This window comes from Lytechinus pictus, chromosome 9, assembly GCF_037042905.1.
Source record: "Lytechinus pictus isolate F3 Inbred chromosome 9, Lp3.0, whole genome shotgun sequence".
In the NCBI taxonomy this organism is placed as follows: Eukaryota; Metazoa; Echinodermata; class Echinoidea; order Temnopleuroida; family Toxopneustidae; genus Lytechinus; species Lytechinus pictus.
The window spans coordinates 9,828,540-9,900,628 of NC_087253.1; the positions used below are offsets into that span (position 1 = coordinate 9,828,540).

At 36.6% G+C, this 72,089-nt stretch overlaps 2 protein-coding genes across 2 annotated transcripts in view; one reads left to right on the forward strand and one right to left on the reverse strand.

Moving 5' to 3' along the window:
• Positions 1–3,923: 3,923 nt before the first annotated feature.
• Positions 3,924–30,909, reverse strand: LOC129267785 (interferon-induced very large GTPase 1-like). Its single transcript, XM_054905409.2, has 4 exons — positions 30,601–30,909; positions 27,274–27,356; positions 11,446–18,576; positions 3,924–4,417 (listed from the first exon to the last, which is right to left on the reverse strand). The coding sequence occupies exons 3-4, from the start codon at positions 18,482–18,484 to the stop codon at positions 3,924–3,926; spliced, it is 7,533 nt and encodes a 2,510-aa protein (XP_054761384.2). The 5' UTR covers positions 18,485–18,576; positions 27,274–27,356; positions 30,601–30,909.
• Positions 30,910–65,267: 34,358 nt separating this feature from the next.
• LOC129268315 (condensin-2 complex subunit H2-like) overlaps positions 65,268–72,089 on the forward strand; it is a 33,566-nt gene continuing 26,744 nt past the window's right edge. Inside the window, exons 1-4 of the mRNA XM_054905887.2 lie at positions 65,268–65,405; positions 68,466–68,623; positions 69,547–69,628; positions 70,895–71,046. Coding sequence (XP_054761862.2) covers positions 65,301–65,405; positions 68,466–68,623; positions 69,547–69,628; positions 70,895–71,046 — 497 coding nt within the window. The 5' untranslated portion in view covers positions 65,268–65,300. The remainder of the gene's footprint in view (positions 65,406–68,465; positions 68,624–69,546; positions 69,629–70,894; positions 71,047–72,089) is intronic.

Below are 72,089 nucleotides of genomic sequence, written 5' to 3' on the forward strand. Positions count from 1 at the left end.
AATTCGTCTAATTCCCACTTGGTCTAATATCCACATCGTCTAATTCTCTTTTGATCTAATGATCAGTTGTGCCAATTTTCACTTGTTCTAATATCCAATTCGTCTAATTCCCACTTTGTCTAATAACAAATTCGTCTAATGAGCAGTTGGGCTAAAACCGTTTAGTCTAATTTTCATTTCGTCTAATTTTCTTATGGTCTAATGACCGTTTGGTCTAATTTACACTTGGTCCAATTTCCATTTATTCTAATTTCCACTTGGTTAAATATTCAATCGGTCTAATGACCAATTGGTCTAATAGCCAAATGGTATATGGACCAGTTGTGCTAATCGTCAATATGTCTAATTTTCATTTCGTTTAAGTTTCATATGGTCTAATGATCGTTTGGTCTAATTCATACTTGGTCTAATGTCCATTAATCTAATAAAAAATCAATCATTTATTTATTTGATCTAGAATTAACAAATATGATAATGGATAAATTAATACACTATGCATCACTTAAAAGATGTCGCCACGATCCGGAGGGGTAGAGCCGTGATAGGGCTAGTGGCGGGAGCAAAACCTCCCCGTGAAGGACAACCGAGGACTTACGAGTCGCTCATCGAATGAATTATTCCTATCAAATATAATTCTCATAATCATACGCCTATATCGATTATATCTATGATGCTGAAAAATATATCGTACTCATAGTCATTGCATCACCACATGCATATTTACAGATTCTAAGAATTGGGCGTACGAAAATATGGTGTAATTGTGTGGATACGTATCTGGTAAACATGTTTATGCCTCTTTCAAATCATTGCTATGCACCATTACGGATGATACTTGAACTTGACGTAAAATAACCAAATGCAGTTTGGCGGATTCAAAAAGTTGCAAAGCCATTAAATTATGTAATTTGCTTTGAATATTTTGTTAGTAGTCATTCATCTTATCTTCTCATTCTGTTTTGTTCTACTTCTCCACCTTCTCCTCCTCCTCCTTAAAATGGATTTGGGAGGGGGCGACGGGCGCGCGATCCCTAAGATTATGAATGTTGTTCCCAAAAATATTATTTGAAAGAAAAAAATGTAGGTTTGTATGTGGTAGCAGGATAAGTTTTTTTTTCGATGTCGTATGTTTCTTTTCATCTTTTGTTTCCTTTCCTACTATTTTCCGTTTTCTTACTTCTCCTTTTTACCTGTTTTCTATCTTGTTCTCCTTCCTTTTTTTCTTCCCTCTACCTTCTATTCCCTTTCCTTTCTCCTCCTCTCTCTCTCTCTCTCTCTATATCTCTCTCTCGTTTTCTCTCTCATTTCCCTCACGCTCTGTCTTCTCTTTTTTGTTCTTTCCTTCATTTTTTCTCTCCATTTTTTTTCTCACTTTCCCCTGCCCTTTTCCCCCTTTCCTTTATTTTCCTTCTTCTTTGTCTTAACTTCTCTTCCTTTTCCGACGGTATGAAGAATAGTGGAGGGTGTCGCACCCCATCCCCTTAACTACGGCCCTGCGGATGATAGAAGCTACAGAATGACCGGATTATAAAGAAGAGAATGAAGGTCCTCGTTCCCTTGTTCAATTCAATGTACTAATAATGGATTATGATTGATTGATTGATTGATTGATTGATTGATTGATCGATCGATTGATTGATCATCGATCGATCGATCGAGTGAGTGAGTGAGTGAGTGAGTGAGTGAGTGAGTGAGTGAGTGATTGATTGATTGATTGATTGATTGATTGATTGATTGATTGATTGATTGATTGATTGTGTATTTCCATGCAAAAATATATTGACATTTTGTCACGGTAAAATAACAATTAACAATCATCGCATGGGAGGGGGCAGTCATAGCCACAAAGGCTTGAAAAGGGACGCCCCCTAAAGAAAGACTACAAGAGGAGACACCACGCATTCATTCAACCTTTATCATTCTTATTTGCACTTAATAGAATTTTCCTTTGTTCTTATTTTTATTCCTTCCCCATCCCATCTTATTTTCATAAAAATAGGCCTTATAAAAGCCTAGTAGAGCGGACAACATGCAATGCAATATATATTAAATTTCTACAGCGTTCCGGTTCAAAAGTGGAAAATAAAAACATAAATAATATGAACAAACTGTATGTGTGATGGCCTAATGGGAATAGCCTAAGAAACCATTATCCCAAATGAAAATTAAACAAATTGGAAATTAGACCAAGTTTATAATTTTAACGTTATTATTGTTATCACATTTTGATGAAATTTTCATCTATCTGCTAATCGCATTTTGCATGTGTTAATTTGAACATTATCGTAATCCTTGAAGACCCATTTAGTATCACCACTTCCATTAAACAACTACTTAATCATGGACATCATTGGGGAGTTTGTGCAATCGTGAGGACAATTTCTACAGCATAGGAAATCTATTGTCAAAAGCCCTCCATGACAATGCAGTCTTTGTCGAAAATTGGTGAATCAAATCGGTAGTTTCGTACAGAACCCTGGACAGACGACATACACTGTAAAAAATGAAGTGCTGATTTAGCACTTAAAGTGCTTGTATAGTGATTGCACTACGAGTGCTGATTTTCTAGTTCAAATTTAAACTAGAAAATCAGCACTCGTAGTGCAGCCACTATACAAGCACTATTAGTGCTAAATTAGCACTTAATTTTTTCAGTGTATTTGCATTTTTTCATCAGCTTAGAATCTTACGAATATCAGCTTTCCAGGTTCACAAGTTTTCGACAAAGACCTCTCAGCTGTTCATTGTGTTTGCACGGGCATTTTCAATAGATTTTCTATGTTGTAGAATCCGTCCCTGTCTCGATTGCGAAAACTCGCTTCTCCCTTCTTCATTATAAGAATCATCTTCCTCATCATTATCATCGCTATATGAAACATCTTATTTACCTTTATTATCGACTTTATCATCACCAACAACTTTGTAGATCAACGTTGTTATCATTATCTTCATCATCGTCACCAAGACCAGCATCTTTATCTTCACCATTATCCTAATTTTTTATCGTTATCCTCCTCCTTCTTCATCATAGTTGTAATCATCGTTGTAATCAAAGCCATTCCATATTTATCATTATCATCATCAACATCATTATCATCATCTTCATTCTAATTATCATCACCACTTTTATTATCATCACTTATATTATCATCATCATCATCATCACCAACATCTCCATCTTCAACATCATCACCACCAATATCCAAGCCGGCGTAGTCGGGTTTAAAGGGGAATCCAACCCCCCAAAAAACTTGTTCTTAGAAGGAAAAGATAAATCAGACAAGTTGATAGGTGAAAGTTTAAACAATATTGGACAAACAACAAGAAAGTTATGAATTTATAAAAGTTGTAAATATTAGTAATCACTATACCCATGGAGACTTCAAATTGGCCGCATATGGGATGTCACAGTGATGTAAGGCAAGGACTACTCTTCCATGTACTCCAATACATATTATGGCTAAAATTTCATTTTTCCCAAAAAGTTTTATTTCAAATCATAATTTTCTTTCATGAGGACATAAAACAATGTACTACTGGGTTATATTTAGATTACTGCCCCAGGGGAATGGGTACTTAGGATAAAACCACAAATCCCTGATAATAAAGTACATGGCCTATGAGAAAGTTGTCCTTGCCCCTTGTCATAATTTACTTACCCAGTTGCCAATTTGAAATCTACATAGTATTAGTGATCTCAATTTTAAAGCAGCTATATCTTTCTTATTGTTTGTCCGATTTCTTTCAAACCTTCACCATTCTGTTTAATTTATTTTTCTCCTTCCCAGCACAACATTTTATGGCCAAGGCTGGATTCCCCTTTAAGCATTGGGAGGTGCACGTCCTGCATGGGAAGGTGGAACTAAATTGGTATTAGGGGATGCACATCTTGGGGAGGAAGTTTCGAAAGTCAGCTGTTGAAATCAGAAGAAGGGGAAAATTTTCGTTCTACTAGTGTTGGATCTCCTCTGCTCATGCGGGAGGATGCACATGCACCAAGCCCACGCCCTTGTCATCTCAATCTTCGACATTATCATCGCAATCCCACCATCCTCATCACGATCATTATCACCTCCATTAACATCATCTTCACCACCAGCATCTCCATCTTCAACATCATTATCATCATCATTATCATCACCACGACCATTATCACCTCCATTAACATCACCACCACCAGCATCTCCATCATCAACATCAATATCATCATCATTATCATCTTCATCATTATCATCACAATCACCACCGTCATCATCATCAGGATCATTATCACCTCCATTAACATCGTCATCACCACCAGCATCTCCATCTTTAACATCATTATCATCTTCATCATCATCATCATCACAATCACCACCATAATCATCACGATCATTATCACCTCTATTGACATCGTCATCACCACCAGCATCTCCATCTTCAACATGATCATGATTTATAATCACTATCATTACATTCATCATCATCATCATAATCAAGTCGGCTAACTCTTATGTTTTTGCTGAAATCCCTCTTTTCTGGCTGTGTAATCCGAATTCCCAATACCAAAGACCAACCCTTTCATGGATAACCATCAAATGGCAATTATTGATGTTAATTGTGAGTTTTCCATTGAAGTGCAAGGGAGAAATGTATAACTGAAATCTAAAAGAATTGCCCCTTTCACATACTGAATTAGTGAATAATAATTGCCTTTTATATAGCGCTTTATCTATCTACGACTGCTCAAAGCGGTTCACTATTGTTAATTCTAATATGATAATTGATCATGTAAAATTATATTTCCGGAGAATCCCTTCACTTTCATAATCGCTTTTTACACTTAGTTTAGTTTTCATACTTGAAAGGAAAATTCATCCTGACAAAAGTTTATCGTCAAAATAGCAACAACAAAAAAACATTTTAAAATCTTTGCGGAAAATTAGTCAAGAATAAAAAAAAAAAATAGAATTTTGATTATTTAATGTGTGACATCAAATGCGAGCAGCTTTTCTACATATAGCATGGTAAAAAGAATCAACGAAATTTAATTTTCACAGAAAATTGTAAATGTTTTTATTGTACTATAACAAAATACATATCATGAAACGTTATGCAATTCACATTACATAAGATTTGGAGTAGCTGCTCGTCCATGGCATCATACACTAAGAACTTAACATTTTTATATCTGTCTTCGTCCCTGCATTTGCAGGCACATACACACATGCCTTAACTGGTTAATGTCCATTAGGTAATGGGGATTCTCAGCCATGTACATAGGTGACAGAAATTAATTATTTAATAAAATGTTCCAATATCAATGAAAAGTTCAAAACAGTTGAAAAATCGTTAAAGATACGTGTTTTTGAAAGTGTTTAGCGTTTCTATGTTACAGTATAATAATGCCGTCCTCTACTCTAATTGATATACACTAAAAGGAAATAAACAGTGAATGTGGTATTTTTTTAATTTCTTTATTACGCTATCAACGTTCAATCAGATCCAAGATAATACCATACATTGTGAAGAAAGAAGTCAAACACGATCATTGGAACATAATAAAGAAACAAAGAATATTTAGCTACGTATGCTTTTCAGCTTTAAGACGATATTTTAGATAGTGTTAAAACTCATTGACTTATTGATACAATGTGCCCAGAAAATATAGTATATATACATGTATGTGTGGATGCGTGTGTATGTGTGTGTGCGTGTATATATATATATATATATATATATATATATATATATATATATATGTATGTATATTCATATACATGATAAGTATTATCATAACTTATATAACACCATGTAAGAAATTGCATGGCATCAGTCAGTCAATGTGTTTCTGTTTTCATTTAAAAGCCAGTGATCATAATTACATAATCTTCGCAAGGGTATAAACGCATTTTTTTAATCTCTTTTCTTCCAATATCCAATGGTTACTTTCCTCTCAATGACCAAGCGACATCATGAGGCTGTTGCATAAAACTTTTTACCTGAGAAAACTCTGGTAAAAACTGAAAACTAAGGTTAGTCTGGTGTCTGCCATTTTTTAACACAGGGCCAAAACTCCGGTAAACCAACCTGAGATTTCTCAGGTAAACAGTTTTATTTTTAATTAATATGTAAGAACAATATCATCTTATTTAGGCACTATATCTTATATAAGTAATCGATATCAAATGAAGGTAATAACATGTTATAGACACTACACCTTCTACAAGAAAGCAATATGAGGGAAGGATATCATTATACACGAGTTTAACCAGACCCGTTAAGGTAATACACACTACACCTCAGAAGCAATCAATATTATGTTAACAGGTTAATATAATAATATCTACAGACAAGCATTTCTGTGAACGCAATAACATGTCATATACACTGTCATTTCAAACAATATGTGAATGAGCACTAAAGGAAACAATATGTAATGAGCACTATGTATAACAAATCGATATATGTAACAACGATGGCATCTTATTTAGGCACTATATCTTGTAAGTAATCGATATCAAATGAAGGTAATAACATGTTATAGACACTACATCTTCTACAAGAAAGCAATATGAGGGAAGGATATCATTATACACGAGTTTAACCAGACCAGTTAAGGTAATGCACACTACATGTACTAATAACATGTCATATACACAGCCATTTCAAAGGAAACCACTATGTGAAGGTAATACCACCTTAATGGCCATTGCATGTTTGGAGAAATTACTTTATTGTACATCCTATTTATATTATACCAATGTATTTAACGTGTGAAATCAATAAACCTCATACATACAAAAAATCTATGTTTGCGAGGCGGTTATCATCTTGTGGACAATACATCTGTAACGGAACCAATATGTGAATGTACGAACATTATATAGTCATTACATATTTCTAAATATCAACATTATGTGAAGGGAATAGCACCTTTCCCTGTAAAAAAAACCCCGATGTTTAAATGTACACAATAAATTGGGTTTTTTACTTTACATAATGATTTACATAATGTTTGTGAAATTTACTTTCAAGTAGAAATTACATAAAAGTTATGGAGTTCCTATTTAACATCACTTTTTACATAATTTCTGTAAAACATTTAAGTTAGGTAATATTTACACAACAAATTGGGTTTTGTAGTTTACATAATTATTTACATAATATTTGTGAAATGTACTGTTAGGTAAAAATTACACAGACGTTATGGAGTTCCTATTTTACATCACTTTTTACATTATTTCTGTAAACATTTCTCTCTGTGCACGCATTAAAATGAATGTTTCTTTAAAGAAGTAATGTATATTATCTTCACGTATACAAAATTGTTTTCTTTTTACATGAAATGTAAGATGATATTAACTTGAATTGGTTATATTTGACTCACTTAATTTCTTATGAGATGTAATAGTCAAATGGTGGTATCACTTTCGAATGTATTGGATTACTCAACGAGGAAGTGTCTGTAAGAAATATTATTGCCTTCGCATGTAACGGATTCCCTGTATTGTCTATGCAGTCATTATATTCGTAAAGAAATTTAAATATGTGAATGCAATCTCATTTTGTAGACCTTGCACAATTTAAGAAGGAAATATACATATACCTGAAGATAATAACATACTTTTCAACAAAAGAAATCTTGGAATAAATCAATAGGTAGACTTATTGCAATATCTTCGTATGCATGTATAATCATTTGATCTTTGGACAAGCCAATATAAGTAATATCACCTTATGAACAAGCTAGGAAGAATCGATATAATAATTATGTAACCTATTATCTAAAGGTATAAACATGACAAATGACATCTTAAAGTCATTCCAATGACAAAGAAACCAATTATGTAAAGGTAATTGCATGCATGTATAGATTTTTTTATTTTATTAAAAATCTATACGTGTAAAGATAATGATCTTATTGTCATTAACCTTTGATATACATATATATATATATATATATATATAACATCGATTTAATCACCTAACATGGTAGGCATATGCGTACTGATTATTAAACAAAGCCAAATTGAAAAAAACAGTAATCTTAACATTAATATGAACAATAATAATAAATATCTCTAACGCACATTGTCAGATAAATCATCACTCAGTGGTCTAAGAAAGGTTCTATATACAAGAAACACTTCAGAAGAAGTTAATATAATGAAGGTATAATAAACCTTAGAAGTAACCAACATATGTGACAAGGTAAACATTACCTTATATCTTCAAGGAAAACAATGTGTGTGAAAGTATATAAAAAGATCGCTTTGAGTACCTAGCATAGCAGGCACGTGTGCAGCCCTATAAGCCTATTATCATCATTATACGAATAGCAAATGTAGATTTCACCTCATCTTGTTGACACTGCATATTATACGAAACACGTATAGATAAAGGTAAACCCTATGTAAATTTCACATCTTCCTAACATATTGTACGAAACCTATATTATGTAAGTGCAATTACAATTATGTAGGTATTTACAATAATAATTAGTATCTATAATAAGCACTCTTTGGTGAATCATCACCGAACGGTCGACATGGGGCTGTATATACAAGAAACAAGAAGAAATCATAATGCATGTGAATATAATCTTATCTCTTTAAAGAAATCGCTATATGTGAAGGTAAAAATTCCCCTATATCTTCAAGGAAACAATGTGTAAGAAGGCATATGAGATCGCTTTAAGCATTTAACATGGTCTGCGGCATGTGTAAATCCCTATATAATAATCATTAAACGAATGGATGATATGTAAATTTCACATCATCTTATAAACACTGTTATAAAAAACCTACATGGATAATTTTAAAAGGTAATAACATCTTATAGACATTACAATAATAATAATAACAAAGCGCAGTAGAGCATTATACAGTGGCTGCGCCACAAAAATTCTTTATATTATTATTACTTTCATATTTATGTATCTCTAATATGCACTTTCTAATGATTCACCACTCAATGCTATACACGGGGCTCTATATACATGAAGGATTCATGAAAAAAGTAATATAATATAAGTGAAGGTATAGTTACCTAATATATGCGAAGATAAAAACACAATGTTAAGGTAAGAATACCTTAAACATTTGAAGGAACCAATATATGCAATGGTAAAAATGCCGCGTGTCTTTGAAGATACCAATATGTAAAGGTAATAATACCTTATACATATTTAAGGAATAAGTATATATGTAGGAAATATAACATCGCTTTGAGCACCTAACAAGGTTGTACAACAATCTTAAATTTTGAATTAACCAAAACCATTGTCAAGTGAATAGGGAAATCGGGAGATCTGTTCTGCAGTTTAAATTTGCATAACCAACGTGAATGATTCGCCTTTATCATAACATTGGTATCTGGTACCAAGCCTTAGAAATAATTTAAAACCCAGTATATTTCCCCTAAAGGATCAACACACCAACTGCTGCCATCTTCATCTAATACGGATTTATACGATTCATTACAGGTTGCGTAATTCAGTATATGATAGAAAATCCTGAATGCATCCAAACTGGTCATTAATCAGTTAATTTTTGTTACAAGAAAGAAAGATAAAGATAATTGATTGTTGACCAAAAGAATGAACATCAAAATCACCTCAGGCAGCCCATACGATTGTAAGTAAAACGCCCATAACGGTAATTTCACGATGGTATGATGTGTGATTTATGATATGTCTCACACATTTTGAATTTCATTCCATTTTTTATTTCTCTTTACAAGTGATCTTTATCCTAAACATGTTTGTTTTCCTTGTGCAGCTTATAAAAAACAAACTCTGCTTCAAAGGTCCTTAATTTCTACGTCCTTAGGGATTCGCACTTCACGTTTGCATTATACCATAAATTGGATGTCAGGTTTGACATGACCTTTATGAAAATTATTTGTGTGATTCTTTCCTTTTCTGGATTTTTTTACTTGATGAACTTTGGATTCCTGTTGGTAGCAAGAAAGTTAACTTGGATATTTGTGGCTACCATAGTATTTGTTAATACTTTTTAAGTAACGCATCGCAAGTTCAACATCCACTAGCGAAATTAGCTCCTAAGCCTTCTCGAAAAATCATTTTAGTTTTAGCACGTGTCAATATTTTATCTGTGTTACGATTAGGAGTTTAAATAGAACCTCCCGATGGAAACTTACATCACTGATACGAGACAAAACGACATGCGTCGACTTGGAATCAGGTATTCTGAAAACTCACCGTCACAGAAATTACATCATAGGCCAGTTCGTAGTTCCTTTCTGCGCATGATCAAAAGATTCTACGCATGATCAGAGGAAGGTCATTTGTACTAAAGTGACATGGTGGTTTAAAATCTAATGAGATAAGCACCAACATTGATGTTTTGATTATTCATATATTCTTTTGAATTGTGGTTCCATTTACATCCACAAAAAACAACAATGCGTCCACGAACGACTGGTATTTAACAGTTTGCCAAGTACATTGTGCAACATGCTATGATATGCATTCAAACTAGGAATGCAACAAATACCTTCATAAAGTGTTACTTGGTGTGCTATTCTAGTCACCTGGTCTATTCAATTTCTTCATCCTGCTATGTAAGGCAAGCTTACGTTATATCTTGCTTTGAAATCTGACTATCATAATGAATAATAATAATATAATATTTGATTTGTATATAGCGCACGTATCCACCTTGCTGGTTGCTCAAGGCGCTCCTACATTACCCCGGCTAAGCTAATCTACCGATTCTGGTGCTCACAGCTTTTTGAGGAATTTCTTCCTGCCGGTACCCGTTTACCTCACCTGGGTCGAGTGCAGCTTAATGTGGATAAATTTCTTGCTGAAGGAAAACACGCCATGGCTAGGATTCGAACCCACGACCCTTTGTTTGAAAGGCGAGAGTCAGAACCACTAGACCACGACGAGCCCACGCGCCCTTGATGAAAGAAATGAAAGGTCATTTGACCAAAATTGTCCATGAAGCAACTACGAACTGGTCTATTTCCATATCTTGACAGACTCTCATATACGGTCATGAAAGATCGGAATTCTGTTCTAAAGTGATCACTCCTCTCTTCTGATTAAATCATTATCAATCAGCACTTTTCCGCACATAACGGATAGCTAGGATTCCTTATACTCATCCTACAAATGCAGAGGGCTCGCAATTTACTGGCTCAAAACTAAAGTATTCTTCAAATTTGCCCAAGAAGAGTAAATGCGCCACATTTGTTGAAAGAACAATGATGATTCCTAATGGTGGATTTTACGTAGGTCAGCCAAGGCCTCCTCCTTTGATAGTTTCGTCCAATCTTTCGGTATGTCAGGTAATATTGCGTTATGCATATCCTTTAGTTGGTGTTGGTATGTCGCCATAAACCACATCCAATATCTAGACACGTCATTTGTGGGATTAGGAGCTATGTCCCAGTCAGGTATGTACGTCTTGTATTCTTTATTTTTGTGCCACTCACGTTGGTCGCCAGTAGTTGAACAGTTTCCAGAATCTCTGCATTTGAAGTTAACGGTACTGCAATTGAACGATACGTTCCGCTGTATGTCGTAGTTGCACGTTTCAGTAAACAGCTGCCCTTTACAGAAATTCACTCCATCGATATTACCGTCCTCCTTCCATCGTATTCCTCCAATTCCCTGTGGTCTGTGCTGCACACACATGTGACTTCTCCCAGACAAATCATAATGGTCAGGTGTGGTGTCTGCACAGGGCTCCTTACAGAATGGGCACTGCTCAGGACAGCCCCATATCTTGTCTATGATTTGCTCTGATGGGTGGGGCCCATCCCATTCAACAGAGTGTGCTGTTTTTAGGGCAAAGAACTCTTCCAAATTTTTCTGAACTTCATCAAGCTGGTCCAGAATGATCCTTTGCAGATTGCTGAAATCAATCACTGATCGATCTTTCACAAACGTAAGGGAACTGACTGGTACCGCTATTTTCTCCGAGACTCTGTCACAGAACTGTTCAATCCACAGTGTCATCCTCATGCCTCTATGCCCATCGACCTCATTGGTTGCATGATTAACACTTCTGGCAATACACAGCATGATCTTTGCAATATGGCACTTGCTTATTTCTGCATACCTAGACATGCTACTTGACTCTTTTCTCGAAAACATCTTATCATCTGTGTATTGGGTAATCCACTGTAAAGCAAACCCTCTGGCATTCTTAATGTACGATTTGTAGTTCTTGAAGTTTGCTTTCACGGCCATATCATCCATCATTTTGACCATTAGGTAGTACTTCGTCATCTGGAAGTCTCTGAGAACTTCTTCCGTGCATTTTCTAGGAATCGCCTTTGTTACTGTATCCTGAACGATTGTCTTCAAATGTGTAGTTAGGAGGTCACCAGCAAATACTTCTTCTGTACTCTGTTTCACCTTGTTCTTGAAAAGGCTCCAGGCGGCGTTCCTGTAGTTTTGTAGCTTGGCCTTCACGCCATGCTTTTTGTGATACTCTGATTGCATCTCGGTAAACACATGGACACAATGTCGGCTTACATGAACTGCTAGTTTTACAGCATACTGAGGAAGAATCGTGAAATTACAGTCTGCAGATGAATGTGCATTCTGGTTGTGAACGTCAATTTTCGCCACTACTTTTTGAATGACCTCTGTGGCATAGGACTTACTGAATTTCACGTCGTGTTTAGATAAGCCCTTTAGATCAGTGCTTATTTCTTTCAAGATGGTTTTTGTCAGTACCGCTGTCTTATTTCTGGCCTCCAGTTCACCTATATCGGCACGAACCACGCTCTTGAGGGTTTTTGCAACATTTTCAAGGAAGCTTCTTTTAACACTAATGTGTTTATTTTTCACAAAATCTACTGTGATACTGCTTTCTAAGGATGTGTGCTGAATTGCAAACTTCAAAGGATTTTTCTCCAGCTCCTTTCTAAGAAGGCTTCCATGGGCATGAAATCTTTGATGAAGAATCTCATCCATCACTTCATCCATTCTCATATCTTTGTCTGCAGTCTTTGTTGCAAGTTCGTTAACCATTCGCGTCCACATAAATTCAAACTTCCGTTCCAGTTCAGAATCACTCGCTTCTTTGCCTTTTAGTTCGTGTGCCAGTTCTACTGCTTTGTCCATTATGTATTTCTCGTGGTTCGACCACTTTTTAGCCTGCAAGATTTCTACTCGGCGTGCTTCTTTGATTGAAAGCAGATCTGTCCGGCCCTCGTATTGTTGTTGTTCAACAGCAAAGTTCAATTGGTTCAACTTGGTCCCCTGCCACTGGATGACTATTTCCTGTTGTTCGCTGTTCTCGAAATATTCCATTAGGCAAGTTTTGATTCCCTCAGCCTTTTCTGTCAAAACTTTCGAAAGTTTACCGATGAGGGACTGATACGATTTTTCTAAGTCATCGGGAGTTTCACACCTCTTCAATTCGATCTCTGCGGTGTGTAGCCAGGTTTTCATTTTGTCTTGTAACTCCCATTCCAATGCATAGTATTTTGATTGCAAGCCGTTGTAGGCTTTTACTTCAAGGCTATTGCGAAAGCTAAACACAAAATCATCCGCGAGGATTCCATTCCATAGATCGGAAAGACGAATGGACAGATCAGAGGCTGTCAGAAATGTTTTCTGCTCCAGCGTGATTTTTTCTAACAGTTGCAATCTGACTGACCTCACTTTTTCACTGTAGCCAGGATTTGCAGGAGCCATGGGTGGATTGCCATGCCACAGATCAGAAAAATACCAGACGTGTTTTTGCACATCAAAGTTTATAATCTGGGAAAAACTGTGGATATCCGCTATGCTCTCACTTAGGGCGGCTTCCTTTGCCATATGATCCAAGCTCTCCTGTAGCTTCTGGCATCCATGCATCATCAGTTCTTCTGCATTAGCTGCTGGGACATTCTGATGAACAAATATGCATGTTCTATTATCTCGGATGTTTTTCCTGACAAGATTCATCCTCAAGAAGGCGTGCACTGCGATTTGCAGAATGTCTTTCATTTCGGCTGTGTTTTCTCCCTTGATGTTAATCATAGTCACGTCTCCCAGACCAATAACGAGGGTGGCAAGTTCATTGTCATGCTCGTACTTAAGTTGTCCTAGTTCTGGTGCCCGAAGTCCCTCCGTATCTACAACAGCAACATAATCAAATGGCAGATTAGTGTCTCCATCGACTGGGATGAGTTGCATATATGCTCCCCTAGTGCATCTGCCTGCACTAACAGCAAACTGCAACCCAAACATAGTGTTGAGAAGTGTAGATTTCCCAGAACTCTGGATGCCCAGGACGGAGAGAACAAAGAGCTTCTTTTTACCAATAATGTTCCCAAGTTTACTTAGCACGGCACTCACCCATCCAATAGGTACACTTGATGCGTCTCCATCTACTAACTCCAAGGGGATGCCATTCAAAAGCAGTTCAGCAGCTCTTTCTGGCAGGTATTCCACAGCCGCCCTAGTGGCTTTTCCTGTTTCGCCGCTCTCTTTCACAGCCTCATAAATTTGCCCCAGTTCTCTGAACAGATTCTCAAGTCCAAGTGATGCATCGGATAACTGATTTTCTTTCTCATCAACCAATAGTTTCACGTGATGCAATTTTCCCTTGTCATGTTTCTTCTTGGTCTCTTGAAACTCAGTCCAGACCATGTGATACTGTTTGCGCAGACCTGGCAAGGTAGCTCTCGAGTTTGCATCGAGTAAGAGGTTCATCCACTTCAAGAAATACATGACAACATCTCGGTTGTTCTGCAGAGCTGACATAAAGTCTTTGATGAAAGGAGTAAGTCTGTTGCATATCTCCACCTGTTTATCACGAAGCCGGTTCATTTTCTGTTTCACTATATTTGCTTCATATGTTGTTAAATGTGAGCCCTTCCCATCTGCTCTGTGTTGCTTCTTTAGCAGCTTGCAGTATTCAATCCATTCAATACCTTGCATCGGAAGGAGGAGCGCTTTACAATCGACGATTTGTTTGTCATCCATGTATCTGACAACTTTTTCAGCAGAGACCTTTCCTTCTTGGCAGGCTTTATCATCATACTCATCGATGATAATCCCCATATCCCTCGTACGTTCAGCACAGTCTTCTATCAATGTACCAGAACACCCAGCAAGAACCTCTGACAGCTTTGTTCTAGCTTCAGTCTTGAGCTCACTCGCATTTTTCTGAACACCTTCCTTCGTTTTAGATGATATGATAGGAACCCCTTTCAGAATATTCTTGCCAACTGCTTCATAAAATGCTCGTAGGTCCCGTGCGCTCTGTTGGCCATCTCCTCTGACCACAAAAAGGATGGTTTTTCTAGCAGTTTGCAAAATTTGTTGGCAAGTCTTGGTGTTAGGGGCTCTTGCCAAGTCTTGAGCAGTGACTATAACGAACAAAACAGACGATATTTCCTGCAAAATCTTCATCTGTTTGTTCAATAATGATGCATCGCCTCTAAGATTTAGAAGCATTGTTGTGCATGGGAGGTGATCATTTTCTCTGCCTCCTGTTATGAACCATGAACATTCCACAAGTCCATCTGCAATCCTTCTTTCTACAACACCATTGTTGCAATCATGGTGGAAGAAGGTGTCGTGACTTTCGTCCCGAAGAATATCGTTAATCAGCTTGGACTTAGATAGCGGTGGCCTGCCCAATCTGATAAACGAAACCAACGGGAAAGGCCTATCTGTCACTGGCGTCTCTGAAGCTTCATTCAGATTGCTATGCCACTGAACATTAATCGTTCTGAGTGCCCATAGTGACATACCAACGTTGTCTTCGGATCCTATGGGGTACAGAAATGGAATAGCGAGTTTGCAAACAAAAAGCTTCTGAGCTAGTGTCTGTTTCAGAAAGTTATCGCAACATGTAAATATGGCCACCATGGCATCTAGTGTGTTGATTTTTGCTGGCTTGTCTTCATTGTCACTATCATTATGCATTTCAAGAAGAGCCTCAAAGTCAAAGTTACCTCCGTCATCAGACCTCTCTTCTCTTAATGATTTATTTACCACTGAGAGATGATGGTCTCTTGCATGAAAATCAATCATAAGAAGTTTGTGTATAATCGTCCAGGGAATATCTACCAGCTTGATTGGCCCAGTGGTCCTTTTAATTACCATGGCATCTAAACGAGAAATCAGAGATGGAAAGTACTGGTCTAAACCTAGGGCCTTCACGGTATCTGAAAATGCACATTGTGCTGTCATACCAGCATTGGTCGTTATAACTGGTCGTTGTTCTTGTTCATTTCTTTCTTTGGAGCTAGCCATGTTTTCAATATCAACGATATTCACTTCTTTTTCTACGGAAGCGGACATATTGCCGCTTGCTAGTTCACCAGTGACATTGGCCATGTTAACCCAATTAAAGGGTGAACGGGTGGCATACCTGTTCAAGACCTCGTTTAATTGAGGTGATACAACTTGCCTAAGTTCTTTTATTGTCTCGGAAAATTCATTCTCTGATGATTCTCTTCCTTCGTCAAAGTGGCCAGAGGACAGTGAGTTATGGATAAGAAATGCCTCTAACTGGATTATCCCTTTCCCTTTATGGACTTGAAACTCATTCCAAGACACTTCAATTGATTGGACGAAATCCTGTAGCTTCTCCATCGTAAGAAGCGTCTCAAACTTCCTTGAAGGCCAATGGTAGCAAAGAGGAAACAGGGCAACTTTCAAAAATACCATTTCATGTTCTTCCCCAGATGACTGTAAGTCCTTTAGAAGCTGACCAACACAAAGTGCCATATCAACTGTTGCTCCTGCATTGATACCATCTATTACCTCCACACTTTTCTCTGTATTATTAGCGTGTTCTATTTGCAACGCTGGTATGAATTTTTCCTTCAGATTCCTCATCAGATCAGGTATGTTCTTAACACGAACTTCAGCTAGTAAAGACGTGATGTCCTCGGTTTTTGTGATCACAGCCCATTTCATGATCGTCTGTTTGGCTGGAAACTCTCTAAATCCAACAGGATTGACCAGTTTCCTTATCAAAAACCTTATCATGGATACATTCTTGGGGTCAAGCTTATCTCTCAGTTCCACGACCTTTGCCAAAAGGCTACTTATGTTCACTTCTGTGCATAACTTGTTCGCCCAGTACTTGTTTGTGCTTGTATGTGCCTCCACCTCTCTGACCGTTTTCAGCATCTCTTGGAGATATTCAATACACTTTTCTGGTAGTATTGGACAAGAATTCCACTTGGCAATCTTCTCAATTAACAGGTCAATTTCTTCACGTCCTTTCATGAAAGTTCGTTCTTGGTCATTGGATCCAAGGTAGCCACTTATCCTTTCCCAGGCTGTCATCAAGAACGTTTCAAGTTGATATGGTTCCTCGAACTCATCTTTGTGGTTAGAAATCAGCTTCCAGATCCCAACAAAATCTGTGAACAATGACCTTCCTCTATCTATGAGAGCCCAGGTGCTATTGCATGTCACTAGCCCTATCTTCCAAAGTTGCAAGGCATTTACCTCCTGTGGCCCACCATTCCTGGTAGTGTGCAAGAAAGTTTTAGCCTGCTCTGATTTTTCATATTCATTTGTGAAGCTGGCATGCGTGTTTATTTGATCGGCACTCACTGAGCCACCCACACTGAATCCAAGGCCAGAATAGCTGGCTGAAACATAAGCACTGAGTGCATCCCGAACCATATATTTAATTTGATCAGATTTAGATTCGGTTTCGCTAGTGTATGTTGCTACAAATTTGTTAACCCCGCCAAAATGAAGAACCCCAACATTGATATGTGACCCATATGCTGCAAGAAAGTCCTCACATTTTTTGTTCACAAGTTTTAAGTTTTCGCTTCCCCCCAAAAGTGTGTCAATGGACTTGAGTTCCTGCAGAGCTTGTTGGGAGAGTTTCAAGCTGAATTTATTCAGCTCACATGCAGCAGTTGGAACAACCGAGTACACTACCCTTGATTCAAAATGGACCTTTCTGTGACATGTTGATTCTAATTCATGTTCCTCCTCGTAATTCTGTGAAAAATCAGCCTCAGCATTAAACCCAAAACGCCCACCTTTTATAGTAACAGCAGCACTGTACCCCATTGTATCAAGAGAACGATGAAAATGGTCAGACTGCGATTTAGATGAGAAATTCTCAACCTTGTCAACTTGCGTCATTAAAGGATTCATCAGTTTAACATCAGTTGGTGCGCTCAGCACGATGCGTTTTACGCAATTATCACTGAAGGCTTCACCTACTGAAATACCTCTCAATGCTAGCCCTCCTGAAGCATTTTCCAGAATTTCTGTTGCGGTATTTACTGGTCTGCCTTCGAGTAACTTGTCAAGACACTGTAGTTCAGAGTTTAACTTGCTAATCATACGATCAAGGCTTTCATCGTCATACTTTGCAATTACTTGTTCTTCTGCAACTGTCATCAACTGTCTCAACTGTTCCAGTTTATTGTTCATTGATTCATCAGTACGTTGTTTGCCCTTCTTTCTCAGTTCGTCAAGATCTTTTCGAAGACTTTTGAATTCTTCTAGTTTTTCCTTGTATTGTTTCTCAAGGTCTGCCATGATTGTCAACCAATGCCCATCAAGACCAGTTCAAAACATATTTTCGCCCACCTCTAATTCCGCGCCTGGTGCTGCAGATGCTAAGCCTCTACCTGAAAGTAGAAATATGGGCCCCGTCATTCATAGAGTTTAGTTGGATCCGATCAACCTCAACTACTGCATATGGAAATTCATCAAAGTCACATTTTTTCCTACAAGAAATTCTTACAATGTCCTTGGAACGAAAAAGAAACACACTGAATTTTCAAGAACATGATGAACATGATGGGTATATGATAAACAGCATATCCAGAAAATGTTTTAAACAAACGTGTACGCTGTATTTAGAAGCAGTGGCGACACCAAGGTTTTTAAACTAGAAGGAGGGGACAAATAGGGGCAAAATGTCATTTTTTGGAGGGGGACATAGGTGGACATGAAATATTTTGCCCGCTTCATGAAATTGAGCGCAAAAGGCGAGTTTTTTTATATTTAATATAGGCCCTACGACTCTAAAAAGGACCTGATAATAACTGCTTGCAGTGACTCGTAAAGATGATATTCCACCGATAGATATTGAAAGCGCGAAGCGCAAGCTGAAAATTGTTAATACCCTGAGATGGTAACTGGAAATTCTAAGCACGCATAAACAAGATAGATATCTAACTAAACAATTGATGCGAGTGCGAAGCGCGAGCTCACAATTTTTTTATATTCAGCTTTTGTTATTATATATGAACAGGATCTCGCTAAAACAAATGGTGGAAACTCGAATCACGATAAAATAATGTGTGCTAATTTATTTGGATATTGGATTTTAATGCCCCATATTTTATCCTATTGAACTGATTATTTATCTCATTTAAGTACGATTTTGAGTGCGAAGCGCGCGCGAAACTATAAATTTTGTGCCTGGATAAGATTTTTTAAATTTGAATAGTGAAAAATGCTGTTTTTGAAAACTTTACAACTTGAAGACGATGTTATGGCAGCATTACATACTGTTTCCCTACACACCTTTTTTTTTCTGAGGGGGGCAACGGTTCTGTGCCCCCACCCCCATTGGTGCCGCCACTGTTTAGATGCTAATGTTGCAGGCTTTCAATAATTGTGGTTAATCAGATTATGGGAAATGGAACTGCGCGGAATTTGCAAATAAATTTATTTGTATTAAGTATAAATTACATGTACAACCTTTCATATTCATATAATTTGTTTTATACTTATACTACTGTGCGTATAAGAAAAACGGGACAGATTTGAAAAGTCTATAAATTTTTTGTTTCAAATTATGATGTCTACATTTTGGTGTTAATAGGTGCTCTAAAATCTTACCTTTCAAATGCCATTAAAAAAATTTAGTTTAGTTCATGCTTGAGCGAACACGGAATGTTTTTGTCCGGGGTTAAAAAGAAGGCTTGTGCCAAAATGGCATAAAATTATAAATATGATGATCGGACTTCTTGCTAATCAGCAGACTTCCTCCTAACCTTTTCATTATCTTTGCCATAATTTTCAAATTATGCGGTCAAAATTCATTTTCAAATCTATTTATTTGCTTGAATTGTTCTGTTGTTGTTTCTTTTAAATATATTATCTTTTAGCTTTGAATACTCCTTCTTCAAGCAAAAACTTTTTTTTTTTTCAACCGAAGTATGGGAGAGCGTGTATTTTTTTTCCTTTCATTGTGTGCTACAAAGGTTATGGTGCATTTTGAACAGTGCCATACAGATGGGCGGGTCCTCGGGGATGATACCCATCCCCCCCACCCCTCCCCCAATAACAAAAATCATGACCAAGAAAACAAGTGGAAAGGAAATAAAAGGAAAGATAGAAAGTAAAATATGATATTATTTTCTGAATATTATGTCAAAATCTACCACAAAATTTGATATTGTAATAAAAAAAGTGGGAATATTTTCGTGCTCGCTTCGCTCGCTCACAACTTTTTAATGTATTTTACCCGATCTGCCATATCTAGCTCCTTCAAAATTGACTCAATACACCGGCCATTGAAAGACATGAATCCCTTCCTGTTTGTCCTGGCAAGCATATAATTAAACTTGGTCAAGGAATCAATAACCCCTTAAAAAATGGATTCATGTCTTCTAAAGGTACCATAACATAATTTGTTTCACATATTAAAAGGATTTGAATAACTACAAGTTTTCCCAATTAATAATGCAAAATCGTCTTGCTTAGGTTGACAAAAATTCTTATTTTCTTACTTATGAAGGAAAATTCAAAGGTAAAAGAAGTTTAAATGAAAAAAAAATAATTTCAAGTAAATAAACCAGTTACTTAAGGAGTTCGGCTAGATCCATCATTAAATTGGAAAGAACATGTGACAAAAACAAGTAAAAAAAAATAGGATCGAGGATAGCATTACTTGGTCGTTCAAGAAAATACTTACCTCTGGAAGGATTAAAACTCCTTGCTAATGCATTGATTTTACCTTTGTTTGAATACTGTAGTAATGCCTGGTCAAGTTGTGCTCAGAACACAAAAGATATCATGATTAAACAACACAAACAATGGCCAGGGTAATTTTGGGAGCCAATTTAAGAACTCCTACCCAAATTAATTTAAACAAACTGAAATGGGTTCCCATCGAAGATAGATGGAAATATTTTAAATGTAAAATGATATTTTCTGTTTTTCTTAATCAAAATCCAGCCTATTTGTTAAATATCTTTTAAAAATCTGAAACTGTACATAGTATTCGTACTCGTAGTGTACAAAGCACAGGTTTGATTTTGCCCAGAGTTCGAACAGAAATGGGCAAACAAAGTTTTTCTTTTGCTGGTGCATTCATTTGGAACAATCTACCTAATTTTTTAAGAAATGCTCAATCTGAATCCTCATTTAGTGTTTTATTTTGGCGTTATAATAGTCTTAATTTATAAACTGGCCCTTTGTGTTGTTCTTTTCTTTACAGTATGTTCGTTTCAACTTACATTGTACACTTTTTATACCCATGTTTGTTATATGTTTGTATTTTTGTTGTAGGGCCTCCAAGGACAACAGTATATCAATTACTGATGGAGCCACCCTACTAAAAAAAGACTTATAAATAAATAAATAAATTTGTACAAAAATATTGACCGCATAATTCAAAAATTATGGCACAGATAATGGAAACGTTAAGATGAAGTCTGCCGATTAGCAAGAAGTCTGATCATCATATTACTCATATTCTGCCATTCTGGCTCAAGCCTCTTTTTGAACCCCTGACAAAAACGTCACGTGTTCGCTCAAGCATGAACAAAATTTATATTTTTAAATTGCATTTCAAAGATAAGATTTCAGAGCATCTATTAACATCAATATATATATATCATAATTTGAAACAAATTTTGTATAGACTTTTCAAAACTGTCCCCTTTTTTTCATACGCACTGTATATGACTTGTCATTGTTTAAAATGAAATAATTGTAGAATGGGTATTGAAATCCCTGCAATCTGATTGGTCAATTTATTGTATTGTATCTATATTTAGATATATTCCAGCATTGCATATTCATTCATAAGTAAAAAATGATAATAATAATAATACTTCGTTGTCAACCCAAGAAAGGAGATTTGCATTATTAATGGGAGGGCTTGTAACCTATTTAAATCCTTAATTCTTTTATGTAAAACAAAGGTTACGGTGCCTTTGAAAGACATACGTCATATTATCCTATTGTCATGACTGTAAAGGGGACATTGATTCCTTGAACAAGTTTAATTGTATGCTTGACAAGGTACTGGGAACATTTTTAAAAGGGGGTGGTGATTTAAATTTGACATGCAAAAAAAGTGTTATCACTAAGAAATGAAGTTCTTTTTGATTAAGAGAAATCTGACAAGCAAGTAAAGGGTTTATGCTACAAAATTTAGGTAAATTCTGTTCAAAATTTGCTATTTAATATACGTAACGGTTTTCCAGGGGGTGCTGCCTATGATAAATAATACATTCAGTACCCCCCCCCCCCACCCCCGGGAATATTGGGAGTGCTTCAGCACCCCCGCTTCCGATGGCCATGATGCTTGACATGATAATATTAATTCTTACACAAAAATGTTCATGCCTTTCCAAATAGCACACAGTGAAAGGATTTGAATAAATTACAAGCTCTCCAATAAATAATGCAAAGCTCCTTGCTTGGGTTGACATGTTGCAAAAGTTTTTTTTTTTATTACCTAAGAAGGAATATTCAATGCTAAAAGAAAACATATTTAAATGAAAATACAAAACAATTTTGAGTTAATTAATGCTTTGTAAATGGATTTTGAAAGCATTATTCGAAAATTATGGCAAAGATAATTTAAAAGGTTGAGAGGACGTCTGCTGATTAGCAAGACTGTCTGATCGCCAAGATTTCCCCATTTTCTGCCACTTGGCGCAAGCAACGTTTTGGGTGACACAACATTTGCCCCTGCGACATTTCTCAGAGGGCTTAGGATTAGAGTTCGGATTGTAATAAAGTTTTTGATTCAGAGTAATGTAAAGATTAGCATTACATTTTATTTAGTTTTGGAGGTTGAATTTTATGTTTTGCTTAACGTGCAGATTTCAATCGGAGCAATCGCCACCAGAGCAAATGTCACCAAAACATTTTGATGAGCCTCTGACAAAAATGTTCCGTGGTGGCTCAACATTCTAAAAACAAATCAGTCAAAATGACTTCTTAATATGGTCAGTTGGGTGCAACTGTTTTTCTGGTCATATTTGACTATTTTCTAGTCGTATTTTACTAGAACAGAGTTATTTCCGACCAGAATATATTCTTTCAAATATAAGTTCAAAAAAATTCTCCAAGATAACCATTGAATTTAACTCTTCATCACTCAAACTCTTGTATTTTTTTTTTATCAGACATGATTATCATGTCACGTACGCTTTTCCATCTCTTTCGTTTTCCTGTTGATCAACGAGGTCCGTCTGTGAGTGCTGGGGCTGGATTCTGGAGACCTTTAATCTCTCCTTTTTCTTATTTCCTTTTCTATTTTAATTTCCCCTATTTCCTTTTATTTTAACTGGTTCATGCTCAAGTTGTTATTTTGATTTTTATATGCTATGCAACTACAAGAATATTTATTAGGAGGCTGCACTCTATAAGCTCCGCTTTTTAGCAGCCTCCTCCATTTCCAACCTGATATGTAATAATCTTGAATATAATTTTTGTACAGGAATACTTGAAATATGTTTTGTTATTTATATGTTAAAATGTACAAAATAAACTGTAATTGTTGAAAATGGAAATAAACGAAATGAAATGAAATGTCAGAAATGTGGTTGTCATATCAGTTAATTGCACCCAGCTGACTACTGGTCTAGTCAATTTCACTGACCTGTTTTAAGATTGAAGCATGAACGAAACCTTTTTTAATGGCATTTGAAACATTGGACATTAGAGAATCTACCGCCCTTTCAGACGGTAAAAAATCGTAATTTGAATGATGGTTCCAGCGAAATATAAGGCTAATAACGAATATTTAGCACGTGTGAAACCCTGCTAGAACATGATTAGAATCACGTAAGCTAATCACAGTCACGATTACAATAGCAATCATCATTACAATGATGATTCAAGATTCACGTGTGAAAAAGGCCCCTATTGACATCAAAATATAGACACCATAATTTGAAGGAAAAAAATGATAGACTTTTCAAAACTGTCCCTTTTTTGATGCGCACTGTATACATCTGGAATAGTACATATCATAATACGTAGGGGCAGCAATATCCCCGAAAATGCCCCTTGGCAATAAATATACCTTTTTCCTGCATGGACTACAACTGGACTTTGATCAATCAAACTTGCTTGGAATACTGCATATAGTCTAGGATAGAAGAGGCATAACCTTGTTTTTTTCATATATATATATATATATATATATACAATATTGTTTCATAGTTTCTTGTCAATTCGAGGGTGCTGATTACGAATCTGAATGATGCCACTCGTGTAACCTTGAGCATTTTCCGCAAATTGGCAAAATCCAATATGGCCGCCAAAATATGCAAATTACCTATGAAAATCATAAAATTGCCAGCAATAATAAAACGTATGTAATTGTGTTGCAGGAGTGAAATACTCTCTGATATAATGTTTTTTGAAAAAGTATTTATTTTCTTAATATTCAAAATGGCCGCCATATACCCTATTATGTACAATATGAATAGGGAAAACTAATTTTCACAAAAATGATCCCTAAACTGCAAGTATTTGTGATCTATGGACGAAGTAATGTATGAAAATCATCAATGCTAACAAGATATATCATTTATTATGTCATATATGGGAAAGTTTTATATTAAAAATAGCCGCCACTGGGTCAAATAGTAATATGTACTATAGCAAAGGGGGCCAAAAAACATAAGAGTGAACACTAAAATGCATATCAATAAGATAAACTACGGGAAAAAACTGCAAAAAAACATCTAAAAACATAATTGTTCACAAAATATATTATTTATTATGCCATGTACATGTATGTGATAAATGTTGTATTTTGATATTCAAAATGGCCGCCATAGCCCTAAACGTACAATGAGAAAGAGGACCAAAGAAATCACAAGAGTGCACGAGCACTGACATGCATTTACTTCTGATAAATAAATGGGATACTGTCTAAAAAAACAATTTTTAACTAAATATATCATTCAGGTTTAAAGTTTGTGTTTAATACTGTATTTTTACTTTCAAAATGGCTGCCATAGACATTGATTGTATGATGTACAATGCGAACTTGGAAATGAATGTTGACAGGGAGCCCCATAAATGCACGTAATTGTGATCTATGAGTAAAATATTGTCTGAAAGCATAATTTCTTACAAGATATGTCAGTTCTTCTGCCAGGTAGGTGATAAATACTGTATTTTGAAAGTCAAAATGGCCGCTAAAGGCCCTAACATTATATACAGTGTGAATGGGGACAAACGATTTTAACAGATTTTCGCTTTGCTTGACTAAATGGTGGTGTATTTGTCTGAAATCATGATTACTAACGAAATATATCATATTATATGAAATTTAGGTGATTAATGTTATATTTCAAAATGGCCACCATATGCCCTTTTGTGAAAAATTATCATTCAAATTGTACATAACACAGTAAGGGCATATGGCAGTCATTTTCAATTTAAGAATGCAGCATTTATCACCTTCATTACACCAGATATGATATATCTCGTTCAAAACCATGGTGTTAGACAATATTTCACTCTTACATCACAATTATAAGCAATACTTATAGTCAAGCATAGCCAAATTCGGTCAAAATTATATATACCAAATTACAATGTACATAATACTTTTAGGGCCTATGGCAGCCATTTTGAATTTCAAAGTACAGCATTTATCACCCCCATGAACAACATGTGATGTATTTATTTATAAATCATATTTAAGACAATATTTTTACTCGTACATCACAGTTACATGCATATTTTATGATTCCCACTGAAAATAAGTTTCCCTATATACTACGCATGTAACATAATTTAGTTAGGGCTTTTAGCGGCTATTTTGAATGTCCAAATACAGTATTTATCACTTACATGGCAGAAGAAATGCTATATTTCATAAAAATCATGCTTTCAAATAATATTTCACTCATACAAAAGGATTGTATGGATTTCATAGTCAAGCAAATCCAAATTCTTACAAAATTACATTTCCCCATTTACATTGTAGATAATACTGTTAAGGCCTATGGGGCCATTTTGAATTTACAGCAATACAGCATTTATCTCATGCATGACAAAAGTAATGATATGCTTAGCTAGAAAACATGTTTTCAGACAATATATTTTACTCTTATATCACAATTACATGCATTTTATGTTCTTATTCTTGTGAAAATTAGTTTCTCCATTCGCATTGTACATAATGTATAATGGGCCTATGGTGGCCATTTTGAATTTCAAAATACACCATTTATCACATAAATTGCATCTTAAATATCATATTTAGTTAAAATTGTGTTTTTATAGCCAGTATTCCACTCGTTTATCTTAATAATATGCATTTTAGTACTCACTCTTGTGATTTTCTTTTGTCCCCATTTACATTATACATAATTCTGTCAGGGCGTTTGGTGGCTTTTTGAATACTAAAATGCTTAATTCATCTATTACATACATGACATAACAAATGATACATTTCGTTTAATAGCAATCATATTTTCATCCATTAGTTCAGTTATGTTTTTCCCATTCATATTATACATAATGTTGAATACAGGCTACAGCGGTCTAAGGTGGCCATTTTAAATATCAAGAAAATAATCATTTTTTTCAAAAATCGTTTTTTAATAGAGTATTTCTCTCCTGCAACACAATAACATACATTTTATAGCCAATCTGCTGGCAGTTTTATGATTTTCATGGGTAATTTGCATATTTTGGCGGGCATATTGGATTTTGCCAATTTGCGGAAAATGCTCAAGGTTACACGAGTGGCATCATTCAGATTCGAAATCAGCACCCTCGAATTGACAATAAACCATAAGAAAATATTGTATATATAAAATAACAAGGTTTGGTCAATTTTCTATGGGGCCTATCCAGGACTAATAAGGTGACCGGTGGCCCGTAACACAAAGCTTAGCAGTGATCGTAGAACATTTATCTATTGCATAGACTACAATGTACAATAGATCCTGAAAATAAGCAAGCGTACGATTAATTGCTTACCTTCGTGTTACGGGACCCTGATTGTGTATAGATATAGGCAAATGATTCAATAATACTTTCAAACACCCCGTCCGCATGCAGTGCACATCAAGGCTAAATTCAGTTTATACATTTCTACTCACATGATCCTCTTGACGATTTACCTACAGCTGAAGTGCGGTCATCATTTCAAATGAAGCGATCTTCTTTTGTCTCTACTCCAATTCTGAAAATTGACATTCAAATGAAATGATGACAATAATACGGGATATTAATAATAAACCTCATGTGATAGATGGGACAGAAAAACGTGATATTGATTATTGTGATGTATTTTTAATGAAGGAACATAAAATTAAGAAGAAATGTTAATTATAGTAATGATAATAATAAAACCAATAATAGTAACAATGATGTTATAATATCTACATTTGATAATAAACACTTATTTAGCGCCATCTATCTATAGACATAATAAATCCCGAGGGGAGCTGCCTTCTAACCCTCATATCAGTGCATCCAAAGAATAAATCCTGCCTGGTACCCATTTACCAAACCTGGCAGTGACAGCAGAAATGGCCGGGGGCTGAGGGGCCGGGCTTCAGCCCCCGCACTTTTTTCCAACACCGTGTACAAAAACGAAAAATTACGCGGGCCACGCGTGCACTCGTTAAGGGTATCAAAAACACCGATTTTCAAGAAAAGGGTGGTTTTGAAAAACTGGTCAATGGTCAATCGCGGGGTCAAGCGTATTTTGGGTAGGTTTTTTCCAGAGCTTTTTTTAAGACTAGCCAAACGTGTTAAGGGTATGTTTATTTCCCCAAGCTTTTTCCCCGAGGTCATATAATATTCTCGCGACAACTTGTTTCGGGGCCAAATTGTGTAAATAAAGCCCGCGAAAAACTTGTTTAGGGGGTTAATATATTGCACACAGAGTTAAAAAAACTCGCTTAGGGGTGTTTGGAAATACATTTGCCTGCCCCCGACCCCCGACCACCCCCCCCCCCCCCCCGGCCCTAGTTTCAACACCGTTCCGCGGATCCTGGATCCGCCCCTGTGTCCACCGCACGTTTCAACTTTCTGACAAAACGGCATTTATAAAAAGTGGAGGTCGGCTGCTCGTCTGCATTATAGACGTCGATCACCAAATCAAACATTTAAAAGGTCACAACTTATCATTTTTTATGGATTTTCATCAAACCTTCACCATTATGTGATATCAAACTCAACTTATCGCCAGGGTGAACTTTCCCTTTAAATACCCCCATCTCACTAGGAAGGCGATCGTGGCGACCATGGCGATCTGTGTAAATACCGCAAATCGTAGCAGAATCTTCCTCGAATTCTATTTTTAGCCTGCGAGACGATTGCACTGCAACTTCTATGCGACCGACCTGCGCTGAAGGCGATGGTAATACGCTGAAAGTACGACGATGCCACTTTCTTGCGACGATTCGAGGCAGATGTGATGCGCTGCTTCTGCGATCAAAGCGATCATACAACGAGGCTCATACGCTAATTAGGACCTCGGTACGGTGGTGCTACGAATGAAGCGATTATGTTACGTTCATGATGGGCTCTTGAAACGATTTCAAGCAATCGGCATACTAATCGCGGCACATGACACATTTTTCGACCAACATGGATGTCCAGAATTTGGTTGGACTTATACATCTTGGCATTCTAAAAGAACATCAGTTAAAAGTTGAATGCGAGGACAGGACAAGGAGGAGGCCAAAAAGATACAGGGTCCGATCCTGGCTGTCACCTAAGTCATAATATACAATATTTTTAAAATTTCCTTCAAAAGATGTCGATGAGCCTAATAGTTAATATGAGGGATGCATCCAGAATTTCATAAAAGAGCATAAAAATCTTTGATATTCTGTTTATTTTTTTCCACAAAAGTTTGTCACTCAAAAATATTTGGTAAATTCCTTTCAAATTTGCTGACAAGAAGTAGTCTACTGATGTGAGAGCACTCATAAAAAGGGAGGGGGAGGGGGGCACAATGCCAGAATCTCCCTAAAGATTGCATTTCCCAATCAATACATTAGTGATCGAATCATTAACAAAATTTGATGTTGTCTTCTGTCACTGTGGTTAGAATTCAATTTATTTTCAAAACATAATCAATTTATTTATTTCTGCAGAGGTAGCCCATTTCGTCATCAAGACATGTGAGTGTCTTTTTTCTCTTTCCAGCTGGCTCAGCAGTAAGATTTTCATCCTCCTCCTGTACCCCCTCCTCTTCCTCCTCTACCTCCTCCTCCTCTACCACCACCATAACCCCTTGATCTTCCTCTTCGACCGCCGGCCTAAGAGGGGTAGCTTGGGCAGCTTTCCCTTTTCTGGTCCTTTTTCTAGGAGGTATGTTTGAAAACGCCGTGGTATCGCCTCGTAATCTGTTGCAAATATGATAATCCGCCACCATCGGCACGGCGTTTTATAGCAGCGCGGACGGTTGTTGTGCAATCGCTGCCCAGTCATCAGCGGCGCAGCAAAAGCGCAACGCGAACGCCTGTAGCGGGCTGAGAACGTGTGCCACATGCCACCCAAAGAAGGAAGCGTCGTGGTGGAAGCTGTGTGAAGCGTGTCGAGCGCAAGGCAGTCGCCTTGTAAACGGAAGCAGCGTAGCAGAATTGTCTTGGGAACGGGCCTGAAAACCACGGGCGATCGGTGCCGCTTTTAATGCGCTTATACTACGCTTTATGCGTTGGGGCTCCGTTACAGCTACGAATATGTCGTTTGTAATACGCTCATGACTCGATTGTGATGCGCTTTAGCACCTCCGCGATCTCGCTACGTAAGTTTTGAACATGTTCAAAATTTTGTGGCGACCAGGAAGATGGTGGCGATCCTTGCCGCTTCAGAAAAGATCAAGGTACGACGGAGAAGATTGAAAAGATCAAGGCACGATCAAGCTACGTTATACCACGCTTTGTCGATTTTTGACGATCGCAGTGGAATCGCCATCTAGTGAGATGGGGGTATTACGTGCAGACACGATCGAGCCCTCGGCATGTCAGTTTGCCAAAACAAGTAGTCTGAATTCCAAACCACTAGTAATTATAATAGGAGCTGAATTCAATCAACATTACCCAACCTCAAAATAAAAAACGAGGCGTAATTGTTGTTGCTGTTGTTTTGGATATAAGGTGTGTACAATTTAATCATAAATATTAACGTAATGTCAACCTGAAACTGACACATATGAGTATCTGGCATAGAGATGCGTAATTAGTATACATCTCTATGGTATCTGGCCTACTAGTCTTTCCTCAAGACCCATTTTTACTAATCGCTCCAAAAGCATATGTGCCTGCATCTATATTCATCTGTATGAGCAGGAAAAAGAACTGATCTTGATTGATTGCTTGCATTATTTAATCTTTTTCATTTCAAAATTCAGCAAAAGTTACAATGTATAATGAGGCAAAACAAAAAAGAAATAAACAGAAATGACATACTCCATGTACTTTATAATTATCATGCTTACGTACGTTGTCCTTGGCCATTTCAATTAACGAGTCTATTTTTAAGAAGCTCTCCCTCTTTGTAATTGTAGTTGAGACAAACCATGAATATCAGAGTTGTGAAGAACTTCAGATGTAATTCATATGACCGTAATCAATAAAGTCAGAACATTGTCGACAAGTTCAATAGCGATAACACTCGGTCCTATATAGCTGTAGAATCATTGGAATCCGAGATAATAATATGCAAGGATCACCTCTCTCCTTGATATAGGCGTGTACGTGTGTATGAGAAGAGAACATAGATCTACGGCGCAGTCAATGTGCATGCGCTATGATTGCCGGAACTACATGAAACACGAGCGTGGACCACGTACTGACCTGGCCAGGGGAGGCCCCGAGTTTTTCTGGTGAAGATCAGCAGACATTCTAGGTTGGGAAAACCCAGAGTTATTAAAGGGGTACTCCGGGCTGAAAATATTGTATCTAAATAAAATAGAGTAAAATTCACGTACTACAGAGCAAAATGCTGGAAAATTGTTTCAAAATCGGAAAACAAAAATTAATAACGATCGTTATTGAATTTTAAATTTAGCAATATTTTGTGAAAATAGTTATATACGCGCCATCATAAATATTCATTAGGTTGGCTGATGTCACATTCCCAGTTTCCTTTTTCTTATGTTATTACATGATCTCATAATTGTTTCATTTTTTTATATTATGTATGAATAATTGCAGCAATGAATATCCAATGCACTATTTCAGCTACTTGTCAATCCATTTTTGTTCAGTCCTTTGGTAGAAAAAAATTGAATAAAGCTAATTTCATATAAAGAAATAAAAATGAACAAGTGGGGATATGACATCATCAATTTGCTCATTGAATATTCATGAAAACATACCTAGAACTGTTTCACCGGAATAATGCAAATTTTTTAAATGCTCTGTTATTCCTTGTCCGATTTTGATCAAATTGTCAGTGTTTTGTTTGTCTGATTTTCCGTATATGTTTAGATTGTATTATTTTCAGCCTGGAACATCCCTTTAATGGAATTCCCATCAACTGATCTCACACAGGCCTATAGCTACACTCATCCCAGCTATAATTGTTAACACAGCGACATGCCAACTTATATTGGTCTAACGGTAGGCCTAGGCTACTTCGTGACCATCACCACGCGGTTATAGGGGCTGATGGGGCATGGTGGGGATTTACCCCCCCCCCTCCCCCTCTCAAAGTTGCACCCGAAAATAAGGACTGTGTTCAAAACTCAACAGAAGTTAAAGTTGTTTGTGTATAGCAAAAATATACCAGCCTTTATACGGGGATTATTAGTCCCAGGAGGGTGTTTCATAAAGCTGTTCGTAAGTTAAGAACGACTTTAAGAACGACTGGTGAACCTTTCTTACGCGCTAAGCTATACCAATGAACAATGAATGGTGCATATTTACCACAAGAAAGGATCACCAGCCGTTCTTTAAGTCGCTCTTAACTTACGAACAGCTTTATGAAACACCCACCTGATTGGACTGACGTTAATATTTTTTGCCAGTAGGCCTACAACCAAGGATGAGTAATTCCCTTTGTACTTTCGAAATGAATTAGGCCGTGTACAGGCATATTTGTTTTATATCCTACCGGAAGCTACGCGCTCAGCAGGACAGAGATTTGTGTCTGTGTCGTCCCTTCACGGGGGTGGCGGGCAGACTGGGACACGACTCGTTAACCGATGCGTCCGAGGGATTGTGCAGTCTGTGACGTCACTAGCTGATGGACGAGCGCAATATTGGAAAAGCAAATTTTCTTTAGTGGGGGTTTTGTGTTAACGGCATAGCTAGAATATATTTCGTCACATGATTCTGTTTGAACCAATCGCTATAGAAGATTTAATTTATGTAAAATAAGAGTAAGCATCCTATTCCAGACAAAATTAAGGCGCCCTTTAGTACAATTTTTACTCTTCAAAATATCAAAATGTTCAAACTCTGTCGTTTTAAAATCCCTTGTGATTTACATGTAATGTCAGTAGATGATGAATTATTCATGTTCGAATCATACGTATTTTGTGTAGGCAAGATCCAAGTAATAGTAATGTATTACGGGATTTTCAGGCAACAGTTACGCCGGCAGACGCTTTTTAAAACGTAGATAATCTACGTCGTGGTGTAGCGGTTCTGACTCTCGGCTTGTAATCAGAGGATCGTGTGTTCGAATCCCACCATGGCCTAGCGTCCTTTGGCAAGGCGTTAATCCACACTTTGCCACTCTCCACCCAGGTGTTAAATGGGTACCCGGTAGGATGTGAAAGCCTATATGTAGTATGCCTAGCAATTGAGTCTTGGAACTCTTGTTGGAATGCTCCCCAGGGAGTGGAGAAGGTGCATACATTGTATGCGGGCATGCAAGGATCCGATGACCGGGGTAATAATATGTCTGTAAAGCGCTTAGAGACGTCGTTCCGATGTATAAAGCGCTATATAAATGCGGAATATTATTATTATTATTATTATTATAATCTATTGTTAAAAGCCTTTCTTGAAAAAAAGTATTTGTCGAGGGTAGACAAATATCGAAACAATAGTTTCGTCCGGAACTCCGGAAAAAGACATATTTTGCAATTTTTCTTCAGGCCTATGCTCATTGGTCACATGGCCACTTACTGTAGCTACGGATGATTACCTATAAATATATCCGTAATACCACGGTCACATTTGCTCTACAGCGAGTCGGAAACAGCCGTTTTATTAATTTTTACTAAAACCACCTATATGTAGCTGGTACTAACAAGTGTTAAAACGGCTGTTTTCGACTCGCCGTACGGCCGCCATAGAGCAAATGTGACCAAGGTATAAGCATCCGCAAGGATCCGTGTCATCCATATAAAGCACCCGTATCCATCCGTAATAAGCCTGTTCACGGTTGTAAACTGCGCACGAGCAGAAAAAGGTCATTGGAGACAACCATGAAGGTGCATGGCTTTCAAATTCACTGACATCGGCATTTGTGATTTGATGATTATTCATGACTTCCTTTCAAAATATTTATCACATCCAAGCTGAAGAGTAATAAATAGAGCCTTCATAATCACTGGTATTTGACAGTAGCCTAAACAAAAGTCAAATGTGCCAAAGGCAGACAATAAAACAGATTTCCAAACTTTATCCCTGATGTACTATTCTAGTCACCTGGTCTATACAATGCATTTTGTTCTTAGAATTTGAATACTCTACCGGTAAAGCTTACGCAACATCTACATTTGAAAATGATAGTGCTTATCCTAATGAATAATCACAAAGGTCATTGGAGAAAAGTTGATCATGAGCTAACCGTGAACTGGCTTATTCAATCCGCAGACATACGCAGATCCGCAGAGGGATTATTGGAAATCTAAAAATTTTGCTGCGGATGAAATATACGTAAGCATCCGCATACTATGCTTTATCCATACGTAAAATACGTAACTCATACGTTATTATACACAGCAAAAACTGTGGTGTTAACCGGTGTACATAGAGGACCACACCAGTTATTTTACACCGGTGTTAAATTGGTGGTGTTAGTTTTACACCTATAGGTGTTATCACAACACCTATGGTTGTTACATTTACACTCTTTGGTGTTATGTTCAATCTCTAGGGTGTTATTTTAACACCTCAGGGTGTGGTCCTCTATTAACACCAATTGGTGTCAGTTTTAACACCACAGTTTTTACAGTGTACGTAACTCTAAGGTAAGATACGTAATCTCATCCACATGATGTGTAAGACACATAACTAAGCCGCACATTAATTATCATTTATTGATATTCAAGTTTTAATGTATTCATATGGGCCAAATACATTTTTTCAAATGTTTTTTTTTTTTTTGACACTTGGGGCGAAGTCTTATATTCATTTAAACCAAACTTTTTGTTTCCTATGAAATATTCAGATGAAATAAACGACAGTTTCTTGACCATGATTCACAATATCCAGTTATAGGCAATTTAATACGGAAACATCACCATGGCAGTATGTATTTCTATCACATAGAAAGGTGCCCTTCATGAACGTGTTCTGTGCCGCTTAAATTATAGATAAGAATCAAGTGTCCCTTTGCCTATATGTACCCTTTCTCGTATCAGTACCCCTTTTTACCCAAGAAAAGTGCCCCCATGGACATGTTCTGTGTCCACTTTCACCTCAGAAAGACCCGCTTTATGTGTCCATTTGCCTTTAGGTGTCTGTTCTTCATAACAGGTGTGTGTTTCATAAAATTTTAAGTTAAGACATGTTATTACATTTAAAATCATGTTTTCTTTTTATTTTGATACTTGTGTGAATAATATGTCTCCCTTATAATGAAATAAGTTGCAGCAATAAATATCTAATACATTAGATTAGTTGACAATCCAATTTTTCTAGTTATTGGAGGGAAAAAGTTGAATAAACCTAATTTCATATAATAAAATACAAAAGAACAAGTGGAGATGTGACATCGTCAGCCCATCTAATGAATATTCATGACGACTGTTTTCACAAAATATTGCTAAACTTTAAAATTCAATAACTGTGTTATTTGTTATCCGATTTTGATGAAATTTTTGGCATTTTGCTCTGTGAATTCTACTTTATTTATTAAATTATACGTATTTCAGCCCAGACCATCCCTTTAAGAACGACTGGTGATCCTTTCTTGTGGTAAATGATATATTCATTTGCGATGGTTAAGCGCGTAAGAAAGTAATAATAATTATTAGTAGTTATTATACGTAACTCTAAGGTAAGATACGTAATCTCATCCGCAGGATGTGTAAGATACTTAACTAATACGCACATTAATTATACATTTAATGTATTCATATGGGCCAAATTACATTTTTGCAAATGGTTTTTTGACACTTGGGGCGAAGTCTTATTCCTTTAAAATATTTAAATGAAATAAACGACAGTTTCTTGACAATGATTCACAATATTCAGTTAGGCAATTGAATACGGAAACATCACCATCATGGCAGTATGTATTTCTATATAGAAAGATGCCCTTCATGAACGTGTTTTGTGCCGCTTTCATAGATGAGAATCGTTAGCAAGTGTCCCTTTTCCTATATGTACCCTTTCTCGTATCAGTGCCCCTTTTTACCCAAGAAAAGTGCCCCCATGAATATGTGCTGTGCCCCTTTCACCTCAGAAAGACCCGTTTATGTGTTAACGTGTCCCTTTGCCTTTATATAGGTGTCTGTTCTTCATACCCAGGACCAAAATCCAGTTGAAACCAATTAGAGCAAAGATTTAGATTTAGATTTTATTTCCGTTCAACAATTTTTTCAAAATATAATCAAAGTAACAATACATATTCAATATAATCGATAATACAGACAAATCAATGAAATTTCGTAACAAATGTTGAATATAAATTAAACAAAACTACAATTTGTTGCAGTAATATTATCAATGAAAAGAAACAAGAAATGAACGGAGGGACTTGCCAAGAAAAGCAAAAGCATGTAGAGAAGGCAAGCCCCTAAACTTAGTTTCAATACTAATTATAAACAAACTATATATACAACTCTATACAAAAATCGAGACGGACACAGAAGACAAACTTAAAACAAGTAATCCACAAATATCAAAATAAAACGAATAAGCGACAACAAAAATAAGAGAAAGTAATTCAAATAATAATAATTACAGTGGTAACACAAAAAAGTACTTACAAAATCATAATAGGGAGGGAAAAGTGGCAAAGGAAAGAAAGAGGGAGATAAGGGAGGTGCAAATAAAAAGTGCAAATGAAAGGAGGAACATGGCAGGTGCACAGGTCGTAATGTATTGTATCATGTTGTAGTGTTGTTTTTTTTTTTATAAGTAAAGTTTGACAAATTTATTGGCAGTTAAAGGTTAAGTTATTATGTAGTTTTAGTTTAGGTTATGTGTTAGCTTGACTTGTTGGTGTGGAGTATTGACAAATGAGCATCTTTTTAAGTTTGCGTTTAAAAATATTAAGGTTTGTAGATTCTTTAAAGTCGTTGGGCAGGGAATTCCAATACACAGGTCCATAAAAGATAAAAGAGTTTTTCGCTAATATAGTACGGGTAGGTGGTAGGTGATAACAATTACGTTGTCTCGTTGGGTAATCGTGTATAGAGGAGTTTTTACAGAACATATTTGAAAAAATTGTTGGGAGATCATCTTTGTTTAGTTTATACATAAATTGGGCGAGTTGGAAAAGATATAAATCACTCACTTTAAGAATATTATTTTGGAAGAATAGTATATCTGTGTGTGATCTGAATTGGGTTTGAAAAATTATTCTAAGAGCCTTCTTCTGTAGCAACAGTATTCTTTGTAATTGTGTTTGGATCGCACAACCCCATGCCAAAATGCCATAATTAATGTATGGTAATATTAATGTATGATACAGTGTAAGTAAAGTGTGAGATGGGAGAAAATATTTGAGTTTGTTGATAATTCCGATGTTTCTTGAAATTGTTTTGCATGTATTATTGATGTGTGGTTTCCATGATAGCTTATTATCAATAGTAACCCCCAAAAATCTTGTCTCTGAAACATTTTCAAGAACAGTATTATCAAAAATTATGTTATCAGGTATTGTATTTATTCTGTTACTAAAAAGCATAAAATTCGTCTTTTGTAAGTTAAGTGATAGTTTATTCGCCTTAATCCAGTCAGTGACATGTATAAGTTCTGAGTTTACAATTCTTACAAGTTGGTTTACGTTATCATGAGAAAAGAAAATGTTCGAATCGTCAGCAAACAATACAAATGTTAGTAAATTTGAACTTTTTTTAATGTCATTAATATATGTAATAAAAAGAAGAGGACCAAGTAAACTACCCTGTGGTACTCCACATGTAATAGGAAGAGTAGAAGAAACAACGTTGTTGACTGACACAAATTGAGACCTGTCTGTTAGGTAGCTCTTGAACCACTCCAAGGCCTTCTACCTGATACCATAAAAAGAAAGTTTATGAAGAAGTATATCGTGGTTAATGGTATCGAAGGCCTTGGAGAAGTCCAGGAAAATACCAACAGTATGACAACCTATATCTATGGAAGAAGTAATTTTATTAATAAAAGTCAAAATTGCATGCGAGGTGCTATGATTTTCGCGGAAACCAAATTGCGAGTTCGAAAAAGTATTGAATTTATTAAAGAACGTAATTGTACGAGTATGTATAAGTTTTTCGAGAATTTTAGATAACGAAGTGAGCAATGAAATAGGACGGTAATTAGAAACAAGTTGATTATCACCTTTTTTGTAAAGGGGGATGACTTTGGCTATTTTCATTAGGTTAGGTACCTTCCCTGTGTTCATAGAAACATTAAATATGTGGACCAGAGGATCGACGATAGTTAAAATAATTTTCTTAAGTAGGAAGTTAGGAATACCATCGAAACCTGGGCTCTTCTTGGTCTGTAGATTATTAACAATATTAATAATTTATCTTGTGTTCGTAGGATTAAAAAATATATAGAGTTTGGATTTGGGTTGTCAAGAAAACTGTTGAAAGATTTATGAGTTTGAGGGACTTTGCTTGCCAGATTGTTGCCAATGTTTGAAAAATATGAATTAAATTCTTGTGCTATTGAGATGTTGTCGTCGGTAGTTGTATTGTTTACTTTTATTTTTGTTATAGAAGTACTTTTTTTGTTTTTGTTTAATGCTCCATTAATGATTTTCCATGTGTTCCTCATATCGTTTTTGAACAAATTGAGTTGGGAGGTATAATATTCTCTTTTTGCAATGCGTAATAAAGTAGTGAGTGTGTTTTTGTATGAAGTATATTTAAAGCGAGATTCGTTACTTTGTTTAGTTATGTATTTATAGTAAAGGTTGTTCTTTCGGTTGATTGATCTCAAAAGTGATTTAGTAATCCAAGGGTGGAGTGGAACCTTTTTATAATTTGATTTTCTGTTAGTGGTAAAAGGAACGTGAGTATCTAGAGAAGAGTTTAATTTGGAAATGAAAAAGTTATATGCGTCATCAACGTCTGTGGATTAAAAAACAGTTGACCAGTCTGTTGTATTTAAATTATTAACTAGATTGTTTATGTTGTCATCAGTTATCTTTCGAAATGGAGTATTGAATGCTTCTTTCATGATAATTTTATTTGTAGATAATTTAGCAAAAATTGGAAAGTGATCAGTAATGTCACTAAGGATAATACCGGCTTTGGGAATTTGTTGAGTTATATTACTAAAAATGTTATCAATTAAAGTGGCCGAGTTATCTGTCACTCTTGTCGGTTTAGTGATAAGCGGTAAAAAAAAATATGAAACTCATGTGAGTTTCAAGAAACTCATGTGAGGTGCTGTTTGAATTACAATCTACTAAGTTAATATTAAAGTCACCCATAAAAAAGCAATCTTTATTTTTCAAAACAGGATTTGATAAAATTTCATTAAGAGATTCTCAAAAAGTATTAACATTAGATTGAGGGGGTCTATAAAAAACACCAAGTACTAAGTTTTTACCTTTGGGGTTTGTGACTTCAACAAATAAGGTTTCTAGAACGTCGTTAGATATGGTCATGTTAGTTATAAGAGTATGGTCGTATTGTTGCGGTATGTAAAGAGCTACACCACCCCCAGGTCTTAGCGTTCTATTGTTAACAATCAAATCAAAATCAGGGAGTGTGAAGAGGGAACATGGATTATCAGAGAACCATGTTTCGGTTAAACCAATAAATGAAGATTTCGGAAACCGGTTTTTATCTAGAAATAGTCTAAGTTTATCAAAGTTTTTACTGGCACTTCTGATATTAAAATGGAGAAGAAAAAAACTTTCGCCAGTGTTATCTGATGTAATGTATGATTTGAAATGTTGTTCTGTGAAATAATGTGATGTAGTGAGCTGTCCGAAGTGATCATTTGCATCCAAATTGTAATTAAGATCGGATGTATTATTGTCCATAAAATTCTGTATGTGTGCATCATAGTTGGAGTTATCATGATTATCTAGTGTGCGAGTAACGCCATGTTGCGCCGAGAGAGACAACAAGTCATCGTTATTTAGAGAGCTAAATGGAAACCTAGAAAAATCCGTCAAAACCAATTGAAACCAGTTGGCCAACTGGTTTCAATAGGGAAATTGGAACAACTGGAACCAATTGAAACCAGTTGCCAACTGGTTCCAGTTAAAACCAATTGGGCAACTGGAACCAGTTGGCAATTGGTTTCAATTGGTTCCAGTTGAAAACAATTAAGCAACCAGTTGGCAACTGGTTTCAATTGGTTCCAGTTGTTCCAATTTCCCTATTAAAACCAGTTGAATCCAATTGGATGTAACTGGTTTCAATTGGTTCCAGTTGAAACCAATTGGAGGCAACTGGTTTCAACTGGAACCAGTTGAATCTAATTGGTTTCCAACTGGATCCAATTGGAACTTCCAGTTGGAATGACTTAATTAGTTACAAATTTATTAGATTTTGCACTAACTATTGCTCATGCCAACAAAGAAGCAGTGCTATATGTCTATAATACCAATGTAAAGGGCATTGATAAATAGACTTTCATAATGTATATATATATTTCATGAAAGATCTTCAAATATACGTATTTGTATTTGATGTAATTTGGTAACAGTTAGTGGTGTACTAATTATCTTATAATCTGTTTTAATTATAATCTATGACATTTATGAACATGGTTTTCACTGCTAAGCATTCTAAACACTTATCTGAAACAAGTATGGTACTTGAAATAGAAAATAATTAAATAGATACATTTTAAATGATGATGAATCACATAAAACATTAATCTGTGCACATTGGCAGATAATATGCAAATTAACTGGTTTCAATTGGAACCAGTTGGGTAACTGGAAAATTTCCATTTGGAAACCAATTGGAAGTCATTTCCAGTTACCCAACTGGATCCAGTTAGGATTTCCAGTTACCCAACTGGTTCCAGTTAGGATTTCCAGTTACCCAACTGGTTCCAGTTAGGATTTCCAGTTACCCAACTGGTTCCAGTTAGAAATCATTTCCAGTTGGAAGTCATTTCCAGTTACCCAACTGGTTCCAGTTAGGATTTCCAGTTACCCAACTGGTTCCAGTTAGGATTTCCAGTTACCCAACTGGTTCCAGTTAGAAATCATTTCCAGTTGGAAGTCATTTCCAGTTACCAAACTGGTTCCAGTTAGGATTTCCAGTTACCCAACTGGTTCCAGTTAGAAATCATTTCCAGTTGGAAGTCATTTCCAGTTACCAAACTGGTTCCAGTTAGGATTTCCAGTTACCCAACTGGTTCCAGTTAGGATTTCCAGTTACCCAACTGGTTCCAGTTAGAAATCATTTCCAGTTGGAAGTCATTTCCAGTTACCCAACTGGTTCCAGTTAGGATTTCCAGTTACCCAACTGGTTCCAGTTAGAAATCATTTCCAGTTGGAAGTCATTTCCAGTTACCCAAAGTCTGGTTCCAGTTAGGATTTCCAGTTGCCCAACGGGTTCCAGTTAGGATTTCCAGTTGCCCAACTGGTTTCAATTGGTTTCAACTGGAAATTGATATATTCCAGTTAAAACCAATTGAAACCAGTTGAAACCAATTGAAACCCGTTGAAACCAGTTGGAAATCCAACTGGTTTCAATTGGATTTTGGTCCTGGGTATCAGGTGGGGGTTTCATTAAAGCTATTTGTAAGTTAAGAGCGACTTTAAGAACGACTGGTGATCCTTTCTTGTGGTAAATGATATATTCATTTGCGATGGTTAAGCGCGTAAGAAAGTATCACCAGTCGTTCTTAAAGTCGCTCTTGACTTACGAACAGCTTTATATGAAACGTCCCCCAGATAAGTTGTACGTGCCCGATGAGCGCCTGGATTTTTTATTCAGTGTTAATTATGTTTCCTTCTGCAAGTGCATCATTTTAATCCCATAATCCGTTTCAAAAAATGATTTCCCCTTTTCGCTGCTTCTTTTTTTTTTCATAATGAAATTCATCCTGTCTAACCTCTAATTAAATGCCCCATTTTAAGAACAAGAAAACAATTTCCTCATTTTATATGTTACTTCTTATCACTGGTGTAGAGATGGGTTGATTGCCTCCCCCCCCCCTCAAAAAAAAATCGTGACCAAGAAAAAAAAGAGAAATTAAAGGAAACAAAAGAGAGAATGGTAAAGTGTGGTATTATTTGCTGAATTCTTTGTCAAAATTCTCTCACAAAATTGAATTTTTGTAATTAAAATGTCTACATTTTTGCTCACTCTCAACTGTTTATAGATTTTACCCGCTATGCAATATCTCCTTAGACTAATTTAACTCATTACTCCACTGCTATCAAAGAAAAACCTGTAAGATTAATAAAACATCTCTTAACCTTTCCCTAGGCCGGGCTTCTTTTGCTGTTTTGTGGCCGGGGGGGGGGGGTTGATTCAACACCCACCCCCCTGAGATCTCGGCCGCCGATCGCGCGAGCGCCGCAAAAATTTGCACGCTGGTAGTGTGCGATGTAATTTACAAGGCTTTATGGTAAATTTTTCCAAAATAATGAGATTTTATTTTACATGAATTAATTATGCTGTGTGTTGCTGCCCTCTACATTCGTTGGCATAAACTCTGTGAGTATCGCGCTCAAAAAGTTTCGCGCGGCGGAATGATCGCAGAAAATGTTGAGGGGGGGGGGGGTGATTCAACCACACCCCCGGCCGTTTTAGGGTTAAGTTTCATGAGTAGTGGGGATAGATAGATCTTGTTTTATTGGTTTTAAGATAGAGCCCTTTTTTAAAAGAAAATATGCACTTTCCCTGTGCCCCTCCCCCCCCCCCCCACTTTCAACTTCGCTCCGCCGCCCCTGGTATATGGCATACTAGGTGCCTGAGATTATTCTTTATTTAATTTTGATCTTTCAAATTCTCTGTTTTATACTGTTTAAATAGTTATATATCGTTTTCACCTTTTCAAAATAAATTAAAATATCAGCCTGAGATAGAATGCGTTATCAACACGCAACAAAATGAGTTTTACATTACATTTTGATGGGTCGAGACACATCGAGCTTATTCAAATTTTGCTCTTCTATGTTTTGTTTTCTATACATGTATGATATTGTTTGTAATGTATGGGGAGCGTTTCATGAAAGGACTTGTCGGACGTTTTATCCGACAAGTCCTATTTTATCCGACAGTTACCATAGTAACATTGCTTATCAGCCAATCAAATTCAAGGAAAGATGTCAGATCTGACAACATGTCGGGAAAAAATGTTGATGAAACGCTCCCTGGCAGTGAGTCCAAACTTCGCGCGTGTCCATACTTCGCGGACGGTCATTATCTCAAAAACTAGCCAATATCCTTAAAATCTGACATCATCATCGTGAAAAGCGACCTAAAATTACCCTTTAGTGAAAATTTCTTTCGGATGAGTTCAGTATTAATGAAAATATTGGCAAAAGATCGGCAAATTTGCCACCGCTAGCGCCCGTTTTGAAGAAATCAACAAGCATCACGATATCACCATTTTGCAAGCAGAAATCATCAAAAATGTGAGTTAAATGTGGTACTATTAAACCGATTCCATAGCATTTTGCCATCAATCTGATATAAATATTTCACTTTTTGAGCTTGAGTTTTTGTTTAAATCTCCACAAAAGCTTTGGTGCGCGAAGTTAGGTCACACTTTTCTGAACGGTTTTCCAGCACAGTGCGCATTCGCCGATCGGAATGGAATTTTGAGATCGCGATACCGGCGAATCCCCTTGACCTACTTTACATTTTCGTCCATGATTTTATAGTTTACGATCTTGCCGGCAATGTGGTAACTATTTTTTGAATTTGTTTTGTATAAATTATGAATATTTTGTGAACAAAATTTAGCCTGATGAATATTTTTGAAAAGTGCGCGAAGTTTGGACACCCCATCATACTACAAGCATATTGCATTTAATGTTGATTACATGATCTGTGGAGAAAAAAAAAATTAACAATGACTTTCTTTGAAAAAAACGAACAATCTGTATTATCTGCAAATAGTCTGTAAATATATAAAGTACATGGTGAACATTTATAAAAACAAAGTATTTTATTGGAAGAAATATAGAAGATCTGATAATTGGACCATTATGATCAATGGACGACTTGTGGACATGGGCGGAAATCCCAGGGGGGGACAGGGGGGACGTGTCCCCCCTACTAAAAGTAGTAGGGGGGACACAATATCAAATGTCCCCCCTACTATTTTTTGTCTTTAATGATGGTAAGAAATACATCATTCTAAATCGAAATAAAACATGTATTTGGGACGAGATGACCGTACTTTTAGGATGATAACCTTTTTTTATGCTTGTCAAATTTTCCCTCCCCTTGTCCCCATAGGCGGATCCAGGGGGGCCGAGGGCCCCCCCCCCCCCATTGGCGGAGCAAAAAAAGAAAAAAAGGTAAAGAAAGAAGGAAAATAGGAGGGAAAAGAGAGGAGAAAAAGAAGAGAAGGACGACGAGTGCATAAAATAAGCTGAGGGGAAGACTTGGAAAATAAAAAGAATCTTTCGTGCCACTATATAAAATGTTCGCTCGCGCTTCGCGCTCGCATTGCCTGTTAGGTGGTTTACATATCTTGTTCAATATGGAGCTCAAATATCAAGTTTGGAAGTCAATATACAAAACATATTTCACCTCGGAACTTTCATTATTTTGTGTGATTTACAAATTGATTTTTAAAAAGTGCTCTGTAAAAATGTCAGTTTTATGGTCTGAATAATTTTATCAACATTTACTGCTTGCGCTGCGCGCTCGCAAATTTTGATTTATCAGGAAGTTCTTTTATTTTCGTGTATTCCATAAAGTTTTCAAAATATCCCTTTTCAGGTCTGATTGTCAAGACGTATCAGCTAGCGCTGCACGCTGGCATTTTGATTGGCGAGTTATGTATGTTTCAATATTGATTATACAACAAATCCCCTTAAAATCCCCTTTTCATGACAGTTTATCAAAAATTTTAGCTCGCGATTTGCGCTCGCATTAATGGTTAAAAATATATTAACTGATGCATCCTATTCATAATTACCAAAGTAAAATGTGCAGTTTTTATGCCATAATATCATCAGATTTCGCGCCCTCATTAGGCATTAATAAATATGATATTAATCTAATAATTAAATTGTCCCTTTTGTTTCATCTCGCACTTAGCAAGAGGAATAGGAAAATAATCGTTTTTATATGCATGTCCTAAGGATGTCACGGTCCTATGTCAAAACTCAAAGTAATAATATTGAAAATTTTAGCTCTTTTTTTAAGTGCGATCCATATCCACCTTACAATTTTCCTACAAAGTGCTTGAAATATAAAGCTGTAATTGACTCTTTTTTCAGATCGGAATATCAAAGTTTCATGATTTTCATGATTAAAGATGTATTTAGAATGCCTAGATTCTAGGTCTAAATATGAAACACGCGCGCGCATGTTTATTCAAATACTCAACTTGTTCTCTATTTAAATCATTATCCAGTTTCAGATCACAATATCAAAAATTTTCTGCTCGCGCTTTGTGCTCGCATGATCAATGTAGGAAGACCCCTATTACTCATCCTTTTCATGATTTACAAAACACTGATTTTGATTGATTTATTTTATTTAAACACGGTAAAAAGCCCTCGATCAGCCTATGGCTGTTTACAAAACATGAACAGAGTGGCCAATTTTTAGGTCTAAATCTCGATTTTTTTTTCTGCTCGGGCTTCGCGCTTGCATCAATTGTTGAATTATATAGCTATCCTGTTCACGATTAAAAAAATTGATTAAAATTTTCCATTCTTTCTTTAAAAATTTTCAAAAATTTTCAGCTCGCGCTTCGCGCTCACATTTTTTTATTGTTGAAATATAGTAATAGTGCAAGCAGTCCTTAACAGGTACCTTTTCAACAGGTACCAGTTCAAAACGTTTATAAAAAATTTCTGCTCGCGCTTTGCGCTCGCATTATTAATACTCATCCTTTTTATGATTTACAAAACATGAATAGAGTGTCTCGATCAGTAAATATTATAGGACTAAATCTCGAAATTTTCCGCTCGCGCTTCGCGCTTGCATCAATTGTCTATATACCTATTCTGCTTGAGTTACAAAAAGTGCTTAGAATTTCCATTCTTTAGGTGAAAATGTCAAAAAAATCAGCTCGCGCTTCGCGCTCGCATTATTTGATTGTTAAATGCTAACTGCACGCAGTCTTTAACAGGTATCTTTTCCATCAGTTCATTTCTGCTCGCGCTTTGCGTTTGTAGTAATTATTAATTGCATACACATTTTTTTCAGGTGTGGTATTTTTTAGGTATATTAGTATATATATCACCTGTGAGGGAAAGAGTGGAAAGTGGGGTTAACAGGAGGAAGGTTCACAGATATACTCACCAGTAGGAAGTTGGTGCAAGGCACGTTGAAATAAAGATACGGTAACCAAAAAGCAGGCCTAAATAACTTGTGGATATTGCTGGTGTGACGTATTCTTGGTGTAGATGTGATAGTGTGATGTATAATTGCCGCAACTAGATGAAACCCGAAGGGCGAACGGGCGAAGCAGAAGGTATAGTAAGTGTAAACACAGACGTCCTTGTCCCGCACCGGTCGACTCTCCAAGTGATCATCAGATCCCTTGGCTGGCCTGACTATGCAGCTATGCTCAGACCTGAGTTGTGCACCCAAGCATGGATGAATGCACAGGGCTTGGGGGTTTGGGTCTATTGTTGTGTGCACACAGCCTCTAGCCCATAGTACATGTATATTCTATGCTCCCACCAAGGAGGTGGTTGCTCCAACCCATCCCACAGTACTACATGTACATGTATGTAGGGAGCAGTCGCGCGTGCCCCAGACTGTGGTACATTTTACCACACTCCCCCCGACTTTAGAACATCGTTACTTCCCTTATTTTTGGACTGTCGCCGTCCGGCCATATGTCATATGTACACATGTGGATCTAAGCAGTCCTCAGTGAAAGGAGGGAACGATAAATGTTAATCCACTGCCGCTCTCAGAGGTTTGTAAGAAACTGTCTTGGGAGTCGCAAGGGTCAGTGGATGAACATGCCATTTAGTCGGTATATTTATATGCCCAAATTTATTTTAAATAAAACTATCCAACTTCTCAGGTAAAAGGTCAAGGGGAGACTTATCAATGTGACTTTTGGATACAAGTATTTTAATCAAACAAACGTACGCTGCCACATGATAAACTTGATGCTAATACCGAGACTACAAGGGAATTTCTAAAGTTTTTCAAAAATATATTAATATCAAAATGGACTGCCAGAAGAGCGGAGGTCAAGCCTGACGCCCACAAGGGAAAAGAGAATACATGACATGAATGCATATATTCATTTAAATGCTTGGGAAGACTTACTTCCTGCTTCCATGCAAATGCGTCATGTACAGATGTATCTTGCTGCCAAAGTAATAGGTCAGAACTCAGAACCCGACCGGTTTTCAAAAAACCACAATGTAGAACGAGATTTGAAGGGGGAACAAGTCACAGCTGTGTCTCGACTCTAGTTCTATACTAGATTATCTGCAATTGATTAAACTGCTAGACTTGACTTCGCTGCAAGTTCTAGACCATGAGTTTCTCTGCAAGTTCTAGACTTGACTTTCGCTTCAAGTTCTAGACCACAAGTTTCTCTTCAAGTTCTAGACTTGACTTTCCCTGCAAGTTCTAGACCACGAGTTCCTCTGCAAGTTCTAGACATGACTTTCCCTGCAAGTTCTAGACCACGAGTTTCTCTGCAAGTTCTAGACCTGACTTTCCCTGCAAATTCTAGCCAAAAGTCTGGATATGCTACAACAATTGTTGCAAGTCTTAATCCCATCATTATTGGAACTTGACTTCCAAGAGGAAATCCCAGGAGATGATATCTCATATTCATAGATGAAAACGTGGTCAATTGTAAAGAACTTGACCAATGTAAATAAGAAATCTAGGGAGAATGACTTTGTTGGCGTGTTATCACCCCACACAAGTCAAGATCTAGAAATCTTTACTCCTGTAAGGGAAAGACACCCTAACAATTGTTTACAAAAGCCGATGTGTACATTTAATTTTAAACCAGAAAAATAATTCTTGTGAAAAAGTTTAAGCTTTCGGAGCAGACAGTTAATGGGGTAGCTCATCAATGTGAATTTATGAAAGGATCCTTTGATTGTTAAACACTTCACTTGACAAGCTTAACCTCATCCCAGGAATACTGGAATGTCTACAATTTGTAATGTACATATGAACGCATGCTTGCAGCAGCCAGCAAAATAGTTGACCCAAAGGTCTGACAAAATTTCTATAAAATTTGTTTTAGTCTTAATCCCTTCCATAAAGATAAATTCTTAGACATTTAGATTTGGGGCTTGATTAATATTACTGAATAAATACAAATCCCAATTTCTGGGGCTTGTCCTCGGCCAGGATTGGGTCTGGAGTCCTTCGATGGATCTCCGCCCTCATTGCCAAGAGACGAACAAATCAGATTTAGGAGAATCTGTTAATATTTGTCATCTATCCAGTAAAAAGAGGACCTCATTGAACTCTATCAATTTGCTTAGTTTCAACGATTCTTATATCTTCCTTGCAGAAATCCATAAGTTCACAGATTCCCAAGGAGGCTATAACCAGAATAAAGAAAAAGACATTCTGGTCGTGAAGTTTAAAAATGAATAACCCTGCAAAATGATGAAGTCTGAAGTCATAAAATTCAAGACCTTATACACACTAACCTACATTAAATAATCCCAGGAATATTGCGCCCAAATATAGCATAATATTTGTAAATTACTCAAACATTTTGGAAGCAATGGACTGGAAACTCATTCGTTCAAGGTATAAGTTCTATTCATTAACTAATTCAATAAAAGACCACAAATAAAAACCCCATCTATCAAAAAGATATATTGACAAGTGTTTACATTCATGTAATTCTTGTCTCTAATTACAATAAAAATGTTCAGACAGTGTCTGCTTTTCAGGTTATTTAATGATGTATAGCAAATCATTAAAAATGTGTCCCATTATGATAAGTGACTTATGTCAATGTTAAAGAAGAATCGTATTCAATGATGTCAATGGCATTCTGAGTGATAGTAAAAATGTCAGATTTTAGAAAATGAATGTTTATTTTGCAGCTACTCTAACAAAGACATTGTTAGTTCATCAGCACAAAACATATTCTGAGGTAACTACATGTATTTTAACCATGGACAAGCACATGGGAAATAACAAGTACTCTCAAAATAAATATGTACTGAATAAACCAACTGAATTGGAACTCCCTGGTAACACCCCTGATTAACAATTAAGATTAATTCGGATAGACTTGGCTTCCTATGAACTATTGTATCTACTGTAGCCCTGGAAGATTCTTAAAGAGAAAGAATGCAAATTACATAACTCATTGCCCTGGAAGAGGAATTGCTCCAAAGGTAAACCATTTACAATGCTATCACCTTTAGTCTGAAAAGTTGGGGTCACAATTTAACAATTAGATTGCCCTACCTTTAAATAAACAATATCAATTCCAACCTATTATGTATGTTCTGCAATTAAATGGAATACATACCAGGGTTGAAGACAATAAATTTTGATGTTTCTCAAGTCTGCTCTCAAATATTCAGAGGGTCTGCTTAAGAAACTTTGAACAAAAGAAATACATTTGTTTGTATTATTTGATGGAAATTGATCAATAGCTTATTTTCGGATGCTTTCTGCAGATCTTCCAATTGATTGAAGAACCTGTTAATCAATGGAAATAACTTTCTATAGAAAGCACTGAATGAAATTATCTAAAGCATCTGCCTAATTAAAAGGGGAGTAGTTTTGTATAAAAGCTTTGAACACAATAACATGAGGAATCTGCTTACAAACATTATCAATGGAAATAACTTTGAATCATTTTGAATTCAAAAGCATTTTACCCCTTTTGATAAAACCTAAATGGTGGGCTGTATGTTATATGCGCATGTTAAGCTTGGATAGAATAAACTTAACTTTAAAAGCATTCCTCAATATAATTATTTAAACTTTAAAGGGATAAAGTAACAATGTTCACAGACACGGTTTACTTTAATGAACTGAATGAACTTACTGAATAATATTTAATGAAATTTTCATTATCCCCTACCCCCTCCTTTTTATTTTTGAGGATTCAGGGGTAATATCCCCAGGAAAAATATGTTGTGAATAATAAAATATCAGAGCAATTGTTTTCACTCACTTGCTTTAGTGCACCATAAAAAGATTGAATGGTCATTCTAGATGCAAAAAAAAAAGTAAAACACTTCAGGATATTTTTCTCTTGAAATCTTTTTATAAAGTTAAAATCAAATCATGATTAGGGTTAGAGTCATTGAGCAAAAGAAATACTTTTCTCTGCTTCTCAGCTCTTGATTCCTAATCACAACTGGAAGTCAATCTTCAGGTGTGAATATTTAGAACACCATGATTTTAAATTTAAATCAATCTTGGTACAAAATATGAATATCAAGCAATGGTGTAAATTCCTTAGTAAAAAATTGATCTATGAATACCAGACAATTTGTCTCTAAGTAATAACTGCAAAAGGAATGTTATGAGAATTTCCTCCAGCACTCAAATCCCTAATCAATAATTATCAAATTATAGCAACATAAGATGATCAATGCCAAAGTACATTTTCTTGAATGTATGCGGGCAAAATAAATCATCTATGCAATTCCACGGTGGTACCAAGGTGGTACCGTACAACCTAAAAGGATAGCAACGGTGATCACGCTCAATGCCAAAATACAGTAGTGGGTCACTCCACCCGTGACTTTGATGCAGCTGAAAAGCTACAGCGCTATCCCAGTACACTGCATGCTTATGTGGGTTAGGATTAAATCCTAACAAATTCAACCCAATCTTACACATATTTACATAATACAAATTCGGCTTAGATTGAATGGTAATTTCTGAACTATCAGAAATGTTAGAATTGACAGTCATTTTATTTACATCAGCTGGCAATTCTGTTTTGGCTGGAGTGGCTTCTCTTTCTACCACTTTAGGACTTAAAAATAAAGGATCAGAAATAAGATCTTTGCACTGCTCATTTGCAGATTCAGAAATAATAGGTGCATTAACAATTAAGCATGGACCCTCACTAGAAAATGAGGAAACACCTTCATCTATTTTGTTGCTCAGATCAAGCTTCACCCTTACGGTTGAAGTCAATCCCTGGTCAGGTATGGATTGGGAGCCCTCAGTTTCAAGAGACGTGGTCAAAGCCACATCTGATTCAACTTTAGGGTCAAAGCCCTTAGTTTCAAGAGATGTGGTCAAAGCCACATCTGATTCGACTTTCGGGTCAAAACCCTCCCCACTGGATTGGGAGCCCTCAGTTTCAAGAGCTGTGGTCAAAGCCACATTTATTTCAACTGTTGGGTCAAAGCCCTCCCCATTGCCAGAGATCAGACTATCAGATTTGGGTGGATCCAAATTCTTTTTGCTTAATATGGAACCCTGGCCTTCTGTTTTTAAGGTTGAAGGTCGGCCTCTATCTTCAACCCTTCCCAGTTTGGGTGGTTATTAGATTTGGAAAGTTCAGAAAGCGTACTAATGAGATTGTCTAACTTGTTATTAATAGAGGCCATCTCAGTTTTCCATTGAGACTTTCCAACTCCATCAGAGTCCCTTGAATAGCTACATGACTTTGGGGTAGAATCCTGCAAAATATTAGGGGTAACCTGAACTGGAGATTGTGTTCTTGGGCTGGGAAAATAAGTAAATGGGCTTACAAAAGAACTATGCCATCTTTGATGGGTTTGAACATTTTGAGGGAATGTATTAGGTGGATCATGTCCAAACCTATTTCCCAATTCAAAAACTAAATCAAAGAAATCAATTTTGGGGTTGCTTTCAAATATAGCTGCACAAAATTCAGCTGCTTGCCCCTGCAAACACAAATATAAATTATTGATTCTCTGCCTGGCGGTCCAACCTGCCTTATCGGCATACCGAGAAAATTGTTGAAGAAAAACTTCCCAACTTCCATTAATGCCATCATAACTTGGTTTGTCTAAAACAGAAACTTTATCTTTAGTACACCAAGTGGAAGAGGTCTGCCATCGACTTCTATAAAACATGTGGTATCCTCCACAGTTTGATCAAAAGTATTTCAAAAACATGAAACCCAATTTCACCTAACAGAAAATCTTTGCAAATTTGCTTTAATAGTTCTTAGACTTAACCAAACACAGTGAAGGAATATACTATAGAATATAAAATTCTTCCTACTAAATTGCATTCAGCACAGAACAATTTGAGATTCGATAACATGGATTTCCAAGCAGAAAATAAATTTACTACTCCTGCCTTGAGATGTTATGAAATACTGTAGGATAATTATATTCCCAAGTACAACAAATAACCTAATTCCAAATCCTAAAAAGGTATCTACCTGGTAATTTATTCAAAAGGACCAAAGAATTTTTTGGGAAAATGTAGAAATAAAGTATTCACCTATATGGTAAATCCATAATACGGGAAGATTATTTTAATGTGGTGACCAAAATGAAATGTAATATTCACTATTGAAGGCATAAACAACATTCAGTATCAAACAGATCCTCAGCTCAACTTGTGAAAGAAGACAAGCACAATTCAGCTTGTTTCATTCACTATTAAACTGAGCCACGCCCAAGCCAAAAATTTACAAACACAACACAGCAAAGAGCATGAAAATTCAGCACTCTGAATCACTCAAAAATTACACAAACAAAACATGGGAAAGAGACTAGAAAATCTATTCTGAAAATCGCAATTTCGCACAATTTGGGAAATATTACAAAATTGATATGGGATAAATTGGAAACAAATTTGATATAATTATCCCACTAAAGTTGGACAGTAAAATTAATTCAAGTTTTGAATAAAAAACACAAAAAAATTGCGTAAAAAAGACAAGGATTGACTTGGGACGTGTTGTACAAATGCTGTAAAAGGAAGATGGACTGACCATCTAACTCAACACAAGACACCACGTTCAAAGCCAATGTAAAAATAATGCTTTGCAAAATGTCAAAGATACAAATTTTTTTGTGGAGTCTCACTCCCATGCAACACAACAAGCATTCAGAAATATAATCAGAATATCACTATCATATCACAAGCAATACAAAATCAAAAGCACAATGTATTTTTGATCTTTTAAACACTCAAAATATATCCAATATCTACCCCCTTCCAAAAATTTATGAAGGAAGCAGAACACTCCCAAAACACACTCAAAATAAATCAAAATGAAAATGAATTGAAATCCAATGGGATACCAATTCGCGCAAAGTAAGGTTCGCAACGCCACTGTGGTATTTTTTGGGGTAATAGTATATAAATCACCTGTGAGGGAAAGGGTGGAAAGTGGGGTTAACAGGAGGAAGGTTCACAGATATACTCACCAGTAGGAAGTTGGTGCAAGGCACGTTGAAATAATAAAAAGGAGGGGGTAGGGGATAATGAAATTTTCATTATCCCCTACCCCCTCCTTTTTATTTTTGAGGATTCAGGGGTAATATCCCCAGGAAAAATATGTTGTGAATAATAAAATATCAGAGCAATTGTTTTCACTCACTTTCAATTACTTGAGAGTCGACCGGTGCGAGACGAGGACGTCTGTGTTTCTACACAAATCTACCTTCTGCTTCGCCCGTTCGCCCTTCGGGTTTCAACTAGCTGCAGCAAGAATACGTCACACCAATAGCCATCTACAGCAAGAATACCAGTGGCAGTAATATCTACAGGTTTTCTTTTATCTGGTGAGTATATCTAAAGTTTCCTTCTGTTAATCCCACTTTCCCCCTTTTCCCTCACAGGTGATATATATACTTATTACACCTAATTTTACCACAGAAGGGCGAACGGGCGAAGCAGAAGGTATAGTAAGTGTAAACACAGACGTCCTTGTCCCGCACCGGTCGACTCTCCAAGTGATCATCAGATCCCTTGGCTGGCCTGACTATGCAGCTATGCTCAGACCTGAGTTGTGCACCCAAGCATGGATGAATGCACAGGGCTTGGGGGTTTGGGTCTATTGTTGTGTGCACACAGCCTCTAGCCCATAGTACATGTATATTCTATGCTCCCACCAAGGAGGTGGTTGCTCCAACCCATCCCACAGTACTACATGTACATGTACGTAGGGAGCAGTCGCGCGTGCCCCAGACTGTGGTACATTTTACCACACAGGATAACAAACATTGCCCAGAATGTTCAAATTTCAGGAAAAAATACATAAAATTTCCAAAAAATTAGCTCGCGCTTCGCGCTCGCATCATATAAATAAGGATTATGATATTAAATATGAATTTATAAGAATAAAACTAAGAAGTGACTAATGAGGACTACCCGCTTCAAAGAAATAAACACAAATCATCTTCGAGCTGCCGATCGGGGGAAATATGGCTGAAACAAATCCCCCGGCCCCCCCCCCCCCCCCCCCTATTGGCGAAGGCTGGATCCGCCCCTGTGTCCCCCCTACCTTTTGGGAGAGATATCCGCCCCTGCTTGTGGATTCTAAAGGTAAGCCAAATATGTTCATAGACCAAAAAAGAAGGGCGATTGTCTTTAGTTCCTTTGTTGCACAGATAGGGCCCCGTTGCATAATAGTTACTCTTTATATGGCCAGGGGCCCGTTGCAGAAAGAGTTGCGTTTAAACGCAAGTCAAAAAATCGAGAATAATTCGATATTATGTTCGTTTTCGAGGCAGAATACACAATAAAATAAAAGCATGTGGCAGAGGCTATAATGCGCAATGCGCGCGCCTTTTTGAAGGAAAGATGGCGATTTGACAACAAGCCTCCGATTGAGACAACTGTAGACTCTATAATAGAGTATAGTGGCAATTCAACTACCCTATCATCAGTATCATTTCGCTTGGAATCATATAGAAGCTCCTTTATCTGATCGAAATTGTAAGTTCTCATGAATTCGTAATAATCCATTTTCCCTATTATGATTGAAAAGTCTGATTCCGTGAAAGTGCGCGGGATGAGTGAATGAAAATTTTGCCTGAGGCTGAGTGTCAATATATTGGTACAGGCTTAACCCAGCCCCAGGGAGCTCCGGCCCGCTTCGCGGCCCGGAGCTCCCTGGGTTAGTACAGGCTGAGCTAAGCTAAGCTGAGGTACAGTACTGAGCGTGAGGTAGGCCTAAGCTTACCTCAGGCGATGTTCGTGCAGGCTCCACTCCACTTCACTACCGCTACACTACGCTCCACCTACCCGAAGCCCCGATGTTCGGGCCGAATATCGGGACAGTGAACTAGATCGGATATTCCGAGTCATATTTAAAAGGTGGGATGGCAATCATGGTTATCGTAAAAATTAAAGAAAAAAAATATAAAGAGGGGGCTTACCTTTAGAATCCAATGTCATGAATCGATTACAAAAATCTCTAGATTTTAAAACGAGAAAACAACGGATACGACGTACCGGTACTTGTTAACTTTTTTAGAAATTACGTTTTTGAGATAAAAGCGGATACATGGATACTAAGATACGTGGATACACATGGATACGAGGATACGTGGATACTCGGATACGTGGATACTACTACCGTACTGATAACTGGATACATGGATACGAGGATACGCGGATACGTGGATACTACTACCGTACTGATAACTGGATACGAAGATACGCGGATACGTGGATACGAGGATACGGGCAGCTGGGATAATGTTTGTGGATACGGGGGAGGGGGTACAGGGAAGTATCCAGCTTTCGCCAAAGGGGGGGGGGGTGGAAGGAGGGAGAGTCGTGGGGGTGTGTTATACAGGGGAGGATCCATGCACCTTTCGCGAAAAGGGGGAAAAGAAGGGAGAATCAGAAAATATTTTCATCCACATTTCAGTCGGTCGATCTGTCGTTAACTAAAAGTAGAATTTTGTTGTTTTATATTCTTTTCTTGGTTTAACATGGCCCAGTGCAGTACGTGTCTCAGTCATCTTATTTTAAAAAAATCATTTTCAAGACAATACAGGCATATAGCTCATTTTTTTTGTCCTTGTTTAAACACTTTTCCTTTTCCTTTACGTTGTTTTTCTCCTTTCTTTTCTTCTTTTTTTTTAAATATATTTTTCTTTTCTCTTTTATATTCTTCCTTTCTTGTCCATTCTATTTTTGTTTCTTTTTTAATTAAAAAAAATTGTACAGGCCTACCTATTTTTTTTTAAATCAAATTCTTGTGATTTTCACAGTAAATTATAAGACAGAAAACTGGACTTTTGGTTCGTATGATTAAAATAATATATACATGTATATACCCTTCTTTTTAGAATTGTAGAGCAATATTTTTGCTGTTTTTTCTCCATAAATCTAGAGATTATGATGAATATGACATGGATTCTGAATGTTTAGGAGGATAAATATGAAGCGATTCGTATAATATAGGCATAGCTCATTTTCTGTCCTTGTTTGAACCCCGCGGGGGGGGGGGGGGGGCACTTACATTGACGAGTGGATACCATGCGCGACAAAAAAAAAACACGTAAAAAGGATGTCTTTTTCACGATAGGGCACGTTATGTACGTAACGTGATAAGGGTGTCAAAAACACAAAAATAATGAAAAAAGGGTATCTATTTCGCTAGAAAAATTACGCGTTTAGGGTCGAATTCGCGGGGATGATAAAACAAAATTAAAATGTTTTATAAAGGATGTCCTTTTTGCCCCAACACTTCGTATTTAGAGTCACGATTTGCGCGAGGTGTAGAAGGTGGGGTCGTACTAAACCAAATAAGGTAAAGCCGACGACCGAAGGACCCGTAACAATAAAACATTCCTGTACTTGTTTAGGGGTTCATTTCAGGGAACATTTGCCAAGAGTATCGTTTTGTTACCAATTCTTGTTAAGGGTAGGGTTTCACGCGCCAATACTTGTTAAGGGGCGCATTTTCAGAATATGGAAATTACGTGTTTAGGGTGCTTTTCGAGACCCCATGGTCGCGCATGGTATCCACTCGTGAATGGAAGTGGCTCGCGCTTCGCGCTCGCATTGCCTTTGTAATGATTCCCATTCAAGAGAATTAAATGACATTTCATATATCCAGTTCTGAAATCAATTTGCACACAATGTTTTAGCTCGCACCTCAAGCTTTCATTATTTTGTTTGATTTACACAAATTGTTATATAAAAGTTTCCAGCTCGCGCTGCGCACTCGCATTGTTTGATTTGTGAGATACCTATCCTCTTTGGAAATTCTTTCCAAAATTTGTCAAAATGCTCCTTTATCATGTCAATATACAAAAAATTAAGCTCGTGCTTCGCACTCACATTTAATTGTTTGAGACACACAGCTTGTTTTTTAAGGCGGTTTTCCACTAGGGCGCGGACAAGACCAGGAAGGGTTGCGGAAGCTACTTTTGTCATTTCGGCATGCTGTCCGCAACCAAATTCCGTAAAAGATTATGCAAATGATCTTGTCCTAGGACACGACCAGGACTGTCTGCGTATTGTCGTAGGACATTCCTGGAACTGTCCTGGGACAAGATTATCTAAATCAATTTGTCGGCGTTCGGCGCGGACAGCATGCAGATCGTATTAGGACAGGACCGGAGACATTTAGGACAACGTCACGAGTGGTAAATTTAAGGACGAGGACAATAAGAATAATTTTCGGACAAATTGCGAATACTCCAAGAAAATTATCGTTCATATATTTTTTTAAAATGAATTTAGGGGTATTATTTGGGGTTTGGGGTGCGGTTTTTTTTAAAGAAACATTGATTTTCTTATTAAATCCGATTTAGGAGCAGGCGAGAATGAAGTAATTCGTCATGAAAGTACGCTATTAAAAAAAAAAAATCGACTACAAAGACGATGTAGGGTTTTCTTTTATTTCAAATCAAATTGCATACATTGGTGGAAATTCCTGGGGGACAGGGAGACGCTTCCCCTCACTTTTTGGAATTTGATATCAAATGCCCCCCCCCCCCCCACTTTTTGGAACGAGCAAACAAGAAAAAATGGAAAGAGAGGAAAAAGAAGAGAAAAGAGAATAGAAAATGAAGAGGGAAAATAAGAGGAGTAAGACGAGTGAATAAAATAAGATGAGGGGGGGGGGATTTCATGTCACTATTTTAAATTTTCGCTCGCTTTGTGCTCACATTGCCTAATCTATGATATACATAACTTGCTCAATAGGCTTATATTGAGCTTAAAATATCAAGTTTTGAAGTAAATATATGAAATATTTCTCGGACACTGAGTTTTCAATTTGTTTGATTTACAAATATATTTTATAGTTTTCTGTAAAATGACTATATTTTATGGTCTAAATATCGACATTTTCCGCTCGCGCTGCGCACTAGCATTATTTAATTCGTCAAGTAACTATTCTCTTCGTGTATTCCATATTTTTTTGAAAAATATCCCTTTTTAGGCTTATCTGATTCTGAATAGTATCAGCTAAAGCTGCGCACTTGCATTTTCATTGGGGAGTAATGTATACCTATATCAATTGTAACAAATTATTTTAAATTCCTCTTTCTTGACAGTTTATCAAAATTTTCGGCTTGCAATTTGCGCTCGCATTATTTTTAAAGTATTCTTTAAAGTATATTAACCCATGCATCCTTTTCATGATTACAAAATATCCAGTTTTTTTACCTTGATATTAATTTCGCGACCTCATTGGGCTTATTAGATTAATAAGTACATGTAAGATAATAATATTTTCATTATTTCCTAATAATCATTGTCCGTTTTTTTTTTCAGAACGGAATATCGACAAGTTTCATCTCTCGACAAAAACAAAAATGTCCTTAAAATTTCCCGGTCGCAACTGGAAATATATGTATTGATATTGATTCAGCCCCCTCCCCCACTTTTGGCTCAGCCCCCCCCCCCCCCACTTTGAAAACCGTTCCGCGGCCCCTGGATAAACAAAGGAGATGAATGAAATGAGGTGAAATGGAATCAAGTAGGAAAAAAAATCGCGATAATGAACAGAAAATAATTGGCCAAGATTGTGAATGTGTAAGATTAGAAATATCAGTTTTAATTTTTGGACGAACTTGTGAATCCAGTGTCTAATCGCCTTTGCCTCCTCTTGTACCAATTAAAATATAGACTAAAAAAGAAAATGTAAATGGGCAATTCCAGGAGGCCGAATGCGATCTCTACGCCCTATTGGCTGCGTAAAAAGGAAAAATGGAATAAATGCAAAGAAGAGTGGAAAAGAAGAAAAAGAGTGAAGAAATTTACAGACGGGAAGATATCAGTGTTTCAGCTAGGTCAATTTGTTAAAATTATTGGTTCATTTCGCTCATCATGCTTTTATACTTTAATTAAGAAGATTGTGCACGCTATTCATTTTTACGAAAAATACTTAGGTCTTTTCGTCCTTGATGTTTGAAAGAAGTTCGCGCTCATATTTTATGTTTATGAGAAACATGTTCTGTGCACGACTTTTTCGGGAAGGCCTTTTTTTTAAGAGTCGTGGCGTATAGTGGTTCTGACTCCCGCCTTGTAAACGGAGAGTCGTGTGTTCAATTCTCACAGCGGTCTATATACCGTCCTTTGGTAAGACGTATTGCCGGCACACCTTGCCACTCTCGACCCAGGTGCTAAATGGGTACCCGGTTGGATGCGAAAGTTATTGTATGCTTGAATTTGCAAGCGCCATTTCGAGGCTGCGATGAGTGCAAGGAATGCTTCCCAAGATGTGGAAATTGTGCACTTTTCATGCGGGATTGAAATGAATCATGGGACAATAATATGCTGTAAATTGTTTTGAGCCGTTCTGAGAAAAGCGATATTTATAAACATGCTATCATTTATTATTATTTCTTATTAATAAAATATCATTCACGATCAAACAAAGTGCTTAAAATGCATTAGGAATATAAACTTGAATTTCTGTTTTTTCTTATATTCCTTTTTCACATTTTTTTTTCTTTTTTTATTTCATCTTTCTTTCCTCGTCTCATGCCAGTCTCACGTTCATGCCGGTCATTAACTTCAATAGATTACGTAATCACTATTAAATCTTAATCCCTCCTTTCAAGAATTTGGGGTATTAATCTTACACGGTATCCCTATAGTCTCAAAGGCATTCACAGGTGGTTCTTTATCAATGAACTGAAGGAATTCTGAAGTGACATTTTTAAACATAATTAAATCGAATTACATGTGTTGTGCAAGCACGTCATATTTCAAAATTTCCAATTGTTGAAAATAAGCGTATCTTTAAATGTCATAACTTTCTTATTTTATATTCGATTTTGATAAATTTTCAGTATACTGCATTCGAGCAAGACAGTATCTTACCAGTTTATTAATAAGGTGATGTTGTAACTGTAGGTATGTCGTGTATGAATTTTTCGTTACAGCATAATCGTAGATGATAATAAATATTGGCAATTAAACACATTATTTAACGTAAATTACTAAAGAATTTTTAATGCATACAACAAGACCCCCCCAAAAAAAAGAAGCAAGGAATGTCCGTTTTTAGGTCTAAATTTATGTACAAAACGTACTTAAAATATGAAGTTTCCGGTCGCAATAGGCCCTATAACATATTTTAAATCGCGCTTCGCACTCGAATCAGTAATATTGTTTAGTCAGATATAACATTCCTGTTCACCATTTCAAAAAACGCTAAGAAAGTCATGTCTTTTCATAAACCGGTCAACTTATTCAATTTTTAACTAGGTCTAAATTCATAAAATATTTATTTAAAAAAAAAAAATCATTTTTGATAAAAATTTAGATATAGAACGAATCATATAGGACTAATACTTATTCGTATTTATAATCAGAACGAGACATTCACATTACAACCCACCAATTAAAGTTTAATCCAATTTATGCTTAAAACGAGATATTATATCATAGGCGTCATTGCATGCCGATGTTCTGTTACAATTGCAGTTCTCCATGCTCTCTTGATAGTCTTCTGGATGTATAAGTAGGAAGATAATTTTTGAAAAGAAGTAAATTATATGCCAATAATGCAATATATCATTCACAAAACTTTGTATTGCATTCCCTTACTTCATATTCCTATTTTTCTTCATTCTCCTCCTCCGTCTTCTCCTTTTATCCTATTTTCCCCCTTCTGTAATTCCTCTTCTATTTCTCTTCATCAAGTTCACTCTTTCTATAATTTTTGACAAGAGGTAAATTATATGCCAATAATTATAAATAGAACGAGTCATATGAGATAATTTATGATCAGAACGAGACATTCACATAACAAGACATAGGAATGAAATTAATTTGTTTAAAAAAAGGATTGTGATATTGGCCCTATGATGTGTCTCGTTTCAATTACCAACAGGAGTGAGTGAAATTAATTGTCGAATTGTAACCAATGTTTTGAAATTGATTGGTCATTTTAATATAATCATAACGTATATCGTTCTTATTATCCCCTTACTTAACTATTTTGTTGTTCTCTGTTGCTCGTGTCTTATTACTTATCACTGAGTTGTACATGATTGTAATTGTTTTGCGAAATATAAGCGAAAAACTTCCAAATGTCATAACTTTCTTATTTTACCTACGTTTTTTAATGAAATTGGCTTGTTTCTTATTTCTCTATTGATTCAAATCAATAACTTTTTGGGTAGACTTGACCTTTAAGCTGCATATTCGTACATGTTATTATATTAGCCTTCTTTTATGTTGACTGAAAAATCTATAATAATCCAAATAGTTTATTTATATTTTGTTTACTGAAATCAACTTAATTAAATAAAATCAATCCTAAAAAGGATTAAGATTAATTGGTCAAATTGTAATCATATGGGCTTAGGGAATTGATATATGTCTCGTTATAATTATAAAGAGAGCAGCCAATTTTTAACGATTCACTGATGAAAGTAGCCTTTTCTATCTTTTCTCTCAAGAAAAATACAGATTAAAAGTGACGATGTCAATTATCTGAAAATAAGGTAATTAGGGTCTGTGATGCTTCGTTCTAAAAGTACACTTAGTATCATGCACTTCTTTATGTGTTTTCCATGTTCCAGAGTATCAAAAACTCCTTGATGTTCTTATCCAAGTATCTATGTATCTAAGTTTTCATGTATGCATGTGCCCGTAGCCGCGTATCCAAGTATCCATGTAACCAAAGGTATCTAAGATCCCCGTATCCACGTATCCGCGTATCCACGTATCCAAGTATCCAAGTCTCCAATAGTATCCAAGTATCCACGTATCCACTTATCCGCGTATCCGCGTATCCACGTATCCAAGTATCCAAGTATCCAATAGTATCAAAGTATCCACGTATCCACGTATCCAAGTATCCAAGTATCCAAGTCTCCAATAGTATCCAAGTATCCACGTATCCGCGTATCCGCGTATCCACGTATCCAAGTATCCAAGTATCCAATAGTATCCGCGTATCCACGTATCCACGTATCCGCGTATCCACATATCCACATATCCAAGTATCCAATAGTATCCATGTATCCACGTATCCACGTATCCGCGTATCCACGTATCCACATATCCAAGTATCCAATAGTATCCACGTATCCACGTATCCACGTATCCGCGTATCCACGTATCCACGTATCCAAGTATCCAATAGTATCCAAGTATCCACGTATCCACGTATCCGCGTATCCACGTATCCAAGTATCCAACAGTATCCAAGTATCCACGTATCCAAGTATCCAATAGTATCCAAGTATCCACGTATCCGCGTATCCACGTATCCAAGTATCCAAGTATCCAATAGTATCCAAGTATCCACGTATCCATGTATTCATATCCATACATGTTTTAATATAATAGTATCCAAGTATTCTGTATCCATATATAGATATCAACGTATATCATTCCTTAAACAACATCATCAACATAATTATATACCATTGCACGTGTCCTCGATCACGCGCCCCCTCTTTGATCCCTTCATATATATAATCCCTTTTTAAGTCCTCTGATTATTATATCACCTGCCATTACTTCACTCTCTCCTACTACATCCACCACATTGGACAAGTCGTGTACTCCCTCTACGGGGCCATCCCCCCTCCCCCATCTGCCCCCTCCCCCCATACTTTATCCATCTCCCGATCCAATTCCTGCTTGTCGCCGGGGACTCTTAATTCACTCACGAACGTAGAGGGCGACAAAACTGATATCGCACCACACCGGCAGCAGCAATTAGTAGGTATATAATTGCTCTTTTGTAATCGATTCATGACATTGGATTCTAAAGGTAATCCAAAGAGGGATATGAATGACTTAATATCTTACTTTACACCCGTATTTCACTCCGTTTCCATCCTCCGGTTATCCTCAAAATTGGTGATTTTGGGCCAGTATCTTTTTCCCTAGGCCTACACGTATTAATTATTCACGGCCGATTTCAAAACATCGCATTTCGGAATGAGTTTCATATGCACCCCTACCTCGCGCCTCAGGCAAAGTTCGTGCAGGCTCCACTCCAATTCACTTCACTACCGCTACACTACGCTCCACCTACCCGAACTTCGGGATGGTGAACTCGATCAGATATTCCGAGTGACAAAGGTTGGGATCAAAAAGTGGTTTAATGTAAAAATCAAAGAAAAAAATATAACGAGAAAGAAAGCTTAATTTCTTATTCTTCACCTGTATTTCACTCCGTGACGTGTCCATCCTCCGGTTATCCCAAAATTGGTCACGGCCGATTTCAAAACATCGCATGCGATCGGTCGCACAGCATAAATTGGATGGCTCAGATAATACCAGAAATATTCTAAGAGTTTAAGAAATAACATTCCAAATAACTTTATTATTTCTTGATGAAAATTAGAGTTCTTGGTATCATTTGAAAGGTCTTTTTAATTTATTGATGTTTGATGAATTTCATTTTTTTTGTCACCTGTATACCTCTGACATTTGAAAGGAATTAGCGGTAACTGCGGTCTACTCCAAGGTACAATATTTCTGAATTTTATATATTTTTTCGTAAATTTGGATGTAATTTCTTTTTTATGATGTGACATTTTAAATAAAAAAACAAAACGATCCGAAAATCGGGTTTCCGCCGAATGTTAGATCTATCATCTAATGTTACTGCTAATACGTTGTCTGTACGTACAGGCCTCCAAGCTCTTCAGTCTATGTATTGGTGAGTGGAGCCAACGCAGTTCAGCGGAACAACCAAAATACAGACACTGAAGCTTTTGGTCTACATTTTGATGTGCCAAGTCTGCGCAGTCCCTAGCATATGCTAGAGCCGGACTCTGATAATTTTTCATGGCAAGACTTCCATATGTCCCTTCTATTAAAATTGAAAAAAAAATATGGAGGTTTATCAAGAACTATCTAACATAGTTCTATATCTAAGAGATTTAGGAAGGAAAAGTTGGATACATACCAAAATATGGCTTTATTCCGTCAAAATCTTGAGTGTGTGTAATTCCTAATGGCATCGGTTTATTTAGTTAGAAAAATAAATACCCAATACTCTTGGAGAGTAGACTAGTCGTAATATCGGTTGATATTACAACTGGGCGTTTTGGCGTGCGCCTGTAATCCAAGCTGTGTGGGGAAGTTACAAATTGATGTAGAGGTTCGAGCCCTGGTCGCGTCTTTCGGATGGTGACGTTAAAGGTCGGTCCCAGATGTACATAGTCATATCTGATTGATACACGTCTAACAAAACTCAAATACACACACACACACGATATGATATCCAGTTTACTTTTGTTTTCTCTGTTGCAGCTTACTGTAGCAGAAGAAAATCAAATGTGCTGCAGAAACAGAATGCATGCAAAAAGAAATGAAACGAAAAAAAAGAAAAAAGGGGGAAAAACAATAGCAGGAAAAAAAAGGAGGGGGAGGAAAAAGAAAAGAAAAAAGAATTATCACTTTAAAAGGACAAAAATACAATATGTCTATATAAGAAGAAAAGAAAAAAATGCCGGAAAAAAAAGAAGCAAGAAAAGAAAAAAGAGAACAAAAGAAAAGAAACGAAAAAAAAAGAAAAAAGGAAAAAGAAAAAGAATTTAAAATAAGAAAAAATAAGAGGGAAAAAGAGAAAAAAAGAAGAAAAATAACAAGAAAAGAAAAGAAAAAAACAGAAGAAAAGAAAACAAGAAAAGAAAAGAAACGGGAAAAAAAATAAAAGAAGAGAAAAGAAAAGGAAGGGGGAAAAAAAAAGAGAGAGAAGAAAAAAAAAGGAATGGGAAAGGAAAAAAAAATAATAACAAGCTATTGAAAATGAACAAAAGCTGTGGCAAAAATAGTCAATCCTGACTGGTTGCCAACCAAGGAAAGAAGAAGATAACCATTATGAAACCCATGGCTTTCAGCAATTCCTGCTAGCTCGGTGAGTAAGGCGACAGACTGGAGATGCCTCGATATATGCAGCGAGAGGTTTTGATCCAAGTTCCAACTGGAAGTAAGAAGACAAAAAAAAAGAAAAAGAGAACAAAATGAGGGGGTTTTGGAGAAGTATTTTTTTTTTAATTAGTGGAGGGGACATATGGAAGTCTTTCCTTTTTCATATTTTTGTCATTGTCTTTTTAACTTTATCATGGAGACTTGACACAGCCTCACGTAGGCTGCGTGTCAAAGACGATAAACAAAGAGCCAAGACCATTTCGCTGAGGAAGTCTGCAGTTTTAGCAGCCAGAAATTTTGATTTAGACCTAGCTCTAATTCTTCAGATTTATTCTTTTTATTTGTCGAAAGCAATACCGGTAGTTCAACTTTTCCCTGCTATCTCTTGACATTTCTCTCTTTACAGGATTGCCTGTCGAGATGGAATCCGACGCGAGGTTTGCTCACCTTCTTCAACCCATTAGGGATCTAGCGAAGAACTGGGAGGTTGACATTGCATCACATCTAGAGGATTATGTTGCTGAGGTATGGCAAACTGGGATACAGGGGGCTGTTTCATAAAGCTGTTCGTATAAAGTTAAGAGCAACTTTAAGAACGACTGGTGATCCTTTCTTGTGGTAAGTGATATTCACCATCAAATGGTCATTGGTGATTATTCAGTATGTAAGAAAGGTTCACCAGTTCTTAAGGTCGCTCTTACGAACAACTTTATGAAACCCACCCAGTTTATATTTTTTTTGAAGGGGTATAGATTGTGGAGTACCGCATTGGTGACGTCACAAAAAAAAGTTGTTGCACTTCAGCATTTCTTATACCATTTCGGTAAGGTTCTAGGAAATTTGCTCCAGCGACAATCGCTCTGCTGTAATGCAAATATCACACAATAATGAAATGACCGACTTCCACCCTGGATTTAACACTATATCCTATCCTAAGCCTAACATAAAATGCTATTGCAACCCTCACCCTAATGCTATATCTTGGACGAAAGTAAGCCCCGAGCAATTGTCGCCGAAGCAAATGTCCTGTCACCTTTAATAGGTACATGTACATGTAAAACCCAAAATTGGTGCGAATCGGTCCATGGGTGCCCAAGATATGACCTCATTCACATTATTAGCCCAATTTAAATCAATGTATTATTTGTCTGGATTTGATTTGACTGAGGTAATATCTGTTGGCTTCCAGGATGGACAAATTCCCAACTAATGCAGATGTACTGACGTATATGTATTTCATCATGCTCTACAAAAATGTGCCTGTATTTCTGAAAGGCAGCTTGAGCTAAAGCCGTGGTAAAAAATGATAATAACAACGCGCCTCGGAATAGAATATTTCTAGATGGCGCTATATAAATGCATATTGTTTGTTTTTATTATGTTGATCATGAGTGATAATTTGCTCTATATTTCTTATGTTTACTTATGAAAAAAGATGTACATTCTCGATTTATATTCATACAGGGTGTTTCTAAAAAGGATAACCAAGGTTCAAAGGTCAACTACATGTATATCAAGACTACATTATATATTCTTGTGATTTATTTTTTACATGACTGAGTAACTCATCAACTTCCATTTGACACCTTGCTTTAATATTAAAGTCACAATTGTCGCCAGTCACAGAGTTATGGTCAATCGAAGACAAATTGTAAAAAGCCTACTTTTTCTGAATTTCGGGTTTTAATGTACGTGCACGAAACCCACTTTGTTGTAGGGTTTTGGTTTCATCAGAGGGATCCCTTCAAATTTTGGTGAAATGTTATTACTATTCTGATATTTTTTTCGAGGGAAAGTTAGATAACTGGTGTCTACATGTAGCTGCACTTTTGGTCGAACACATCCTTTGTGACTTGCAGGCACATGTTTAGCATGAGATAGATGTTCTTTGTTTTAATACAGTCCCGCAATGGTATTTGTATTTTATTTATTTAATCACGGTTAAAAAGCCTGCTTTCAGCTAGAAGCTGCTTTTCAGCAATGTCGTGGACAAATGATAACAAATAATATCAACATAAATAAACATACAAAAATAAGAACGAAAAACAAAATATATCAAAGCATGGGTAAAATACAATTGGTAAAAATAAAATTGGAGTAAAAAAAAAAGAAAAATAAATAGACGAAAATAACATACAAATTTATGTCAAAATTAAGCATTAAAAAATGAAGGTATATAATGCAGTATCAAGGGTGATCGGGGTGGAGAATTAAATTAAGAAAGTGATATGAGACGTGCAAATGTAGTCACGTTTTTTTCTAATCGGTTAGAAGAGCAATGCAAGACGGTCAACGTCGAAAGGGGAGCTATTATACATGTACTGTTGAAACGTTGGAATATGTTGGTGCAAAAGGTTTGGATGAATAACTGGTTCAACAGTATACAAATAGCGAATAGGCATGAGTGCGATGGTGCGAGATTTCGCATGAGGTGAATAGAGCGTTTCTTTCTTTCACCGAATGCGAAATCTCGCACCATTGCACGAATAAGAATATTCGCTATTTGTGTTGTACAACGCCTCAGAATTTAGCGAAAATATGAAAAAACAAAGAGTTTATCCCTATAGTAATCTATGAAAAGGGAGCAAAAATACCGAAAGCAGAAAGCAAAATCACACAAGCGCACATGACCTTGGGCAGCCTTGCGCATTTAGCCAGCTGGCTTATACGCGTATTGTTCATTTTTACCTAGCGCAATGAATTAAATCGTATTGTGACGTCACCTCCTAAAGCCGTGCAACGGTACATTTTGGACGGTACATTTTGGATGGTACGTCTTTTGTGCAACGGTACGAATGTTTGACATTCAGCCTCCCATTTGCTCGCGTACAACAAGCTAAGTAGGCGTTGTACAATGATTGCAGATAGGCAGTTGAAATGCCAATGCCAGTCACTCACAAAGGTGAACAGATGGGATAGCATTTCTCTATGAAGAGGGAAATTCTACGATGAAACCCAAACCCTACAACAAAGTTGGTTTTGTGCATGTACATTAAAACCCAAAACTTGGAAAAAGTAGGTTTTTTACCCTTCACCTTCGATGGACCATAACTCTGTGGCCGATGACAATTGGGACGTGAGCAAGGTGTCAAATAAAAGTTGATGAGTTACTTAATCATGTAAAAAAAAGAATAAATCATATAAACAGGGTAGTCTTGATGTAGAAAAAACAAAAAAAATCGATATTTTATTGTTCGAAATAGACATGAAATGAAATACTCTGAAAATTTGCTTTGCCCAATCATGGGCCCGGCAGCCGCTGTGCAGCGCCAGATCGATGAGGCTCTATTCCTTTTAATCGTTGAACGCCAAACAGGTGAGCAGCAACTCCCATCTTTTAACGTCTTCTGGTCTGACTCGGCCGGGGTTCGAACCCCTGACCTCCCGGATGTGAGACAGACGCTCTACCAACTGAGCCAACACACCGGTTGGCCCAAATAGTTGACCTTCGAACTTTGTTTACCTGTTTTTAGAAACTTCCTGTATTTATATGCAATGTCATTGTGATGTTTCTTTCATTTCTGTTTAATACAAATGAACTAGAGCACAAATTCAGATTTGAATCTTTTTGTGATTTTTGTTTAGATGGAGGTGATTGTAATCAGCTTCGATGGCGGTTCTACCACAATGAACTTTGCGGAGGCAGCGCTTCTAATTCAGGGTTCAGCCTGTATCTACAGCAAGAAAGTGGAATATCTCTATGCCCTGGTCTACCAAACCTTAGATCTGCTTGCTAGTAAAAAGTAAGTTAATTTGCAAGTTTCTACACCCTTCAATATTAAAATCTTACCGTGGCTACATGAATCTGGTCGACTTAAAGTGGGAGTTCGCCCTGAAGAAAAGTTTGTTGTAAAAATAGCAGAACAAAAATATATTTGTGAAGCCATGGTTTGAGGAAAATCCATTAAAGATTAAGAAAATAATTATAATTTTAAGTTTTGGATTTGCACATGTATGTCCAACAAGCATCCTCTCGAATCCCTGGAGTGTATAACTTTAAAGGAGAAATTCACCCTTGACAAACAGTTTATTGTAATAATAGCACAAAAAATAATAAGAAATACTGCAGAAGGTTTTGAGAAAAGAACCATCAAAGAATAACAAAAATTATTAGATTTGACACTTGATTTGTGATGTCACACGCGAGCGGCTTTCCTAATGGTAAAAATTCAGTTAAATGTCACTTTCTCTGAAAATTGAAAATGTTTTTTCCTGTACCATCAGTATATCAATAGACAAATTATATCACACCCATTCCTAAAAAGGAAAACAGAAACATTTTCAGAGTGTTTTCAGAATGTTTTTTCCTGTACCATCAGTATATCAATAGACAAATTATATCACACCCATTCCTAAAAAGGAAAACAAAAACATTTTCAGAGGAAAAATTTTACAAGCAAAAAAAAACAAAAAAACGTGTGTTTGCCAAAAATTCAGCAGATTTCGTCCCACAAAAAATTTAACAAGCAAAAAAAAAAGGTCTCCACTTTCAAAAGGAGGGAGGGGGGGGGGGGGGCAACACTTCTGTTTCAACTGCATTTTTACATTACAAATTTTAATTTTGCTTCTCCAAGGGGAGGGGCATGGGCCGGCTGTGCCTCCCCCCCCCCCTGGATCCTTCAGTGCTCATACATCCCTTTTCTCCTTCATTTTTTTTTTTTCCCAGGAAAATGCAGCAGGCGTGTTCAGTTGATGCTGAAGGAAAAGATACAGATGCATCGTTTGCATTTAAAAAGAATGAAATCGAGGTGAGAAATGGGGACATGTGAACAGCCCCTATCGAAAAACCCAAACAAGTTGGCCAGAATGATTTCTGAAATTCATTTTTGAAAACAGATCCCACACCTCAAAATGACAAAAAAATGGAATTCTCGCTACCCCAAATAACGATTTCGCCGAGATCCGGGAAAAATCCCTGTAACGCGCATTGCATTATGGGATAGCTTTTCGGTATTACAACTTCCTGTTCGGAAGTCCAATGCACTGTTTTGCCATTCAGATCAACAGTGCCTTCATCCACAACACAACGTCGCTTTCGCTCGGAAAGTTCGTGATCACAACCCTCTCTTTCATGATAGTTTAACGGCCTTTTCTGCTAAAGTATCTAATTCTGCCCGACGCTTTCCATTGCACGGTATTCCTCTGTCAGTTAAGATTTTTTTAAGTTCCAAAACTGATTTTTTTTTTATCCATTTTATGGTCGACGAAAAATTGAACGGAATGAATGCTGTAGTGTATATATTTAGCGTCTAGTTGAATACGATCGTGATGTCAGGCCGGTCGCTAAATGCAAAATTTTAAGATATTCATTTTTTGTTTAATTTTTTTATAACCAAATAAAAACATGAATAAAAATTATTTTCACGTGAAATATATTTTTTATTTTTATTTATAATTCAAATGGAATCAAAAATGACCAAATTAAATAAAAAGTATTATAATCTGTACATATTACGCTGATTGGCATCGATTTCAGCGTGGTGGAAAACTCATTATCGCGAACCTCGCGCGAGCATGACTCTGAACCGGAAGTGGTGATGACGACCCGACGGAGTGAAAATTATCTCGTCTCGCGCATTATGAGATTTTTGTTTCTATTTGGGGTAGCGAGAATTGAATTTACAACAGCTGGACTCCATGTAGAAGTTATGGAGAGATTCAAAGAATAAGGTGAAATTGAGGTATGAAGTTTGATGAGCTCTCAAACATGATATCTCCATACAACGTACTTTGTTAGACTCTCTCAAACATGATATCTCCATACAACATACTTTGTTAGACTACATGTGTCAGCGCTCAGAAAATATAATTTTGGGGCGATGTTTGTACCTTTCTTTTGGTTTTCACTATGCCTTAAATTTCAATATTGTAGGGCAAGTCCACTTATCAATAGAGGACATATTAAATTATTGTTGGTTATTATTAGTTTCTTTTATTTATTATTATCATTATTATTGTTATGTTGTGGTCATCAATCATCATCATTTTATTATTATTTTTTTCAATGTAAAAAGTTTTTATCATTAGATGATCTTCCGGTAGCAAAGAACATTGACCTAAAGGAAGAAAATGACCGCAATCACAACTTGACTGGACATCTTCTAGCTCAAACACCTTTATCGTTGCTCAAAGTGGAAGGAGCTGATCGAGGAATACCATTGACAAAGTAAGTGAGATTGCTGTATACTAATAGGAGTGGGCTATACATGGGCCAAAAATACTTTTTTTTTGTCATTTTGATATGGCAACATTTTTTTTTATTGCTTGTAATGTATCAACATGAAATGACAATATTTTTTGTCACGGATCAGAGAAAAAAGTGTGCTAGGCCAAAATCCAAAATGGCCGCCAAAGCCCCCCCCCCCCAAATCACAGTTTTGGCCACAATTTCTTGATTTCTTAGTCTTTTTCTTGGGTTTTGGTGTCAATTTATATGTTTTGGGGGCAGGCAATTTTTCCCCCTAAAATTACATGTAGTACTTTTAAACCATTTTTTTGTAGAGTTAAATAGTGATTTTACCTAAATTTACCTATTTTTTTGTCAGCAAAAAGGAGGTTTCATCATCTTCTGGTTCTTGGATATTAGACTTTAGTTGAACAGTAGCTAGCAGCTTCATATAGCTATATTGCTTTTATTCCTCGAATTTGGGGTTTACGGATATGTTTGAAATATATTCTATTAAATAAGAAAATTACATTTATACATGGGACTTTACAGTATACAATGTATTGTACATACTGCACTGCATACATGTATGTCCATGCATTGACCACCATGACATAACAAGGTCTGTATGAACTATATACATGTAAGGTCATGGAAGGTTTACAAATAGATGCCTCAGAAACTGAAGATATGTTTTGTCTCGGAAAATGAAGGCATGCTTTGTCAAATAAATTCAGGGGGTTGGAGAGGGGCAAATATTAACAATGAATGGATTATAGCCAACCCCACATGATGGCATTTACACTGTAGCTGCATGTATTCTGGGCCCCGTTACGTAAAAGTTACCATAACGGTAACTTTGCCATCCAATGGTAACTTGCATGGAATCCTTGATTCTGATTGGCTGTTGATTAGTGTTGCCATGGTAGTTACCTGCAAACATAGCCCCAGGTTGGTCACAACAACCAGGTAAAAAAACTCCAAATGAAGAAGACATGGCTAAAAATGTGACATACGTACATGATGTGAAGAGTATGTGTAAT

Excerpts from the sequence above, each read along its gene's own strand:
- LOC129267785 (XM_054905409.2), bottom strand. The coding sequence starts at position 18,484 with ATGGCAGACCTTGAGAAACAATACAAGGAAAAACTAGAAGAATTCAAA. Across the intron at positions 4,418-11,445 it reads TTCAACTACTGGCGACCAAC|ATGGAGATGCTGGTGGTGAT; the intron begins GTGAGTGGCACA and ends ATCATGTTGAAG.